Consider the following 72,089-nt stretch of genomic DNA (forward strand, 5'->3'; position numbering starts at 1 on the left):
CGAACATGTACATCCACATGCCTCCCCTTACATAATGAACCACTCCGTGCGTAACTACCCTGAGCGGGATGCCGCACACCAGGTAACCCTCACACGGAAGCCATTATGCAAGTACTGCCACTATTCGGCATAAAATATCGCGCGTCTCGTTCTATTTTGCGAATGGAATAATCAAGCCACTATTCGGCTACGCCAGAAGGGCCATTCAGATTTACTGAAATGCCAGAAGGGCTAATCACATTACTTACGCCCGAAGGCCATTCAGATTCATTGAAACGCCAGAAGGGCCAATCACATTACTTACGCCCGAAGGCCATTCAGATTCACTGAAACGCCAGAAGGGCCAAATCACATGAGTTGTGGTAGCTAGGTTCTAGGATTTTCGTTACGTAATTTATTCAAGTGTCATACATTTATGACTCATAATCATTCCACTATATCACGTGCAGGTCAAATACCTTATTGCACTAAGCCACAATATTTAGAAATATCTTAATTATATCTCATAACCACTTTCATTCTTTCACGTACCAGTATATTATTGCACTAAGTCATAATCCCGTGGGAAAATATCCACACATACTATACTACCTCCTAGTAGCATCTCACATATAAAATAATGGAGCGTTTATACATTTATTTCTCCAAAACTATTGCATTTAATATATATATCCCAACATATTATATAATGTCACAATATCAACGTCAAATCTTAATTAGATACTGACAACCAAAGTTATACAAGCCTCCACAGCATTTTAGCATTTGATTTGTCCATACAACTTACAACATAAAACGTAACACAATTAAACAGTCCACAATCCACAATCAAAGCCCAATATATATATATATATATATATATATATATATATATAAGCCCATATATATATATGTTTTACACACTACTCACGTCAAATCTTAATTAGATAATGACAAACAACGTTATATAATTTTCGACAATATTTTATTACTATATTTGTCCATATTCTTAAATATGTGAAAAACTAGAAAAAGTCAACATTCCACAGTCAACGGTCAAAGTCAAAGTCAAAGTCAAAGTCAACACATCATGGTCGAAGTCAAACTGTTAGTGTCAAAGTCAAACTGTCGTTTCTATGTTCAACAGGTTCAGGGTCATAGCTATGGTTCATGCCTAAGGTCAATGTGCATGGCTCATGGGCTCATGACCAAGGTAATGGTCCGGACCCAACTGGCCAAGCCCAAACCTTAGAACCCGAAAGTCTAAACATTTAAAGACCCAATTAGATCTATTTTAAGTTATATGGACCGGCCCCAAAACTAACTTGAAACTGGTTCAAAGAAAAGCAATTAAAACTGGCCCCCAACAAGAAATAGAACCGGCCCAACTCAAAAGATTAATATCGGCCCAAAACAGAAAATTGGATTTGGCCCAGCAAGAAATAGAACTCGGCCCACAACTAACACTAAAACTGGTCCCAAAACTTAATGAAATCGGAGCCCAAACAAAATAATCTAATTGGAAAAGGCCCAACCAAAACCAAAATAGAATCGGGCCCAACAACAAATGAACTGGCCCATAGACTAAGCCAAATTGGTCTGGCCCAAACAAAACCAAAAGGCTTTGGCCCAAGGCCCAAAGCCCAAATCGGCTACTGTTCATCTTCTCCCTCCACCAGCAGCCAAAATTGATCACCACCAGCCACCACTAATCCACCCATTCCAAGCCCACGGTTTTGAACCCCGCGACAACCCCTACCACTTTACTAAAAGCTAAAACCCCAACTCTTAAACCCCCATATTCTCCAAAACTAGATCTGGGAAACAATTCCCGCCGCCATTAATGGCTGCTACAAGCTTTCAACAGCCCCCACCACTCTACAACACTCAAACCAACATCCACAACCAACCATATCAACTAAAAACCGTTCAAACTGCTTTACTGCAGGGTTTGGGCAAGCCGCCATTAACAGAGCTTCGACAGCTCCCATCTACCGCCCCCACACACCCTACACGACCCCCATCACCAACAATTTAATCCAACCACAATTCCATCTGCCTCCGGCCAACAAACCAATCAACCAAATAAAACGAAATTCGAGTTTGAGCTGCCATTAACGATTTCTCAAGCTCGGACAGAGCTTCAACAGCCCCGACATCAAACCAACAACTCTAAACAACACAGTATACCTATTATACAGGTTCAAAACAATATATCCATACCACAACAAGTAAAGAAAGTTCCACAAGCCAATAGGATTTCGTTAATGTTCTGGGCGATGCCATTAGCGCCCATAAAGCTTGGACAGTTCAAATGTGGATTTCCTAGCCTCAACAGAGTTTCGACAGTTCTATATCAAATCCGAGTTTCACTAGAGTTTTAACAACTTGACAACACGATGTCGAATAAAAACAAGACAATGAGCAGTATAAAAAAAACATTAGACAGTATACACCGATATACGTAAACTATAAATCCGGTGAAATAGCAAAATAGCTACTCACCTTAATCCTAAGCTCCATTTAAATTTCTCGAAGTCCGAAGTCGCTACCCAACTTCGAGCCTCCATTTTTATTATTTTATTTTTTTCTCCAAGAACCCTATTCTCTAGAACAATGTGTTTATATACTTGGGTCTGAAACCCAAGCCCAACACAGACTCGGGCCCAGAAATCAGGCCCGCGTATCCCAAATCCAATCCAGTCGATTTTTAAATAATAATTAAATTAATAAATTAATAAATAAAATACATATTTTAAATACGGGTGTTACAGCTATACACATCTCAAAAGAATCTCGTCCCGAGATTCGGAAGTAAAGCTATACGAACAAATAACATTGGTTATTAACTTAGAACATACCCAAGAATATACGTAGATTAAACTTAAGCAAGATAACATTTGTATTAATTATTTCTAAATAATATCCGAATATATATCCTCATGCCATTACAAAACCTATTATAGTTTAACTGTATATATTAAAACAAATGATTATTGTCACTTAAACGCAAGATAAATACATCATTTCTTTTTAGCATGTAGTTTCTGGACACGTAGCAAACTCTACGAAAATTAATATTCTACTTAACTAATCAATAATATGGGGTAAGTATATCCCCGCATAAAACATTATGGAGTCCTTCATTATCATGCACCAAAGAAAAATGTGTGCCCTAATACACTCAAAATAAAAATCACTCATGTCATTGATACTATAATAAAACTTTATATTTACTTTAGTCATGCTCTCAGAAATATTAAATTTAAAACAACCCTTGAATCCTAATTCATGCTTTGCAAACTGGATCAAATATAGCATTATTTTATCAAAAATAATTTTTCATATTCATCTATCAAAATCATATAGACTGAAATAAAACAATTAAGAATAAATACTCGATGCTCATTGCTATTATTATTATTACTAATTATTTTAAACGGTGAAAAGATTCAAAAATTAATCTCCATATACAATGACAATTAACATAAAGCTTGCTACCGTATAACACGAATTTTAAAAAATTTAGGATAATATAAACTCACTTCTAATATATCACCCATAACAAGTTATATTCTCACGGTAATATTTATGAACCATAAATCAAGATATATATGTAAGAATACTCTAATATGCAAAATCAATGTGAAACTAATTTAACAATTATCACCATTATTTTAATTAATCATTAATAACGTGACCTTAAGAAAACAACCTACACATGCATGTTTTCTTGGTAAAACAATATTAATCATCACATATGCACGGTAATATAAAAACGTGTATACGCAAGTATACACATCTCAAAAAAGAATACACGTGTATACGCAAGTATACACATCCCAAAAAGAATACACGTGTATACGCAAGTATACACATCTCAAAAAGAATACACGTATATTTTATTATTACTTTTTTTTTCTATTTATAATTAATCACATCTAACAAATTAATCTCTTATACTTTAAAATACTATTCATCCATTAAAGTGTACAAGTGAGGCGAGATAGTTCCTCCAACACCGAGGCAATTAGTTCCTTACTCAGTACGTCACAAAGCCATCAGATAATGGAACTCATTCAATATAGATTAAAATATCTTATTGTTTCTTAAATAATAACATAATACTCAAATACAAAGTTCACAGACAGATTGTCATACTTAATCCATACTCCATGTGAAAATGATCACCAATCAACAAAACATCCTTAGAGCAGCACACATTATTTTGATCAAATCCGTTAATAATTAACATATTACACATATAACCACTCCTTATATGATAAGGAAAAATAAAAGCATTTCATATGCACTCCACTAGAGTAACTAATATAAATATATACATTACACATACAAACAAATCAAGAAAAATATTGACTCTCTTTATTTCTATATCTATTTCATTTTCTTTGTCAAAATAAAACAACTAGCAGAAATAGTTTTGAAAATAAAACTTCTTAAACACTACCCATAAACCACGATCCGAGAATCACTTAGACTCACCTAAAAAATTTTAAGCTAACCAAATGCTCGATAACCAAAAACCGCCACCCCAAATTTCAAATATTTGAAAAATTAATCTCCATAAAAAACATTATTTGTTCCCTAACTCTTCGATCTCGAGGGTGTAAATTCTCTCAACTCCCAAAACCCATAAACGGTTTGAAATATCGGATAATTAAAAAAACCAATAAAAATTTTAACTTAAACAAAAGTCTTCTTCATTACAAAAATTTACAAAATGAAAATGCAAATAACCTTATCTCAACTGAAAATCTATATCACCTCACAGGAAAACAAGGCCTATCTTGAAATGCGACGCTTAACGCAAAACCACAAGCAAAGAACCAATCTTCTTCAACACTAAACTCATGTCAAGACTTATCAACGTGTTCATTTAATGAACACACCCGATAAGCAAAACATGCAAATTAGATTGACATTATAAAAAATGCTCGTGTGAATAGCTCTAAAACGTAATTAATCCATTCTTATACAAATATATACACAATCCATAAGGCCGTTAGTTCCTCCACCGGTACATTTAACTCCCAACAACTAATAACGACATTCTTAACTACAATAGGTAAAGGCGGTAGTTACAAGGGTGGAAATGGTGGGTTTTGACCGATGAAAATGATCCCGATCCAAACCCATTTCAACGGGTTTGGACCTTAATAATGAGTCCATAATAAGAAAATGGGTGGGATATGGATTATCCATTTTTAATTCGGATTCAAATATGGTTTTATTCTAAACGGTTGGATCCTCCTAGATCCGAATCCAAAATATAAAATTTTGTTAATATATCTTCCAAATAATAGTAGGTCTCTCTAAAAATTTTTTGTAGAAACGTGGGTGATTGAGAACTTGTGGTTCATTAGAAAAAAACTGGTCGAAATCGGTCGGATCCGATTATCCCATTTACATAAATGGTTGGATATGGTATGCCATTTTGGATCCATTCGGTCATGGATCGGGAAAAAGGTTTTGTATTGAAAAAATGGATCCGGGCATGGATATAGTCCGATCCGAATCTAAAACTCGCTCCATTTTCAAAAATTCTACCGGTAGTTCCTCCATCGAGGCCTTTTAACTTCCAACAACTAATACGACATTCTTAACTACAATATGTAAAGGCGGGTAGTTCCTCCATCGAGGCCTTTAACTTCCAACAACTAATACAACATACCATAGCGATAATAAAAGGCATTTAGTTCCTCCACGAGACATACTTTTAGGTTCTAACTAAACTACTAACCAGCCAAACATATACAATCATCTATCTAAAGATATATCATTTACCAACATATTACCATAGTTATATTAATTAAGGCTTTCTTTATGTGTCCCTAAAATTCACGTCGTATCTATGTCTTACCTAATTTTCCTGGCTACTACAATTGCTACCCAACGCCGAACATGTACATCCACATGCCTCCCCTTACATAATGAACCACTCCGTGCGTAACTACCCTGAGCGGGATGCCGCACACCAGGTAACCCTCACACGGAAGCCATTATGCAAGTACTGCCACTATTCGGCATAAAATATCGCGGGTCTCGTTCTATTTTGCGAACGGAATAATCAAGCCACTATTCGGCTACGCCAGAAGGGCCATTCAGATTTACTGAAATGCCAGAAGGGCCAATCACATTACTTACGCCCGAAGGCCATTCAGATTCACTGAAACGCCTGAAGGGCCAATCACATTACTTACGCCCGAAGGCCATTCAGATTCACTGAAACGCCAGAAGGGCCAAATCACATGAGTTGTGGTAGCTAGGTTCTAGGATTTTGTTACATAATTTATTCAAGTGTCATACATTTATGACTCATAATCATTCCACTATATCACGTGCAGGTCAAATACCTTATTGCACTAAGCCACAATATTTAGAAATATCTTAATTATATCTCATAACCACTTTCATTCTTTCACGTGCCAATATATTATTGCACTAAGTCATAATCCCGTGGGAAAATATCCACACATACTATACTACCTCATAGTAGCATCTCACATATAAAATAATGGAGCGTTTATACATTTATTTCTCCAAAACTATTGCATTTAATATATATATATCCCAACATATTATATAATGTCACAATATCAACGTCAAATCTTAATTAGATACTGACAACCAAAGTTATACAAGCCTCCACAGCATTTTAGCATTTGATTTGTCCATACAACTTACAACATAAAACGAAAGCACAATTAAAGCGGTCCACGACCCACAATCAAAGCCCAATATATATATGTTTTACACATTACTCACGTCAAATCTTAATTAGATAATGACAAACAACGTTATATAATTTTCGACAATATTTTATTACTATATTTGTCCATATTCTTAAATATGTGAAAAACTAGAAAAAGTCAACATTCCACAGTCAACGGTCAAAGGTTAAAGTCAAAGTCAAAGTCAACACATCATGGTCAAAGTCAAACTGTTAGTGTCAAAGTCAAACTGTCGTTTCTATGTTCAACAGGTTCAGGGTCATAGCTATGGTTCATGGATAAGGTCAATGTGCATGGCTCATGGGCTCATGACCAAGGTAATGGTTCGGACCCAACTGGCCAAGCCCAAACCTTAGAACCCGAAAGTCTAAACATTTAAAGACCCAATTAGATCTATTTTAAGTTATATGGACCGGCCCCAAAACTAACTTGAAACTGGTCCAAAGAAAAAGCAATTAAAACTGGCCCCCAACAAGAAATAGAACCGGCCCAACTCAAAAGATTAATATCGGCCCAAAACAGAAAATTGGATTTGGCCCAGCAAGAAATAGAACTCGGCCCACAACTAACACTAAAACTGGTCCCAAAACTTAATGAAATCGGGCCCAAACAAAATAATCTAATTGGAAAAGGCCCAACCAAAACCAAAATAGAATCGGGCCCAACAACAAATGAACTGGCCCATAGACTAAGCCAAATTGGTCTGGCCCAAACAAAACCAAAAGGCTTTGGCCCAAGGCCCAAAGCCCAAATCGGCTACGGTTCATCTTCTCCCTCCACCAGCAGCCAAAATTGATCACCACCAGCCACCACTAATCCACCCATTCCAAGCCCACGGTTTTGAACCCCGCTAGAACCCCTACCACTTTACTAAAAGCTAAAACCCCAACTCTTAAACCCCCATATTCTCCAAAACTAGATCTGGGAAACAATTCCCGCCGCCATTAATGGCTGCTACAAGCTTTCAACAGCCCCTACCACTCTACAACACTCAAACCAACATCCACAACCAACCATATCAACTAAAAACCATTCAAACTGCTTTACTGCAGGGTTTGGGCAAGCCGCCATTAACAGAGCTTCGACAGCTCCCATCTACCGCCCCCACACACCCTACACGACCCCCATCACCAACAACTTAATCCAACCACAATTCCATCTGCCTCCGGCCAACAAACTAATCAACCAAATAAAACGAAATTCGAGTTTGAGCTGCCATTAACGATTTTCTCAAGTTTCTGACAGAGCTTCAAATGTACCGACATCAAACCAACAACTCGAAACAACACAGTATACCTATTATACAGGTTCAAAACAATATATCCATACCACAACAAGTAAAGAAAGTTCCACAAGCCAATAGGATTTCGTTAATGTTCTGGGTGACGCCATTAGCGCCCATAAAGCTTGGACAGTTCAAATGTGGATTTCCTAGCCTCAACAGAGTTTCAACAGTTCTATATCAAATCCGAGTTTCACTAGAGTTTTAACAACTCGACAACACGATGTCGAATAAAAACAAGACAATGAGCAGTATAAAAAAAACACACCGATATACGTAAACTATAAATCCGGTGAAATAGCAAAATAGCTACTCACCTTAATCCTAAGCTCCACGAATTTCTCCGAGTCCGAGTCGTCGCGCTCCAACGCTCGAGCCTCCATTTTTATTATTTTATTTTTTTCTCCAAGAACCCTATTCTCTAGAACAATGTGTTTATATACTTAGGTCTGAAACCCAAGCCCAACACAGACTCGGGCCCAGAAATCAGGCCCGCGTATCCCAAATCCAATCCAGCCGATTTTTAAATAATAATTAAATTAATAAATTAATAAATAAAATACGTATTTTAAATACGGGTGTTACACTCCCCCTCCCGAACAATGAAGGGGCATACTTCCCTGCATTCCCAAATCAACAGGAGTGTGATACCATTCCGGCGGTAGCACAACAAACATCAAACTTACCTTTCGGTAAGACTTTGGTCATCATATTCAACCCGTTCTTGTCGGTATGGATCTTCTCAATACACAAATGCTTGTCTTCGAGAACTTCTCTAATCTAATGATAACACACATGTATGGGCTTGGATCTATAATGAAAACTCGGATTCTTGCTCAAATAGATGGCGCTCTAACTATCACATAGAACTACAAATTATTTCTGCTTTAGCCCTAGTTTATCGAAGAACCTCTTCATTCTTAGCATCTCTTTGCAACACTCAGTGGCTGCAATATACTCGACTTCTGTAGTGGAGAGGGCAACACACTTTTGCAACTTAGATTGCCAAGAAACTGCTCCCCCTACAAAAGTAAACAAATAACCGAAGATGGACTTCATTGAGTCAACATCACCTGCCATGTCTGCATCTGTGTAGCCTTCAAGCAAGGTCTTACTCCCACCATAAGACAAACACGCTTTGGAAGTGCCTTTGAGATATCTCAATATCCACTTAACACTTTCCCAATGCTCTTTACCCGGATTTGACAGAAAACGGCTTACAACACCAATGGCGAAAGCAATATCCGGTCTTGTATACACCATTCCATACATCAAGTTGCCCACTGCAGATGATAAGGAATCTTTTCCATTTGACTCTGCTCATGCTCACCCTTTGGACACATATCTTTGGTCATGCGGAACTGGCCACCAAGCGGACAACTGACTAGTTTCGCTTGATCTATGTCGAATCTCTTCAACACCTTCTCAATGTAGCTTTTTTGAGAAAGCCGCAACTTCCCACTCTTTCTATCACGAGTGATCCGCATACCAAGTATCTGCTTTACTTGATCCAAATCCTTCATCTCAAAAGACTTACTCAAGTTTTTCTTCAGCTTGGATATCTTGTTGATATTCTGGCCAACTATCAACATATCATCCACATACAACAAGAGCACTATGAAATCCCCATTTGGAAATTTCTGAACAAACACACAATGATCGAAAGCGGACTTCATGTATCCATGCTTCACCATAAAGGAATCAAACTTTATGTACCACTGTCTCGATGCATTTTCAACCCATACAAACTCTTTATCAGCTTGCATACTAGGTGCTCCTTGCCTTGATCTCAAACCCCTCTGGCTGGTCCATGTAGACATCTTCTTCAAGGTCTCCACGAAGAAAAGTTGTCTTGACATCTAGTTATTCAACCTATAGGTTCATACTTGCAGTCAGACCCAATACCACCATGATAGAAGCCATCGTAACTACAAGAGAGAAAATTTCATCAAAGTCAATATCTTTCCTTTGACCAAATCCCTTCACAACAAGGCGAGCTTTGTGCCTTGGATATAGATTATTTTCCTCATACTTGACTTTATAGATCCACTTATTCTTGAGAAATTTTCTTCCATTTCGGTTTCTTAACTAAGTCATAAGTGTAATTCTTATGCAAAGAATCCATCTCATCATGCATGGCCTTCAACCACTTCGATCTCTTTGTCTGTACCTTCAAGAGCCTCTTGATAGTACATAAGCTCTCCACCATCAGATAGTAAAACATACGTATGTGGTGGATACCTGGTTGAAGCTTGCCTCTCTCTCTCAGACCTCCTTACCCCATCTTCTTGTGGCTCAGGAGGATGCACTTCATCTTGCTCAGGTGGTGGTTCATGCACTTTATCTGCATCTTCTATATCAATAGGTTCTATCCCATCATGAGATATAGGATCCTCATTATGAGCTTCAAACCCAAGGTTCTCTGCATTCTCAATGCCTTCTGCACGTTCCACAGTAGGAACTTATGGTTCTGCATCAACAAGATCATTAGTGAAAGCTTTTAGCTTCTCACCGTCCTTAAAGTCTGTTATGGTTTGGTCTTCCAAGAACACAATATCTCGACTTTGGATTACCTTATTGTTAATCGGATCATAAAGTTTGTAGGAAAACTTCTCATCCCCATAGCCCAAAAAAATACACTGTTTAGCTTTGTCATCAAGCTTGGATCTCTCATCCTTTGGAATATTAACAAATGTCATGCACCCAAATACCCTCAAATATCCATAATCAACATCTCTGCCTAACCATACTCTCTCTGGATAATCACTATTCAGAGGCTTCGAAGGCAATAGGTTGATCACATGTACGGCAGTGTGCATTGCTTCTACCCAGTAACTTCTAGGTAACTTAGAGTGAGACGGCATGCATGTCATCCTTTCTACAATGGTCCGATTCATCCTCTCGGCTATACCATTTTATTGCGGAGTCTTGGGAACGATCTGATCATGACGAATCTCATGATCCTTACAATACTCTTCAAACGGCCCAATGTACTCACCCCCATTATCTGAGCGAATACACTTCAAAGGCTTCCCTGTCTCTCTTTCCACCATGCTATGGAAATTCTTAAACATGCCAAGTACTTCATCTTTGGTCTTCATACTATATGCCCATATCTTTCTTGACGCATTATCAATGAAAGTCAAGAAGTACAAAGCTCCCCCACGGGACTTCACTTTCATAGGACCATATAAATCTTTTATGTTTGGCAACGCCTTTTGCTTTGCAAGAACTTCCATGCTTTTTTTTCCCATATAACACATTCTCTTATGCCATAGTTCGGAGGAAGCTTCTTCTTGTGCCGCATTTAACTCTGTTTTATACAAACTAGCCTGTGTCTTGTAAAACGAGCAAGTTTTCTTCCCTTTGGCTACTACAATAAAACCTCTGCTCAGTTTCCATACCCCGTTACCAAACGAGTTTTGAAAATCATCATCATCTAACTTCCTAGTGGAAATTAGGCTTAGCCGAATGTCAATGACATGTCTTACATCCTTGAGTGTCAAGGTATAGCCGACATTGGTTTCTACATGAACATCCCCAATGCCTATAATCTTTGAGACTCCACTGTTACCCATCTTTACCTCACCAAATTCACCACTCTATATTCTGACATGAGGTACTAACACAATCTGACACAATTCTTACTAGATCATCGTCGACTAGTGCGGTAGTATCTCTGCTTGTGCTTCCGTTCCTCTTTACCATGTCTTCATGTATACAGTTATTCTTCTCATCCTTATTCAGTGTTCTACACTCATACCTGAAGTGACCCTTGGTGGCACAATAGTAGTATTGTCTCTTTACCGTAGGAGTTCTAGCTTCACCCCTAGATTTGTTTCTGTCAATACCTCTAGAATGAGATGGTTTTCTGCTCTTACCTCTCCTCCGCTTCTCCGTGACAAGAATCTCTGAGTGAGAGGAGCTGCTTCATGAACCTCTTCTTGTCTCCTCATTCAACAATGCCCCGGTAGCCATCTCCATGGAAATGATTCCATCCTTAGCGGCTCCGTTAAGAGAAACTGCTAACGTCTCCCAATTGTCGGGTAGAGAGTTTAATAGGAACAAAGCCTCAACTTCGTCACCCATATCAATCTTCATCAAGTGCAACTGATTGATAGTATTATGTACTTTATTAAGATGCTCAGACATTGAGGAACCTTCTTTGTACCTCGTGTTAGCAAACTTCTTAATGAGCAGTACTTTGTTTCCGGCCGACTTCCTCTCATAGAGGTCTTCGAGTTTCTTTCACAAGCCAAAAGTGATAGTTTCTTGGGATATATGGTGGAAGACACTGTTGTCAATCCACTGTCGAATGTACCCAATTGCTTTTATGTCAAGCTTGGTCCACTCAGCCGCCACTATTGCGTTTGGTTTTACTGCTCCATTCTCAATGGGTTGTGCCAAGTCCTTGCAATAGAGCAAGTCTTTCATCTTGCCTTTCCAAATAGTGTAGTTAGCTCTATTCAGACTAGTCATGCGAGTGTTTACAGAATGATCCATCTCTACAAGCTATTTCAACTCAAACCTCTTCTCAAGAATTTTATCAAACACTTCCTGAGCAAGGTTTGGATAACAACCTTGTTGGGCTTAATCCAACCTGGCTCTGATACCACTTGTTGAGGAAAACGATATCAATCGATCCCTACTAAGATAACTTGTACTTGGACAATCTACTACTCCAATCAAAAATTTAATCTTTCACTACAACCAACAACTACAATCCTAATCTATAGATATAACTATCACAAACAGGCAATAGAAATATAAAGCAAGTAAAATATACCACAACACAAAGATGTAACGTGGTTCGGCCAATCTTCCACAAGAGCTAATCTTTTTATAAGTATGGGAAGAAACATTATAATCACTCCTCTCAAGTCTCTCCACCTTACTAGATTACTCATCTCTCCTTATAAGTTGTTCTCTTTACAAGAATTTTCTCTCAATTTTGATTGCTCTCAAAATTGGATTTCTATTCAAGACTTGGTTTTCCAAAACATTTCTGTTTTTATAGTAAACTGCAATTTCGCGGTTATTGTAGAAAAATAGAAACTGACAAATTTAGGCATGAGGGCGGGCCAATTCGAGCGCGCGTGCCCTCTTATTTTCCCAGCTCAAAAGTTTAGTAACTTTGTTTCATGAGACGTTGAAAAAAATTATCTTCTTTTTAACGGCAAGGGCGCGTGCGCCTTGGGCTAGACTAAATCGAGCGCGTGTGCACTCCGACTTATTCACACGAATCAGAATCAGTACTGTTTTTCTCCTTTTCTTCCTCATCCTCATGGGAGGAATAACTCCAACAAAATTATACTCCTATTTGCATCCTTTTGGGAGTGATTTTGGAGGTAGAACGCTAGTTTAATCCCTATTCCAGCTAAATTCTAGTTACACATCATCCCCTGCTCTAACTAAATTACCTGGAAGTGTTTACAATTAAAACCATGGACATTAAACAACCACAGCCTAAAAAAACGAAACAATTCCATAGTTTCAATACAGTCACTGCACTTCGATCGGCTTTAATTAATTTGGGCATTCATTCTAAAAACTAGTAGGGGTATAGTGTTCCATTTCTTTTAGCTTAAACGTATTACTGTATTAAACTCACTCTCAAGTAAATATATTATGTCAGTTCAACTAAGGACCTTAAGATTAAGTGAAGACTCAAAGGGAGGATATAGGATACCTGCAATTTTTGTGATTAATGCCTGCATGGAAGTTAACGTTGGCCAAGAATACATTATATAGCAATATATCATACGAGTTCACCTTTACTTGGGAATACAGTAGTCTAAAAAAAAACATCTCGTTGCCAAATGTCACCTGAACCAGTGAACCACCACTAGCTTCCTCTACTGCAGGCCAGCCCATGCTGACCAGAGCACAACATAATAGATTTCAACCGAATCCAAAATATGCAGGATTGGTTAAATCTGCTCTAAAGCATGCTGGTTGGAATGCGGCCATGAAAGAAGAACTAGGTGCATTGTCTAAGGATTGTTGGAATCTCTTGTGTATTTCTAAATACTAGTGTGTGTGTGCAAAGTGTATTTCTAAATACTAGGTGCGTTGTCTAAGGATTGTTGGAATCACATTGGTTATCCACCACATCGGGTAGGGTTCGGGCCTGGGCTTGGGCTTACTGTTGTGGGTAGTGGTTTGACCAATAGCCTAAACTTGTTTTGCCTTTTTCTTGAAAGCAAAGAAGTTTTAGGTGTTCTATTAGAGTTGGTCTCTCTTTCTCCTAACCTCTATAAATAGGACTGTGAGTCCATAGAGAAAATAGACTTGATCGAAACTCAACTCGTGAGAAAGAAAACTCAAAAAGGAATCCTTTTCTTTCTTCTTCTTCTTCGGCCCGAGAGAGAGTTATATTGCCGTTCTAGAGGGTAGTCCGTTTCTAGTGCAAAGTCAGGCTCTTTGTTAACCATTGAATCCTGTGGAGGAAGACGCCATGTTGCCTTTCGCACCATTGGAAGGGGCGAAATCTTTCCTTAAGACTGACTCTTAATCCGCTACTTGGTTATTCCGATTCATCTTGTCCTTGTTTCTTCATCAAGCATCGTTCCTTCTGTCTACTTTAGTTGCTGTGTTCATACAACTATTCTAACAATCTTAAGGAAAGAGTTTTGTAGTAGAACAAAGGAGAATACTTTAATACGGCAATCAAAAGATAAGTCTTTTACTTTGAATTATTTTTGTGTTATTGTGTTATGACTTTAGAAATTTTCTAATAATTTCGTTTTTGTTAGGAAAACCAATTAAAGATTCAATATTTATTGATCTTTTGTGGTTTATCAAACCCTATATGGTTGTAGACCTTTCTCCTACGTTTGTGGGAGTCAAATATGAGATTTCTATCAAGAAAAACGTCAAAGTTCGTCTTTTTGACTGCTGCGTCACTCGTTACGGAAACTGCTATAACTTTCAGCTCAGAACTCGGTTTTGCAATCCGCTTTTTGGGTTGAAAAGCTGATTCAAAGAGCTTTCCAGTGGTATAAGGCTTGATACCCAATTCTTCATGAGCTGGTTCAGAATTACAGTTCTTTTGAACTGTTTTTTCTAGGAGGAAAATATAGTAATCCGATTTTTCAATCGGTTAGGTATCGTATTCTTTCACTCCTTGCAATTCTTTTGGTTTGATTATATGGTGATATTCTTGCCTTGAGTTGCATGCTAGTTTTTCTTAGGAGGGAAATCCCTAAGCTTAAACTTCTTTAATAACCTAGTCAACAAATTATACGTGTTTATCACTGAGGAATTAATTGGTTTGACTAGAAGTAGTTTGATATTAATTTTCTTTGTACATATGTAGATGTATGTAGATGGTCTAAGAGAGACCTTAAGATAGTTAATATCAACCATACTCAAATCTTGGATAGTAATTATAATGTATTCAATGCATAATTGCTTATCTTTATTGAGTGAACGTGTTGTTAGACGATGGTTATAATTGTACTGTTGTGAAAATACATGTTAGATGAAGTAACTTGTAGCTTATATTCAATATAGCATATGTTAAAGTTGTGTAGCATGCTAGTTTTGGATATTAATCATCGTGGATTTACTTTAAACTTGATAATAGTTTATTGGTAAATTTTTCTAGTTGAAGACATTAATGGATTGAGCCATTAGATGTTGTGGTAGTACTTGAGGTCTTGTTGATAGGGTATTCTATCTTACTTGAGCTCATATAAAAAGAGGAGGTGGAGTCCTCAGTTGTTTTGCATATTAGGTGGCTAGATTTGCTTAAATATTGTATACTTTTTGTTGTGAGGGGTACAGTTAAAGTTTACTTTTCCTGAACCTATGATATGATATTTACCATGTTTGGCATGAATGCATTATTTAACATTGACATGAAGTTTAACCATGTCATATATTATTAAGTAATGAGCATTGTTGTCTACAAGAGGAAACAATATGGGAAACAATCAATATCCTCTTAAACCTAATTTAGTCAAGGAGATGTAAGGTAATGGTTTGTCTTCTTAGACAATATCCTCTAGTGACTATTTTAGACAAGGAGATGTAACGCTTGTAGATTGTCTTATTAGGCATTATCCTCCTATGGCTATGGATAAATAGCCAAGGTGATGTACAAGTGCGTGGATTGTCTCCCTATGACAGTTGGAATGTTGAATGATGAAAAGAAGGATGATAATGATATTATCTCGGGTAAAACCTTTTTCATCTAATTCTTCTATTCTTTTAAAATTCATTTGAATCACTTGTGGATTTCCTTTCATATAGATAGCATGAACATAATATGACTATGTTTAATATGATCTAGAATCATAGACTTGAGTAAAGTATATTCTTGTCATAAGAGTGCATTTTATTGTTGTTGTTTCTTCAAAAGTGTTTGTAGCGGTATAATGTGTTTTGCATGTAAGTTTGATTAGGTTGAGTAATCATTGAATCATGGGGGTAGTGACCCATATGCATGACACTGTTTTACCATAGTTCATCTCACAAGATAATTGGAAAGACACTGAACTACAAAGTATGGAAAGGTCTTGGGCCTATCCAAAAATGTTTCAAAATGTGGGGGGTGTCTTGCCAAGGCTATTGTGAATGAATCTAAAAGAAATATATATATATTTTTTTTAGACCTAGAATTATCAAGTAGATGTTCATTGGTGAAACTCATAATAGTGATGTTTGTTTTCAGTTGTCATGAGTGATAACAATTTTGTAGATACCACACTATTATTGAATGTCTTATATGCTAATTTTATTTGAGGTTGTGCTTTCTGAGAAATTGGCATAGAGTGGTTGAATGTTCATAATGAACTACATAAGATAATCCCATTATTTCTGCACAAGAAATTTGGAAGACTATCAATGAGTATTTCCACCTTACATAAGATAATCCCATTATTTCTGCACAAGAAATTTGGAAGACTATCAATGAGTATTTCCACCATTAACGGTGATGTGTTTATATGTTTCTTAAGGAAGATTCATTAACTTATAAGGAAGTTGTCTGTCTATGAGAAGTGTCTTTTTTGAAGGATACAACTCCTATAAACTGGACTCTTGATTTATTGGGGGATATATAGGTTGAATTGGATCTTCAAGAGAAAACTAAAACGTGATAGTTGTATTGCAAAATACAATGTTAATAATAATAGTCAAGGGGTTTCAATCAGAGACAAAATTTATACTATTTTGAAACCTTGCTCATATAACTAGAATTTCTTCTACAGAATTCTAAAGACTCTAGTTGAGTAGTTGTGCGGAACTACAATACCAAGTAGTACCAGGTGATGAGCTGAAGGTATACAATTTAGTTAAATCTTTGTATGAGTTGATTCAAGCGCCTATAAATGGCATGAGCAATTCAACAACATATTAGTGTCATATGGATGTCAAAGTACCGTTGTTGATAAAAAAAAAAAATGTGTACTTTCTTTAGAGCAAAGCAAGACATATGTGTTAATCTCTCTTTGTTTAGATGATTTCATACCATGAGTGCTAGCATTGAGAATGTGTATGAGACAGAGAAATTCCTATTTGAAACACGTCATAAACCATCATTGAAAATGATAGTTTATTATGTTGTTAAACTCATTTCAGAATCGCTATATTCAGGTTGTCAAGATGTTGACGTTTGAATATGGTTGAAGGCCACAACGATACTTTAAACCGGACCCGCCGGATGGTATAGGGAATTTCGGGCACTACGTAATTGAATGACCTGGTGAATATAGGAATTAAAACTCATGTTGGTCTCATTATATTGTTATAGCACTTTAGTAGAAATATTTTTCATTGAAAAGTATGGGTATTATGATAGTAAGCATATGTTAACACATTTTGTGGCAAATATCCATCTTATGAAAAATAATCTCTTTGTTTTTTCTCATACTAAATATGTCAATATCATTGGTAGCCAATTGTACTTGATGGATAATGTATGTGAGACATGACATTACCTACATTAATGGCATCTTGGTGATAACCCATTGTGTCCTTATAAGGAACTTTGATGTATATTGTCGATTATCCAAGTCTTATAGCAGAGCCATTGATTATGGATGATATTTAGTAGATTTCCATCATTGTTAGAAGGGTAATATGTTATAAATTGGATAAAAAGAATGTTTATGTGTTTACCTTTGGTGGAAATTGAGTGTCTTAGATATCATCCAAGCTAATCGCCTTTAGAAAAGGCATGTGATGATCTTTGAGTGGGTTAGCAACCTCTTGGCAAATCTTCCCATTGGCTCTAAAATGACCTCCGATGTGTATATGCTTTGCAACCTGTCTCATTTACAATAGCTAAGACATGTTATCTTATGTGCAATGGGAAAAGAATACATGTAAGTTGAGATATAACTTAATCAAGCATTGCTAGAGATTATGTTAGGTTGGACTTAGTTTGGCCACATGTCTAACTGCACCACTTCTTTGGAGGCAACCGGTTATATCGTCGAGGGGATGGGACTTTTGCCTTAGATAGAGGGGACAATCGACGCAACCCCACCTATGTGATTAGAGATCCCATGAATTAGGTTCAAAGGGAAAAACAAGTCACCTCGCCGCTCGGTATGCTATTGTCTTTCTTTGAGACGCCCCACCCTATGACTAGATAGCATTATTGTATACTTTGTATAACTTGAATAGCAATGAGAAAAGGTGAAGTTATTTTACTCTTTAATGGAATCCATAGTCCATTATTTTTTTATGAGATAGTGTATTCTAACCGCTATGTACATTTGATGGATATCCACCTACGTGAATGTAGAACTGGTCGGTTCTTATGAGTATTAGGGCAAGTACTCTAGAGCATTCACATAACGCAAAAAGGGCCAAAAAAGCAAACACCCTATGAGAAACGGGCATATAATGAAAGAGCAATGTGGGTGCATGTCCTCTATTTTACTACAAGGGAATGTTGGTTCAAAGATTTTTTAATCCACCACTTTCACGTATTATAAGACATGTTACCCCTATGTGGTTTAAGCCCGTAAAGCACCCGATTATCTTATGCATTGTTTTTTTCGATTCTCTACGGCATTTCGTTAACCCATTTTTTTTGTAATATCCTATTCCAAAATAGTGGGGACTATTAGTATATTAAAAATAGTGGGGGATTGTTGGAATCTCTTGTGTATTTCTAAATACTAGTGTGTGTGTGCAAAGTGGAGGAGATGAACAAATGGTATTCTCACCACTTTAGTGCATAGTAGATAGTCCCACATTGGTTATCCACCACGGGGTAGGTTCGGGTTGCTGGGCTTGGGCTTCTTGTTGTGGGTAGTGGTTTGACCAATAGCTTTAAACTTGTTTTGCCTTTTTCTTGGCGACAAGTTTCGATTGTTCTATTAGGAGTTGGTCTCTCTTTCTCCTAACCTCTATAAATAGGATTTTGTGGAGTCCATAGAGAAAATAGACTTGATCGAAACTCAACTCGAGAAACGTAAAACTCAAACCGGTCCTTTTCTTCTTTCTTCTTCCGTCACCGAGAGAGAGTTATATCTTTGTTCAGAGGGTAGTGCGTTCTAGTGCAAAGTCAGTCATTGTTAACCATTGAATCTCGGTGGAGGGAAGACGCCACTTGAATCCGCACCATTGGAAGGGGCTAAATCTTTCCTTAAGGGCGACTTAATCCGCCTTGGTTAATCCGTCCTTGTTTCTTCATTCTCATTGTTCCTTACTGTTTCTACTTTTAGTTCTTTGTATTCATACAACTATTCTAACAAGGATCACATATGGAATCATGTCCCGGAATAGATAGTGTTCAAAGCAAAACCTTCTGCCTGATGGGTCTCTTGATCATCCTAGCTAGGGTACGTATTGTGGCCAAAGGTTTCAATCAAGTTAATGGGGTTGATTTTTCTGAGATTTTTTCTCCGGTTATCTAACCAGGATCTATCCACTGTCAAAGGTTGGTCAATCCAACAACTCGTTGTAAAGAATGCCTTTTAACATTGGTTTCTTAATGAACCGGTCTTCATGGAGCCACCGCCAGGATTCAAGGACTCCACTCACCCTAATGGTGTTTGCAGACTGAAACGAGCCTTTATGGTCTAAAGCAGGCCCCTCGTGCTTGGTTCGACCGTCTAAGCAAAATATCTCCTTGGCCTTGGTTTCTTTTGCAGCGCGGCTGATCTGCCATTTCTGCCCTTATTTATTTGCCACTCTTCTCCCGGCACTTTACTACTTTTGGTATATGTGGACGAAGTGATTCTTACAGGTAACCAACCTGTCTTCATGACTTGGTTTATTGCATAATTTCTCTTAAGGACTCTCTTCATGCATTATTTTTTGGGGATCGAAGTAACTCGATTCAACGAGGGTCTCATTCTTAGTATGCTCGTGATCGTGATCGCACAAATGAGTGGGTGCAAACCTATATCCACACCCTTAGATATAAAGGGAAGATAAATAAAAGTGGATGACACTCCTAACCATGACCCGACACATTATAGTAGTTTGGTGGGAGACTGGGAGCACTTCAGTATCTGACACTAACTTGGCCAGATATATCCTTCTTCAGTGTCAATTTTGTGCGCCAACATATGCAAGCGACTCGTTTCAATTTTTCGATACACAAGTGGTAGGAATGCAAATCTTGGCTTTTTTATTAATAAAGTTTTGTAGTATACTTAAGAGATAATGACCAAAAAATACATTGAACTTTGCACTTGGTTTCAAAACAGACAATGTACTTTTTTTTTTATTCAAATAAACATTGTACTTTCACAAAGTTTTAATTTAGGCATTCCGTCCAATTAATTGGATGTCCAGCCGTTAAAAATTTCCCCAATTCTAATTTGCCTATGTGGCAGTTGTTTAGACCATGAGGTGGCATTCATTCAACATTTCGACACACCAACTCATCAAATTATAGTTGATCAACATTTCGACACGCCGACATTTTAACACGCCAACATTTCAATATTTTGACACACAAATTCAAAATATCAACATTTGGACCGATATATCAGTTGTAATTTGATGAGTTGGCGTGTTGAAATATCAAAATGTCAAAATGTTGGTGTGTCGAAATATCGATCATTTGTAATTTGATGAGTTGGCGTGTCGAAATATTGAATGAATGCCACCTCATGGTCTAAACAACTGCCACATAGGCAAATTAGAATTGGAGAAATTTTTAACGGCTGGACATCCAATTAATTGGACGGAATGCCTAAATTGAAACTTTGTGAAAGTACAATGTTTATTTGAATAAAAGCAAAGTACGTTGTCTATTTTGAAACCAAGTGCAAAGTTCAATGTATTTTTTGGTCATTATCTTTATACTTAATGGCATAGTATAAAATATCAGAATATGGGTGTTTATCGATACTCAATTTCTTGATATGTATCGTGGATATGTTTCTCTCTTTGGAGATATTTTATATTGTTTGATATGCAAATATAGTAGATATATCTAAAATATCATAAATATTGTGAATATTTTTTGTTATTTTATTTATATTTATTCGAAATATAATGATAAATATTAAATAAAATTGTTATCTAAACAAAATATTGTCAAATATCCCCAAATATCGTAATATATCTTAAAATTTCAAAAATATCAAAAATGTTGTTAAAATATCGCCAATATTTACAATTGTATATATCTCTAAACTTATTGCGATATTTATATATTTTTTATTGAAATCTCAATATTTATTGCGATATTTTACACTATGCCTATCGGTATACGTACAAACTTTTTGATTAATAAAGGAAGGTTACAGTATTTATTTAGTTTGGTCCAACAAAGAAATGTTCCTAAATTCTAGGGAATAAAAATACATGGCAAACAAGCCCTGCCCTTAACCGCTTAACGAGGCAATGAAGAAAAGAAGAATAGCTTGGGAGGAAAAAACTAAGGAGAAAGAAACTGGCTTGATATGCCTCATGATATTATGTTTCTCATATTCTCCAAAGTCCAAACTCCTATTTTACGCTCAACACGTATGTACTTTGTGGCAACAACTTGCAAAAGACCCTAGTCTTTATCGTTCTCTAGCTTTCCCAAAATTGTGCATAAGAGATCACAATATCCATCGAACGGTCAAAGAAGCTGTGGGCAACTAATAGAAATCTCCCTCGAAGAACCATGGTGTGTGAGGATGAACTTACACCATGTTGTTGAGAAATCCGGAAAATCTCTGAAATCTCTTCGACTAGCTTGTATAAATAAATTTACTTCAGCATCATTGGTTGGAGCTTGCGCTCGACTCCCTTTCTTGGAAGATAGTCTTATGCCGCAAGATTGGGTATGTGTTTCATGCAAACAATTGAAGTATATTAGCTCGTGTAAGATTCCACGATGACGAAGTTGCATTTGTCATTGCTGAAAACATGACTGAATTACGTGGCCTCCGTCTCTCCGTAACTTGTATCACCAATGAAGCCTTGTGCGCCATTCTCAATGGATGTCCTCACCCTGAATATCTTCATCTTCAAGGTTGTTGCGAGAATAGTATACAAGAGGATTTGCAGAAAGGACGTCTGCAGAAAATCAGAGATGTAAAGCTTCCATCCACTAATGCTGCTCCACAGCAATGCCTGGGTGAACGCCCCTGAACGCACTTACGTAGTAAAAATGGGAATTTACAATCCTGTTCGTATTTTTTTTGGTTTAGTTAGTTGGAGTTCTTTAGATAGTTTTCCTTAGAATGATCGCATGTTCCTTTCTCAAGCATCACCAGGTTACAGATGCATTTTATAGGCACTTCTCAATTTCTCATAACCTTCCATGAACTGAAAAAATAATCAGACGAAAATGCAAAAAAAATAATGAAATTAACTTTACTAGCTTGCCTTGATTATAATATACAAGATGCACAGTGAAGAAGTCTTTCCTTTCTCTGTTTTGGTTTAATGAGCTGATTTCTTTCCTGGTATACAATGTGTAAAATGCCGTTATGGATAATTGTGGATTGATTGATCATCATTGTCTCGACTCTTTCTTCTGATAGTTAAGCTTGGAATGAAAGTAGAAATCACATGGTTGCAACAAGCCACATGGTAACATGGATCACTATACGTTTAAGCAAGGTTGAGCTTTCATCATGTTATTATTTCAAAAACGCTAGATATCCTGTTGAAATGAAGGACACCCTTCGCAACACTCCTTTGAATGCTTGTATATAAGTCCATTTCGCTTCAAGTCATTCGGGTGAGACTACTTCTGACTGCGTAAGTACTCTCGCATCTGCATGTGTATTTCTGCTTTGACTACAAGAAGCATCTTCTTCGAATCTTCCCATAACAGACCACCATTGTCTCTGGCATAATCACAAGAAGATTCAAAAACATCCTGCAAGAAAAAAGCTCGCGTCATAGATCCAATAAGTATTATCTTGAAAAGTTAGAACAGCAGCGAAATATGAAACTGATACCCTAGAGGGGAATTCATCGTAGAAATGTGAAGGGGTTATCTCCACTCTATTCAGATCTGCTTCCCACAGACGAATCTGTCCAAATCAAAGCATATTTCCACCCATCAACATATCATAAACACTGACACCCTGTGCTAGTCGAAGAATTATGCAAAAAGAGATGCACACAATGTAAAGGCATATAAATGATTCAGTTATCACTATAGCTACTAGTACATTGGGGTCTCCAAACAGACATAGGTGAAGACCTCAGATATGGGAGAGCAGCTTTCAAATCTCTTTGAAATTTTTTTAACTTTAAGAACAATAGGTACCTGGTCTGTAACGTTCTCGGGTACAGATGGGGTTTTTTCTGCAACACGAGGATGCGCATTTTGTTGCAGGAAAGAGATTATCTGCAATGCCAAATTTAACAAATCAGTGAATGACTTCAAAATTTTAACGAGTTGAATAGCTCTGGTTTAAATACTAACGCAAAAATAAAACGTTTTTCATAAATCGGCACCAAAATATGACGGAAAGTTTTCCGTTCTCTTATGTATTGATTATGAAGAAGCATCACAGCTATCAAGCAACGTAAGAGTGGTCCTGGGAAGGAATATTTTACTCTTCTGGCCTTTAAACATTGTAGGGACTAGGGATGTCATTAGAGTAAATCATGGAGGTTGAGAAAGATAGGCAAACTAGGTTCGATTTTGGGGGGGGGGGGGGCAAGTGATGGCATAATCACCTTTAACATAAAAAGATAACAAAAAATTGATTGTTTATTTTGTTAAATGCATCACAACCTAACAATGTGCACCTCGACATACATGGGAAGGCCAACTTTTTCTAGATAATAATCGCATGAGAACATCACCTCAAACGCATAGATGTTGATAACAAATTCACATTGCAGAAAATTTTCACTTAGACAAATCAAATGCAAGAAACTACTGTAAATACAGCTGACGTGTGTTTTTTGAGAAAAAGTACAAAACCAAATAAGTGGGCAGATGAATAAAGAAAATAGATAGACATTAGAAAAGGAAGGGGGCCAAGTCCTCACATCTGCTTTTATCTGCCCTCAACCCAATTCACTGGTTTTTCCAACACAAAATTAAGGCCGTCCCCATCATTCTATGCTAACCCCAAGCATAAGAAGCAATGTTTTAAAAACCGGACTGGTTACCGAACCGATTTTCTAGTTAAAACAGTTGGACCTGATTCAACCTAGGCTTGATCCGGTTGGAGAAGTTTGTCTTTATTTACTATTGTTTTTTATACTTCATAATTAATTTTAATACATAGATAAAGATGCATACAATTTTCAATACAAAAATTTTGACAAAATGAAAAGCAAGTTCGAATTATTGATCATAAAGGTCTAAGTAAATCATTACCAATAAAGCAACCAAAAATAATTCTACTATAGAATCACTTATACGAGAAACATTCTTGTAATTACAATGCATTATCATACGCATATCATCTTTGAATGGTAGTTACCAAAAAATAAAAATAAAAAATCTTGAATGGTGAATTTTGGATATTTTTTAGGAATTTGTTCAGTTACATTTCTATATTAAAAAGATTGAGAACCTCAAAATTGTATTTATCCTATTAGAGAATTGGTTCACACTGGTTGGTTGGTTCACTGGTTTACCGGTTCAGCCGTTGGTTTGAACTGAACTGACGGTTCCAATCATTTTCTCTTGTTTTTAGCACCGTTAAATGTTTGGTTCCCAGTTCAACCTGCTCCAACCACAGGTCCAGTCCGGTTTTCTAAAAACTGATAAAAAAAAAAAGCTATGCAATTAGTCTGGCCGGGTGGCAGTTTTGTGTGGCATAAGTATGGAATACCAAGACAGGGGAAGAGGTGAAGATATGCCAATGTTATACCTAGAAATTCTTTGAATGCAGAGTAAGAATATGTACAAATCAGAACACTCTTGCAAGACACTAAACAAAGGACTCATCAAAGAGCAGATTACTGCTAGCTTTGTAAAAAGCCAAAAAACATAAACAAAAACAGAAGAAAATGAGAAACAAAAAATCAATGCAATAAACAGGGGATAAAAAACAAAAAGAAAGAAAGAATAACCAGAAGAAACAAGACACAAGACACAGAAATCGGCCCTAACCTGCTCAGATGTGATGCCATTCTCAAAAGCAGTATATAAATTCTCTTTTGTTATTGCTCCAACAATAAGGTTTGGAAGTTGATATTCCACTCTGCAGCAATATAATTGAGATTTACATCAATTCTGCTATCAAGAACGAAAAACAAAGATAAAAAGATCTTTTACTATTAAGTGGAGACCAACACCAATTGACCATGCTTGGCCTGGGAGTCCATTGTTAGGCACTTCCATAAATGTCCACTAAACGAATATTGATGCTACAGATTTTCGAATTAATGTATGCTCATTCATTTCTTGGATAAAGTAAGGTAGGTCTAGATAACATATATCTAACAGGAAATTGTTCATAGTACAAGATGCAACAAAATTTCGCTTCCAGATATTGGCATTGAATATATCAGGTGTAGACATTTTCGTTGCCCCTTTGTAAATTTTGTAATCCGCCCATACAGTCATCGATACCTTGGCAGTTTATGCTGGTGTTTCAGGAGACAGCATTTTGGTTAGCGTCGAGAGTTTAAATTATTGTGTAAATATCATTAAGGGGGTAGTTGATCCTTGAAATGATTTATTTTTTTTATTGGTAAAGTATCATATGGTTACTAGAAATCAAGAAAACAAAAAAGCTAAGTTACATTGACACGGATACTTATGTCCGTATCCGACACGGATACAAAGCGTCTGACACGCCAAAATCTCAAAAATTGAGGTATATCACATATAATCTGTGTCCGTGTGTGTCCGACACGGACACGTGGATGCGTATCCGACACAAAGTATCTTTGAAATATGGTTTGTCCACGTAGCACAGCAAAAAAAGAATAAGAATACACGTGAACAATGAACAATGTAGGTCTCCAAATTAAAACATATTGGCTTCCCATCTACAAACAAAGTGTTCAAAGGGATCATCGCAATTCTCTTCATGCACCTTCGACCAGAAGAAGAAAAGACCTATAATTTTCATAACCAAAGACGCCTCCAAACCTTCAAAATACCTTCTATTTCTCTCCATCCACACACCCCCACATAGATTGCGAAGGGTAACATGCTCCATAGACATTTTCCTTTCCGAGAGTGAATATCCATGTTCCAAAAGGCTATAAGTACCTTCACTGACCCTGGGCAAACAAAAGAACCTACTCCAAACTCGCCAAAATAAAAGGGTATGATCCACTGACTCACCCTCAGTTAAAACATAGGACAGAAATTGACCAAAAAATCCTTGGAATTTCTTTTCCTGAGGTAATCAATAGTTAACATACAACCCAAAGACTCACACCACACGGAAAAGCAACTTTCACATTGGATGTAGATAAGTTTATCAATCTGTATGATGCAATAACTGAACTGTTTACAGCCATTGTTTTTAAATGTGTTTTCTGTTGTCAGATTCTCTGCTTATGGGGCATATTACTACTTAGTAGCACAATAACACTAATGACTCTCAATGTAATATGTTGGAAGGATAATGTTCTTCTAGAGTTTGACCACTTCTTTTCGTTGTAACATACGAGGTGTTTCTTTTTGGCCCTCAGTCTAATGTTGGAAGCACAAATTAGTTTCATGTTTGTCAATCATTTCATCAAGTACTGCGCTGGTCCTGAGAGAGAGAGAGAGAGAAAGGTTAACTATTTCTAGAGTATGTATTTGAGGTTGCGTCCCATCCCTGCCTACACTTCATTAGGGTTGGTGAATCAGTTTTATACATATTAAAATGTCTAATCCATGCACCTGTCACACTGAGGCACCTATTTGTCTTTGTTACATAAGAGGGATTACTATCATATCAGAGAAACAAAAGTTCCCTTCCACATATTTTATAGATAACCACATCAACTTGCATGTGTTCCTTTCCACATTGACTAAATATCTCCAAGCTTAGAATTCACAAACCCAGGCACAATGTGTAGTCAAATCAATCCAAGTTTCCAATATAATTTCACAAAACACATGAAAATTTCAGAACTATTTTCATAAGACCACATTGACATAATTTCATTCTAAGCTGAGTGATATGTCCTATTAATAGTGAATAAATAAACAATATTTAAGTTGATGAAACATAATACCAGGAAACCATGTCTGAAATAGGATAGGTATACCTTGAAAAGAGGCGTAAAATCTCGCAATGTAGTTTAGAGGTTGAGTAAGCATATGTCCTAAAGTTTGTTTCCACCACTACAAATCCCTGTGCAGACATTTAAACAGATGTCACCATAACCTTGTTTATAAACATTTGGAGAAAAAGATAATTTGTGATTAACTGCAAGTAGAGGAAGGGAAGACATTGATGTATATGGATTAAATGGTCTGGTTGTCCGCAAGCAATGTATGTGCAAAAACTTGATAGTCATACTACTAGAACTATAACAATAAAGGGGACCATCGACATGACATCTTGATGGTCATACTACTCGTTTGTAGGGGTTTTTTTTACCGAAAACAAACAACTTTTTTGTAATTTAGAATATTGCCGAAGGAAAATGAGAAGATATAGAAACACACATCACTCATTTCAACCAAAAAGAATACATTTCATCATCGTGACATCGCCCATTTCTCGTAGTTAGTAGAAACCATAGTTTCTAGCAATAGGGTTTTCTGCGATTTTTATTTCCACAAGAACTTCCTAAGAAAGTCATCCAAACACAATGAAATTGTGATTTTCCATCACACCAGGCAAGGTACAAGAACTGGTACAAGTACGACTCCAACTTGCGACTCAAGTCCTTCGCCCTTCAACTTGATCTTGAACGTAAAATATAACTCAGGAATCATTAAAGGTAAGTCGATGTTTTGGAGAAACAAGAAACTTGGTGGCCAGGTCAACCACATTGCAATTGAACAGTAAACCCTTCAAAGATTAAAAAGGAAAACCAAATCTATTCTTGGGTGATTGTTCCAGATAATATCTTAACAGAGTGTAATCTTCAACCACTCTACGTAGTTAAAGACACGGACTCTAACTAGGAACTGGAGGTAAGCCTAGGTGACACTAGACAATGCCCTTAGGCATAAGGCGCTTGGGCTGACACTGAAACCTTGGTCATAGCCTTTGCAAGCCTTTGAATGCATAGCCACCACTTAATACCAAATCAGGGTGCATGTGTCACCATTTTTTATTTTTTATTTTTTGCTAATGTGGTGTTCACTGCCCTTCAAGTGGTCCTAGGCAGCACGGAGTCCTGTCCACCCACCAGGCATTTCTCAAGGTAATCCAGGGAGTAGGCTATCACTCCTGCCCCTTAATTAGTCACTGTAACCAGAGCTGTTATCTTAGACAAACCGTTCTGCTTTTCAATTTGGGTGTCCCCAAGGCAATTTCTCCTGATCAAATGATTTTGATTTTCTGAAAAGACACATATTCCTCCCCCTGTTTATAGATCTGAGTACAGGGTAAGTAAACACATCTCCAAGGAGAAAATAACTGACTTATAACTGGCACATTAATAAAGCTTTAAGAAAAGTTTTTTAAGGTCAAATCTATAATACAAGCACCCATTCACATACATAGTTTGTAGACCTAGGCATAGATATGCATCATATATACAATCTGCACATGGATACATGGTGAAAGAATCTAATGTGGTTCAACAGTGTCAGATATCAAAATCATAAAGCGGTTATTAACCTTTAAAATCACAGACTACATATAAGAACAATATAGTAATATACCATTACCAATAAAAAAAAAAGTAATATACCATTCACCACAGCACAATCTGAAAAACAAAAGATTAGTTGAAAGAGTATACCTGCTTGCGTGACGACGAATCAGACAAACTCACAGAAAGATTGGTGACCAATTTAGTAGGAATGAACCAACTCTCTTTCCTACCCTGAAAAAATAAATTTTCGGCAATTAGTTGTAGCTGTATATGGAACATTCCTAGAGCACTGGTGAAAAGTATTATTCATAATCTATGACAAAAGTACAAGGAATTGTACCTGCTGAAGTTTAACCAATCCTAAGTCTGCAAGATCCTTTATGGTACTTCTCTGAATGTCAGTCAAGGTGTTTACATTGTATGCCTAATAATAAAAAAACAGCAAGACGAGTCAGTGACAGCTTTTTGTTATTGCAGTTACCATCTAATAACTGTCTCACCATGAGTCCAGGTTTAGAGAGCCTAACTGACACCTCGGAATAATCATCTAGACAGTGGTTACGACAAAACTTTCGATAAGGTGACTTTAATCCAAATATATTTTTTCAGGATAATCTCTCTCTCTCTCTCTCTCTCTCTCTCTCTCTCTCTCTCTCTCTCTCTCTCATGCACTCAACGGTTTTTCAAAATATCTAGGAATGGGTAGTCTAAACAAACTTTTTTATTTGATAATTAATAAATGAACTTCTACTTCTTCAATTTCAATATTCTACAATTCCAATTCACGGGACATATTTAATAGAAGTGGCACCATAAGAATGTTCTCGCCAAGATCTTCCAAAGCACATACGTATTGTATATTTCTATGACACAGATAACAGCAAAAGTAACTTTCCTTTGGTACAGTTACTTTCAGGTTTTATATCCAAAACTGCTTTGCTTTTAAAATAACAAAATAATATATGTGTTATATTTGGCAACAACCCCTTCTTTGATATGGGTAGTAAAGAGGGAACCAAATCATGCTACAATAAGTAACCGCGCCTAGGCACAATTCCAGCGTCTGCAGCATGGTAACAAACTAACAGTGATAGAATTTCTTTCTTTCTCACTCTTTTTTTTTCTTTCTATGCTCAGCTTAAGGTAATCACTAATCAACTTCTTAAAGTTAATGATCTGAAAAAGGCCCTAATTTTACATTGTATGCTCTCTTCACTTAATAGAAATTAGAAAGTATACAAATCGAAAATAACATAATGAAGTAATATTGATATAATTCATTGAAACTCTGCAACAAAATATAGAATGTTTCAACTCTCAAGGGGGAAAAAATATTAACGCCTCGAACATGAGAAAATCAATGCATACACACTGCCAGTATAAACTGTATTTAATTAGCAGATTATGCTGTTAATATAGGTGAACAGCAATCACTAAAGAAAGCGATCCACTTCATACCTCACCAGTGACATGGAAACTAAGTTCCAAGAGAAATGAAATCAGATCTGCAGGATCCACACCTCGATCCTGCACCATTAGAAAAAAAGAGAGCGGAGCATTACAGAACCACTAAATGAAAGAGTCACTCCAAGGCTTACAACAGAAACCAATATAACTTAGATAGTCTTCTTGGCATAATATAGATAGCTAACTTCATAGGAAAAGTAACTTTTGAAGGAGATAAACTTCATGGAAACAAAACATAAAAAGAACATGCACGTGCACGCATGCACACTTAAACTATCAATGAGTAATACCCAAGGTTCTCCTAAATGGGTGTACTTGTGACTGGGTGGGAGAGGGAGAGGGAGAGAGAGTAAAGGAAAGAAAAAAAAAAGTGTTGTGTCAATGTGGAGGGTTGGGGGAGAAAAAGAGGGAAATAAAAAGGAAAAAAATAAAAGATTTAGAGTCAATGTCGAAGTTAAGGTACAGAGTTACAAGGGTTTAACTCCACATGTTAAATCTCATTTATCTTTTGGGAAGTACACTTGAATCTTCAACCATAAATAAAGGGTCTAACTGAGTTTGTCAACCATCTGAAGCTACAGAATGTGAGGCCAGCACATTCAAAATGTGAAACATACCTCGGAATTGGAGATGTATTCCCTGATTATGTACCAAAGCTGTGCATTTGTATCCAACAACTGCAATTTACGCATTTTGCATTAGTACATATAACTACTGCACATTGTATTATACATTTATGGTTTTTAAGTAATACACACCAGGAACTGAAAGCCATTCACAGTTAATCTTGGAGCTTCTTTCTCTCTGTAGAAAAGACACTAGTCTGTGTCATCACCGCAGATATTAAGTCCTATTTCTCTGACATAAGAAATGTGTAAGAAATTCCAGTTAAAAGGATAATATTTGGACCTTTGACTCAGGAGGCCTCGCTGGAAAATCTTCATCATAGAAGAGCTGAAACTTGTTGGCCTTTCCGCTTGGGATGAACTAATGAGTTGAAGCAGGAAGCACTGATTCACCAAATTTCAAATCAACAGAAAGAATAAGCTGGCATTCAACCAGAGGCCAAAACCATTCTCATTTGAGTACACAAATCTAAATGGAAATGTGAACATAAGTGACTTCCAAAAGACACAGGAATTGTCACAAAAAATGATTGGAGTTCAGTACCTCCCATTGCTCAAGGGCATAGGCATCTAGCTCCTCTAAAGTTGGGAGCCTAACGGTAATGCTTGAAGGCATTGGCTCTCTTGGTAAAACTCCACTGCAGTTCCAACAATGAAGGTCATCAATCACACAATTTTGGAGAGAATACTGCAGTTGGTTGACATCTTATTGGCATGTATCTAAATCCAAAATCAAAACGGATATACGGATATGAATTATCATTGAACATTTAAACCATGTAAGGGTGCAGCCATGATGAAACAATTGAAAAGTTGAAGTAGCAAGATATATAGTTAGGCACATACCCGCTTAACACCTTGCATGTGTGCCATTTTGGCACAAAGGCATAGGACCGAGTTCATGTGCAAGTATTCACACAACTATAATTGGATGCTAAATACACATGGTACTACAAAATTGCTAGTGGATGTAAAAGAGAGAGAGAGAGACTCACCCATGAACTAAATACTTCTGAAGATTAATTTGGAACTTGGGATTCAACCTGTAGCTACTATCCTTTTTCCTGAAACAGATTCAGAAACCATACCTGTACATGAGATACTACCAAATACAAAAAAAAAAAAAATCATAAATTTCAATTAAAAAACAATGAAATGCCGGCATACCTGTCAACAGATTCAAGAAACACTCTCAACTGAACCAATCTATCAACAGCAACTCTATGTTTAGAAAACCCATCTTGAAGTAACCACTCTTCTAATGACTTCCCAGTAACAGTAACATCAATAAATAACAATTGTAACACATATTTTTTAGCTAAAGCTGGTAATGACCTGGTAATAACAAAAAATAAACAAATTAACAATAATAATAATTAAATAATGATAAAGACAAGAGAAGATAATAACCTTAATACAGCTTCACATATGAAAGTGTTGTCGTATAATTTATCTAGTTTTAATGCTGGTAATGATGCTACCATGTCCATGAAATTTTTCGCTATTATTTTCACTTGCGGCATCCTCGAATCTTAACGAGAACAAAAATGTGTTTTTTTTTTATCTCAGACTTGAAGTGCAAACAAGTTTTGCATATAAAGGAAGGGAGAAATGATTTTGTACAACCGGGTTGAGTGTCGTGTTTGTATACCGTTTAAATATAAGTAATTAGAATCTCTGTATGTGCTGTAGGGGTGGATGAGGACGGTTGTACGGGTTTAATTACTCAACCGGGTTCACAAAATATTTGCGAGGAGAATGTGGAATTTTGGCGAAAAATGAAGGGAGAAAAAAGGTCCCACCGAGACTTGAACTCGGGTTACTAGATTCAGAGTCTAATGTCCTAACCGCTAGACCATGGGACCTGATCGTTATAATTGGGAACACCAATACGTTTATATTCAAACGTTCGTTGTAATTGCACAAAAGAATGTATGAAGAACCGTAGATATTTACAAACAACTTGTTATGGTTTTATATAGAACGTCATAATGGATATTGTATGATTAGATTTTCTCACTACTGACTTCCTAACTCTCTCTCTCTCTTTTCCTCTTTTTTCTTTCCCTATTTTTTTCTCCTACTCAGTCTCTTATACTTCATAACCGCTAACCGCTTCCCGATTCCACGATCTCCACCTCTCCCTCCCATAACCGCTAACCGTCCACTACTGCCTCAAGTATCGCGGCTTGTATCCTATGCTCTCACTCTCTGGTCTCTTAAGTTACCTCGGTCTCTGGGACATGTTATCCCCATGGTCACGAATTTGGTAGATACAAATGCCCCCTCTCGGCCCCCCGAACCCTGTGAAGAACTTCGTTCGGGGGTCCGAGATGTCCTCAATTTTCTTGATCCGCGGCCCCTCCTTCTCTTGCTTCATGGTATCAGCGTGTGCTTTCTCTCAACAGGCACGTGCTTGCTCTGCCCTCTCACACGCAGCGTGCTTAGCTTGCGCAAGACGCATCTTGATTACCGCGGGGCGACTCCTCGTTCCTCGATATCCACGTAAAGCCCATCCTCCGGGTTCATCTCTCTTGGCTTTTGGGTCGTACCCCCCGGAAAATTACCCTTTTGCCCCCGATGCTTCAAATCCCGCTCAAACCCTCAAACCCTTCATCTTTCCCATTATTCCTCCATCATTTATTCTCCCAACCTCAGCACCTCTCTCCCTTCTTTCTCTTCCTCTGCTCTCCTTTGTCCCGTTCTTCTTGTTGGCAACCTCTTCCAGTGGTCCTCTTACCAATTACTGTCCCCATCTTTCACGCTTTCTATTTCTTGCTTGCGGCTGTATTGAAAGTCAGGTTTGCTCTTCTTCCCTTTCACTCTTTTCCATTCTTGTTTTTTTTTAGTTTCCGATCACCGTTCAACTCTTTCCCCCGCCCATTAGGCTTTGTGATATCTTTATCTTGATTGCATTTTTGGAAATCACTGCTTCTCTGCATCGCCGGCTTCGAAGTCTCATGTATGCGCCCGGTCTTGAACTCCTCCGTCGTCCGATCGATCGATCGGAGACCCGACCTCTAGATCTAGTAACACCATCGCGAACGGGTCAGAGTCCCCCACCTCCGGGTCGACAAGCCCTGCCGCTATCCCCTCTACCTCGGGGAGATCGTTTAAGCTTCCCCCACCCCCCCCCTCATACTACCACGGACCCAACCTAGGCGTGGTCAAAGCGCTTTTATGGCATCCCGGATGATGTCTTTATTTAGAGCATGTGTCGGGCATAACTTCATTTTCCCCATCTTGTAGACCCGGCGGCGGGGAGCACAGTGCGTTCTGATTAGGGCAAATAGTGGCCGGCTTAAGGTTCCCCTTGTCCTTGCTTGACGTGGAAGTATGCAATCATTTCAACATTCCGCCATGTCAAGGCATTGGCAATTTATGGCGTGTCATGTACGCTGCCAACTTTTACAACAAAACCAACTCTCCCAAAAATCAAACCCGGCGATATCATTGCCCATTACTTTATCAAAAAGAGTACCAAGTTTGGTAGTGTAGGCTATCAATCCTTTTGTAGTCGTCCGCGGAAGAAATCTTTCATTCTTCACATCACCACCTCTGATAAAGTGTGGCACCATTACCCTTTGTATGTGTCAGGGAACTTTTCGTCGTGGACATACCTCCCCGAGGTTTTCTAAAGGCACTTACACTTCCTCAAGAGCGGTAAGTGTAGCGATCGATTGGTGTGTCCTTTTACTCATTCTTCTTCCGTTCTTGACATCGCCGCTTAACTTTCTTTGTCACGGGTTGGAGGCCCGATTCTCACTCTCAACTTTCTGGCGTCTACTCCGCAATCTTTCCGAAACTCCGCGATCCGGGAAGCGACCGGTCGGCCTTCTAGGCATTGATCCTGAAAAAGCCACTCCTCCTTCTCGACCCAACCCTCAAAGACTTTGGCCCATACCAAGGCCCTTTCTACCGTCTGCTCTCCCTAAAAGAGATTACCCAAGCCTTCTCCCCAAGACTAAGAAGAGGGGCTACACCAAGAAGATCTCTCATTCACAAGTCGAGGCCCTAAGAGCCGCTCCACGGTCAAAAAACCTCTACCGCTACTCGGACCCATCCACCCGGCCAGGTGTCCCGGCTCATATTCTTCCCTGGCGATTGGGAGGGACGATTTTGCGATCTCTCCAACTCCCTCCGCCCACCTAGAGTATGGATGTCAATAAACTCAAATTGTGGGACGGCCGACCGAAGATGAAGCGGCGGACCGAATCGGCGAGGGGGCCGCCAAAGAGATGTAGAACTGCGGGGAAACACCTCCCTCTGCTACCCCATCTGCCCGGTTTTGTGGGGCCCAAGGCCGTTGGTCCCATCACGCCGTCATGGCAAGGATCACGTGCCCGTTGGGCCTGAAGTGTGGCATCCCGAGTTCAAGGCCAGGGATCGCCCCGTCACCACTAGAGACTCCGCTTTAGACAATGCTGCGGTGGCTGCCTCTCTGTTCTTCACCCCCCATCTTCCATGAGATCAAGCCTACGGCGACTCGGGAACATTTGCCGCCCATCGCGCTGCTATCTACACTGGGTGGGAGAAGGTGAGTCTCATCTTGATTCTCTTGCCTTGCGTCTTTACTTTGTGTCACATCTAACGTTCCTTTTTGTGTCAAATTTAAGCCTGGATGTAGGCTATGTCATCACGGGGATTGACCAACACCTTGGACACACTGGAGACGGTGAAGCAGGAGATCCATGGGCAGGACGGCTGGAAAGCTAGATATGCCAGGCTGGAGAAAGAGCGCGATGATTCGTGATCGCGGCCCTCAAGGCAATACTGGCGACAATAAGGCCCGCGGAAGGGGGCTCTTCGCCGGCGGATAACGGACCTTCTAAAGCGACTAGCGAGAAGGCGTAAAGAATGGAGGCCGCCTCGGACCACCCTTGACCGGTCCACGGCGGTGCCTCGACCGCTTCAAGCTCTGGCGAAAAAGAAAATTGCTAGAGAACTAAAGCGTCGGTGGCCGAGCTCGCGGCTGGCGGGAGACTTCTTTCGCCGCCCCTGCTCTTGATCAAGCCGCCGAACCCCCCGCTACTTCCCCTCCGCATTGAGGAGGCGGCGAGATCCCCGGGTGGTAACCGATGAGGTGGTGAACATATCCGAAGGCTCGCCCGAAAAAGAGATTTCGAGGACACCACTACTCAAGCACCGGCCGAGGAGCGTGTCGGAGTTGACCCTTTGTTTTACATCTCAATACCTTTTGTTCTCGCGACTTGTTATTTTCTTGTTATTCGGATACTATCGTGCCCGTATTTACGGGTGTTCCCGGTGAATAATGCCTTTGCCGATCTTGATGTATTTGGATATTTTTATGTGGGAATATGTTTTACCAACTTGCTCAACAGTATTATGCTTGGCTATCTGCGATGATTTAGTTTGGGGGCAACTTCGGTTTGCCCAAAATTTGTTTACGGACCATTTGCATCCGCGGATGGCTTCCCATCTCACCATCTCTAGCGGCCGTGGAGGCTATTAAGAGCAGCTCAATTTGCCCCGGTTGGTTTTCGGACCTCGTCGATCCCCACGAAGGGCTCATCCCTCCGTTATCTCTAACAGCCGTGAGGCTCTTTGAGGCGGCTTCGGTTTGCCCCGGTTGGTTTGGACCTCATCGTCCACGAAGGGCTCGTCCCGCCCATTTGTTTCTCTTGCCTTGAGGTTTTGTTTGGGGGCAACTTCGGTTTGCCCCCCAGTTGGTTTTGGACCTCGTTGTCCGCGAAGGGCTCGTCCCCTTCGCTGTCTCTACAACCGTGAGGCTGTTGGGGGCAGCTCAGTTTGCCCCCAGTTGGTTTGTGAGTTCACGGCCATTATACCACCAAATTCTTTGGTCTCAATTGCACTTGATTCAATGACAGCATGTGTGACACAAAACATCATCATACACTCAAATGATAATCTCTGGTGATTTAAGAGCTTGTCTTTAATTAAAATAACACTGTACAAAGCATCACTCATAAAATTTCTTCAACATTCTTATGTTCCAAGGTCTCGCGATGTCCTCCCCCTTCGGAGTCTGCAACCGATAGGTCCCGGCACCGCCCTTCTCGGCCACAGTGTATGGCCCCTCCCAGTTGGGCCCCAGCTTTCCGTCTTTCTCTTTTCTGGTGGCTGGGGTCACTCTTCTCAGAACGCGGTCCCCCACCTGGAACTATCGTGGCTTCACCCTCTTGTTATATTGCCTCTGCAATCTCCTGTGGTATTCCTCCAACTTGATGCGCGCCATATCCCTCCTTTCCTCTGTAAGGTTCAGTTCCGCAGCTAATATAACTTCATTGACTCCTTCCTCTACGGCTCTGGTTCTAGTTGTCAACTTCGCCTCCACCATCTCAACGGGAATCACCGCCTCCACTCCATAGGCCATGGCAAATGGCGACTCTTGAGTGGAAGTTCGTGGTGTGGTTCGGTACGCCCATAGTACCTGATTCAACTCGTCTGCCCATGCCCCCTTTCGGTCCTCTAACTTCTTCTTCAAATTATCCATTATAGTCTTGTTAGAGGATTCTGCCTGACCATTCCCCTCTGGATTGTAAGGAGCTGAGAATCCTTGCTTCACCTTGAATGCTTGGAGGAAATCACGTACTTTGCCCCCAGTGAACTGAGTACCGTTATCTACGATTATGGTATGCGGCAGCCCAAATCTGTAAATTACGTTTTCCCACAGGAATTTCTTGACTTGCTCCTCTTTAACCTGCTGCAGTGCCACACCCTCAACCCATTTGGTGAAATAATCCGTCGCGGCCAACACGAACCTTCGTTTGCCACTGGCCAGTGGGAGTGGTCTAACGATATCCAGTGCCCACATGGCGAAAGGCCAAGGGCTAAACACCCTATGCAAAGACTCAGCAGGAGCGTGTATTAGCGGTGAGAATCTTTGACATTTCTCACATCTCTTTGCATACTCCGTTGCGTCTCGCTTCATGTGCGGCCAAAAATACCCTTGAGATAATAATCGATATGCCGTCGTCCTACCCGCAGAATGACTTCCATAATCCCCCTCATGAATCTCACTCAAGACCTCTTCCGCCTGTTTAAGCCCCATACATTTCAATAACGGTCCACTGACATTCCGTCTGTATAGGTCACCATCTATCAGAGTGTATCTTTGAGACACCTGTTCCATTCTCTTTCTCTCCCGTTTGTCCTCGATCTCTGACCCCACAAGGAAACTCTTTATGGGTTTCATCCACCCTGTCTCTTTCTCGGTGACTCCCAAAACCGCTTCACCCTCTGATGTACTTGGTTTGCTCAGCACCCTAATTTCAACGGCTCTGCCCTCGGTTCCCGGTAGCACCGCCACAACATATGCTAACGCGTCGGCGTGTCTGTTCTCACCGCAGCCCAGATGAGCGAATTTGATCTGAGTAAACTTGCTAGACTTTCTCTATAATACTTCTAAATATTTTGCCATCCTGGGGCACCGGGCCGCAAACTCTCCGTTCATTTGACATATTACCAGGTTGGAATCTGAATACACTGTCAATTCACTCACTCCGAGATCAGCGGCCATTTCCAACCCTGCTATCACCGCCTCGTACTCTTACTCATTATTCAAAGCTGCGAACCCCAACTTCATCGACAACTCTAACCAGTTATTCTCTGGTGTAACCAACACCACCCCGATTCCACTTTCGGTGTCGATCGCGGATCCATTTGTGAAGACCCTCCACCCGTTCCTCATATCCCAAGGGTCGAATGGGTCATGACTAGGATCGCCCTCTCGTTCCATAACCATTTCCTCTCCCCATGTAGGGTCCTCGGCTGGGAATTCTGCCATAGACTGCGCCTTCTCCTGCGTCTCGATCACGGTACTCTATGTCGTAAGAACTTCGGACCTTCTTGCCCCACTTCAACATTCTTCCTGACTTGTCCGCTTTCAAGGCCTGTTTGAGTGGCAAGTTTGTCACCACCACTACTGAGTGAGCATCGAAGTACGGTTTTAATTTCAAAGCTGAGAAAACCAACGCCAGAGCAAATTTCTCGATCCTGCTATATCTGGTTTCTGCATCTAACATGGTTTTGCTCTGAAAATACACCAGCCTCTCTGTCTTGTCCACCACCCTTATCAACCGCGGGCTGATTCGCGACTCGACACCCCAAGTATAGATACGGTTTTCACCTTGCCCCGGTCGCGACGGGATAGGGGCTCTTCCCAAATAAACCTTTAACTCACGGAAAGCTTTTCACACGCCTCGGTCCATTGGAAGTCGGTTGTTTTCCGCAAAGAGTAGGTCTGAGGTCTACACTTGTCAGAGGATTTTGAAATGAACTTTGTTGAGCAGCGATTCTTCCCGCCAACCTCACGGACCTCTTTTTCACATCACGGGGTGATTGCATTTCTACCAAAGCCCGATCCGGTCGGATTTGCTTCTATTCAGCGGTATGTGACAATATAACCCAAAAACTTTCCCGACGTCACCCCAAATTAAGGTGCATTTGTCAGGGTTCAACATCAGCTTGTATGTCCGTAGTATCGTGAACGTCTCCTTCAATCCCTCCAGATGTTCCTCCTCGGTCACACTCTTTTCTACCATGTCGTCTATGTATATTTCCATTCCCCTTCTGATTTTGCTCTCAAACATCTTCTCTCCTATCCTCTGAAAGGTAGCCCTGGCGTTCTTCAAGCCGAAAGGCATTCAGGTATAACAGTAAACTCCCTCTTCTACTATAAACGCGATTTTGTCTTGGTCCGGCTCATACATGAACACCTGATTGTATCCCATGGACGCGTCCATGAAAGAGAAGAACTTAAACTCCGCAATCCGATCCACCAACTCATCTATCCGCGGCTTCGAGTAATAATCTTTTGGACATTGTAAATTGACATCCGTAAAATCGACACACATTCTCACTTTCCCATTCTTTTTTGGAACCGCGACAATGTTGGAGAGCCATTCCGTGAATTTGCATTCGCGAATAATCCCGCGCTTTCAACCTATGTATCTCCTCATTATCCCTGCATATCTGGCGGCTTTAAGCCTCTCATCTTTTGCGGATGGGCTTGCCCCTTTCTCTCATATGCAACTGTGACAAGCAAATTCTGGATCAGTCCACCTTTGGATCCTCTACGGACCATGCGAACACATCGTTGTTCTCAATCAACAAAGGCGGTCAATTTTGCTTTCCAACTCTCCGCAACAAATCGGCCTGATAGACACCAATTTCTCTTCTTCCCCAGTACCTACGTTCACTGTCTCAACCTCATCCATTGTCTTTGCCCCCACCGGCAATTCTGGGGCCGTTACCGCGATCTGTGATTGCTATGCCTCGGGTCCGCCCTCTTTCTGTGCCCCTTTATCTGGTGCGCGGATCAACTCTCGAACCACCACCTGGTGTATTCTTTGAGCCGCAACTTGGTCCCCTCTTATCTCATACATTCCTCCCTTAGTCGGGAAACGGATCACTTGATAGTAGGTGGATGGAATTGCCTTCATCTTGTGAATCTATCTTCTTCCCAGGATTGCATTAAATTGCAAAGTGGAGTCCACGACCATGAAACGGGTGAACACCGTTACCGGACCTGCTGTTATTGGTAGCTCCAGTTCCCTTATGGGTTCGGTCATGCTACCGTTAAATCCAAACAGATTGGTCCGGGGAGGCTTCAATTGCTTCTTCTCAATGTTCATTTCCTCCATCGCACCGCTAAACAACAAATCAACTGAGCTTCCGCAGTCTATTAACACCCTCTTCACCATGTAGTTACCCACTGCTATTGTTATCACCAGTGCATCCTCGTGGGGAGAGATTACCGCTTCCAGATCCTTTGGTGTGAATTCTATCCTCCCATCCCCTTCCGTGGTTCCTGGAACTGGCCGGGAATACTCGAGACCTCATTTATCTATTGTAAGCTGGACGTCCTCCTTACTTTGTCCCTGTGAGCATTCCTTCCTATTGTTTCCCCACTAAAGATGACATTGATGGTTCCTAGGATCCTCGCCAAGGCTGGCGCTTCTTTGACCGGATGTGCCTCCCTGATGAACTCTCTCAGCAACCCCTTTTCTATCATTCTCTCTACCAACCACTGTAACGCGAAACACGCAAAACGGCTTCTCTTCCAATTCTCTAGGCGTGCTTCTCGGACCTTCAAAATACTGTATCCCTTTGATTAGCGGCAATATCTCCTCTAAAGTTTTGTTCAAATTAAGGAGTTGTCGCTATATCGCTGATATGGTTTTTTCTCGTGAATGTCTCTCCTAGCTATGTCTCGACCCTCTCCGACTTTGTGTGTCTCTTCCTGTAAGACCCCTCCCGGCCGCGGCTTTTCCTCTGTCTTTCGGTCGTTCGTCTACACTCTGACTGATTTCTCCGTCTTCCTAGGCTCTTTAGCGGTTCTCTGCGGTATATCCTCATAAGCGTATGTACTTCTCGACCTTTGGATACAACGCGATGTAACGTCGTGACCGATTTTGGACCAGATTCGTGGACTCTAGTACCTGCTTCAACCCATCTTTGGAATGCTATTCTTTGCGGTGTGCTCATCCAAATTCTCCACCCTCAACGTCTCCTCCTTGAACCTACACAAAAATTCCCTCAGTGTCTCGGCGGATTTCTGTTTGACATTGAAAAGGTCCGCGATATCCACTACTCTCCGTTTCTAATGAATGAAATGGTCCACAAATGCCTGTTCCAACTCCTCGAACTTATTTATACTGCGCGACGTCAATCTGTAATACCAATCCGAAGCTCCCCCTTTCAGACTAGCGGGAAACATCATGCAGCGGAGTCCGTCATATTTACTCTCTTGCCACAGCGGCATCTGCTGCCTAAAGTGGTGTAAGTGGTCCGCAGGATCACCCTTCCCGTCATATCGCTCGAACCTCAGTTGCGAAAACCTCTTTGGTATTGTTGGAAATAAGGTTGGATAGACGCCCACAAAGATAAGGATAAACCACTGAGTATAGGACTCTATCCTATCAGATATTAGATGAGTATAGGATTCTATCCTATCAGATATTAGATGAGTATATGACTCTATCCTATCTGATATTAGATGAGTATAGGACTCTATCCTATCAGATATTAGATGAGTATATGACTCTATCCTATCTGATATTAGATGAGTATAGGACTCTATCCTATCCAATATTGAGGAGGTGGGAACCTCTATAAATAGACCCCCCACCTCTCATATATTAATAATCGAACAACAAGAAAAGCTCTCTCTCCTTTAATGGCAGACCTCCAACATTTTCTAAAGTAGAAGCCCGGTAATTTGTGGAGATTCCATAGGTGGTATCCTCCTAGCCATTGTCGGGTTCTTGGTTCTTGGTTCGTGAAAAAGGTTGCTTCCCGTTCATGGTTGGAACTTGACTCCAAAAAGTTAAGAAGAAGAAGATCTTGAGTGTGCCAAGAACATCTTCTCCCGTAGATCAAAGCTTGGAACTTCAAATGGAAAATTCGTGACCAAAGGTACGATCTTCTATTTCCGGCAAGGCTATTTTATGCATGTGGTATAACGTAATTGTATATATCGTAGGAATCATGCATGAGATATCGATAAAATCCTTTTCCGCCCGCCCGAGTTATTTCTCTATCCTTTTCAATCATTGCCCGGATCACTCGCGTGACCCTCCTCCCTCAAGATCACCTCTTGGCCCTCGAGGCACTTCCTCGCCTGTTCCCCACCTCTATTATTCTCTGGCTCTCTAGTCCCTCCCTTTTGTGTAGTTTCCCTTTCTCTTCTAAGATCTTCATTCTCCTCCCTCAATCTCGCTACTTCTTCCCCGCAGGAGTCACGGTTGCCTCATTTGTCGCGTCTTGAACTTCCTCTCGGTGTTTCTTCCAACTCACACTCGTGAGCCTCTTCCTCATCGATTCCCCTCTCACTTTTTTTGGTCTCCCTCTCCCTTTCTTAGCTATCGTTGCCATCCTATAACCATTTCTTCTTGTCCCTAAACCGTAGGTCAGCTCCTACGATCCCTACGATCGGCGCCAAATGTATGATCAGATTTTCTCACTCACCGACTTCCTAACTCTCTCAGATGCGCCCGTGATTTTAAAATACATTTTTATTTATTTATTAATTAATTAAATTATTTATTTAAAAATTTGGGTTTGGATTGATTTTGGATACGCTGGCCCTGGTTTGGGCCCGAAGTTCCGGTTGGGCTTGGGTTTCGACCCAAGTATATAAACACTTTTCTAGAAAATAGGGTTCATAAAAATAATAATATATTAAAAATGGAGGCAGAGAAGTTCGGTTTCTTTGGAAGCGTTGGAGTTAGAATTTAATCGGGCTAGGAGGATTCGTCGAAGCCATTCGTCAACGTGAGTAGTTATTTGGTTGTTGTGTTTTTTTTATGATTTTGGTGTTTTATATATTTAGATGACGTATTGTGGTGTGGTATTCTTAACACGAGTGCTGCCAATGTCAGTTGTGTTGTTTTGCTATTTGACAATATGATCTAGCTAGAGTGAGGCTGGCAAGGACCTGGCACTGTAGGCAGTCCTAAATGCCTAATTGTTATCAACCTGTAGATTTTCTCAGTTATCAATCCCTGGGTTGCTAGTGATACAACCCACACGCTTTTATTTGGTAGTATTTTGGCAAGTAAGAAAGAACCCGTGGCGACAACTACACTTTGTTAGCAAGCGCGACTCGAAAGTACTCATGGCTTTTGGGTTTTTCTTGTGTGTGGTTGTAGGATGGAATACGGTGGTCGGGTATGGATTGGGAGCTCGGGGGAAGAGGCGTTAATGGCGTTAACGCCATTACTGTGTTACTGGAACTTGGGGTTTAGGCGTTTTTAACATTTGTTTAAACCTGTGGTTTTGTATGGTGGGTTGAGGGATGATGAATGGTGGTAGTGGGTGTCGTCGATGGGGTTGGAAGCTTGAACCGCCATTAATGGGCTGGATTGAATTCAGATCTAGTTTGGTGAGGTTTGGATTTGATGATTTGAGGTTTTTTGTGTTAACAAATGTTGTTGGGTTTTGGATTTAGGGTAAAACCGATATGTGAGTAGGGATTTGTGGTGGCGGATTTTTGGTGGTGGAGGAGGAGAATCGGGGAAGGAGAAGCATTGACTGGCTTGGGCTTGGGCTGGGTCGGTTTCAGTTTGGGCCGGACTAATTTCATTTGTTAGCTTGGGCCGAAATTCTTATAGTTTTGTTTGGGCCCGATTTTAATTAAATTGTTGGGCCAGTTCTAATATTTGATTTGGGGACCAGTTTAAATTTAAAGTTTTTGGGCCGAATCCAATTATGTTTTGGGATAGTTCAGCCTAGAGTTTTTGGGCCCGTTTCTAATATTGCATGGACCAGTCCATTGGACTTAAAATAGATCCAATTAGGTCAGGTAGAATAAATAATTCCAATTGGGTCAGGTAGAATAAATAATTGGTTTTAGACTTTCGGGTTCTAAGGTTTGGGCTTGGCCAGTTGGGTCCGAATCATGACCTTAGCCATGAGCCCATGAGCCATGCACCTTTGCCTCTTAGCCATGACCCGTGGCTATGATTAATTAACTTGTCGAACACCGGCCAGTTTGACTTTGACTTTGACTTGGGCGGTTTGACTTTCGACTAGACGGTTTGACTTTGAACACCGACCAGATTGACTTTGACGGTTGACTTTGACCTTTGACCATGGACGGTTGACTTTCACATTTGACTTTGACTGTGAGTTTGACTTTGACCATGACATGTTGAGTTTGACCTTGACCATGAGGTGTTGACCTTTGACTTTGACTTTGACCGTTGGACCGATGGAATGAATGTTGACTTTTCCAGTTTTTCATATGTTTGTTTATATGGATATATATAGTAATAAAATCTGGCCGGATATTGTATAACTTGGTTGGTAAATTATCTAATTTAGATTTGACGTGAGTAGTGTGTAAAGCATATTGGGCTTTGATTGTGGGTATGGATCGCTTTTTAATTGTACTCACGTTTTATGTGTATATTATATGGACACATATAGTAATAAAATCTTTGTGGAAGCTAAGTATATATTTGGTGGTCATTATCTAAGAAAGATTTGACCTTGATGTTGTGTATTTTTGACACGTGATGATATTGAGATGTTAGGAGACATTATATTCCTAATACGTTATAATAAAAATGTATGTGATACGTTGAAGCATTATGACATGATATCATATGTTGGGATATTTATATTAATGCAATATCTTGGAGAAATGTATATACACTCCATTATTTTATATGTGAGATGCTAATATAGCATTGGTGAATATTTGCCCACGGGAGTGTGGTGTAGTGCAATAAGATATTGGCACGTGAAAGTATGAAATATGGTTATGAGATATATTGAGATATTTCTAGAGATTGTGGCTTAGTGCAATAAGGTAATTGACCTGCACGTGATATAGTAGAAATGTTTATGAGTCATAGATGTATGACACCTGAATAAATTACGTAACGAAAATCCTAGAACCTGACTACCACAACTCATGTGATTGGCCCTTCCGGGCGCTTCGATTAAAATTTGAATGGGCCGCTGCCCCTTCCGGGCGCGTTTCGCTTAAGTTTGAATGGCCTTCGGGCGGCCCTCCCGGCGTAGCCGAATAGTGGCTTGATTATTCCGTTCGCAAAATAGAACGATGATGCATAATATTTTATGCCGAATAGTGGCGGTGCTTACATAGATTTGGCTTCCGGTGTGAGGATTTACGGTGTGCGGCATCCATTTCAGGTGGTGGTTACGCGCGGAGTGGCTCATTATGTAAGCGGAGGCATGTGGATGTACATGTTCGGCGTTGGGTTTAGGTGCATTGTGGTAGCCAGGGAAACTAGGTGAGACATAGATACGACGTGAATTTTAGGGACACGCAAAGAAAGCCTGAAATAATATAATTATGATAATAAGATTGGTTGGTTATTGGTTTAGTTCGAACCTAAGGCGCCTCGATGGAGGAACTACATGCCTTATTTATGATGCGTATGGTATGTTGTATTAGTTGTTGGAAGTTAAGGCGCCTCAGTGGAGGAACTACCTGCCTAGATTATTGAACTTAAGGATGTTATATTAGTCGTTGAAAGTTAAGGCGCCTCGGTGGAGGAACTAACTGCCTTCTGGACTGTGGATATATTTGTATAATTATATGTTGTATTTTAGGGCTACTCACACCAAAGATTGTTTATAATGTTGACCTCGATATGCATGTTTGCTTATCGGGTGTGTTCATTCAATGAACATAGTTGATAAGTTTTTGACAGTTTAGTGATGAAGAAGATTGGTTCCGCTTGTGGTTTGCGTTAGCATTGCATCTCGGGATGTGTCTTGTTTTCCTTTGAGGTGATATAGATTTTCGGTTGAGATAATGTTATTTGCATTTTCATTTGTAAATTATTTTTGAAATGAATAGGACTGTTGTTTAAGTAAAAAATTTATTGGTTTTAATTATCCGCGATATTTAAACCTGTTTATGGGTTTTGGGAGTGGAGAGTCGTCACACCCGGAGATCGAAGAGTCGGGGACAAATAATGTTTTTCCTACTTGAAATTAGGGGTGTGTGACGATTTGGTATCAGAGCATTTGGTTAGCTTAGACTAGGGTGAGTCTAGGTGATTCTCGGATCGTGGTTTATGGGTAGTGTTTAAGAAGTTTTATTTTCAAAACTATTTCCGCTAGTTGTTTTGTTTTTACAAATAAAATGAAAGAGATATAGAAATAAAGAGAGTCAATATTTTTTTTCTTGATTTGTTTGTACGTGTAATGTGTATATTTATATTAGTTACTCTTGTAGAGTGCATATGAAATGCTTTTATTTTTCCTTAGCATATGAGGAGTGGTTATATGTGTAATATGTTAATTATTAATGGATTTGATCAAGATGATGTGTGCGGTTACAATATCGTTTTATTGTTGGTGTTCATTTTCACGTGGAGTATGGATTAAGTGTGATAACATGTCTGTGAACTTTGTGTTGGAGTGTTATGTTATTGTTCAAGAAACAATAAGATATTTTAATCTATATTGAATGAGTTGTATTATGTGATGGTTTTGTGACGTACTGAGTAAGGAACTAATTGCCTCGGTGTTGGAGGAACTATCTCGCCTCACTCGTACACGGTAATGGATGAATAGTATTTTAAAGTATAAGAGATTAATCTGTTAGAGGTGATTAGTTAGAAATAGATTGAATATAATAATAAAATATACGTGTATTCTTTTTTGAGATGTGTATACTTACGTATACACGTGTATTCTTTTTGAGGTGTGTATACTTGCGTATACACGTGTATTCTTTTTGAGATGTGTATACCTGCGTATACACGTTTATATATTATTGTATATATAGAGGAACCATTACCGTGCGTATATGATTGATTAATATCGTTAAATTAGTTTCACATGATTTTTGGCATATTCGAGTATTTACTCTTAATTGTTTTGTTTCAGTCTATATGATTTTGATAGAGGAATATGAAAAATTATTTTTTTGATACGTGCTATATTTGATCCAGTTGCAAGCATGAATTAGGATTCAAAGGTGGTTTTAAAATTTAATATTTCTAGAAGCACGACTAAAGTAATATAAAGTTTATTGTAGTATCAATGACATGAGTGACTTTTGTTTTAAGTGTGCTAGGACACTAATTTTTCTTTTATGCATGATAATAAAAGACTCCATAATGTTGTATGCATGGATGAACTTATCCCATATGATTTATTAGTTTAAGTAGAATATTAATTTTTCGTAGAGTTTGCTACGTGTCGAGAAACTGCATGCTAATGAGAAATGATATGTTTATCTTGCGTTTAAGTGACCATAATAATGGTTTTAATATAGACAGCTAAACTGTAATAGGTTTTGTAATAGCATGAGGACATATATTCTGAAATTAATTAAAATAATTAATATCCATGTTATCTTGCTTAAGTTTAATCAACGTGCATTCTTGTATAGGTTCTAAGTTAATAACCAACGTTGTTTGTTCAGATAGCTTTTACTTGAATCTCGGGACGCGAGATCCTTTTGAGATGTGTATATCAGAATGCTACCCAGATTTTTAAAATACATTTTATTTATTTATTAATTAATTAAATTATTTATTTAAAAATTTGGTTTGGATTGATTTTGATCTGGCCCGGGTTTGGGCTCGAAGTTCAGGTTAGGCTTGGGTTTGGACCCAAGTATATAAACACTTTTTAGAAAATAGGGTTCATAAAAAATAATAATATATTAAAAATGGAGGCAGAGAAGTCGGGTTTCTTTGAGTTGTTAGAGATTGATAATCGGGCTAGGAGGATTCGTCGAGCTGTTACGTCAGGTGAGTAGTTATTTGGTTGTTGTGTTGTTTTTTTTATGATTTTGGTGTTTTATATATTTAGATGACGTATTGTGGTGTGGTATTCTTAACACGAGTGCTGCCAATGTCAGTTGTGTTGTTTTGCTATTTGACAATATGATCTAGCTAGAGTGAGGCTGGCAAGGACCTGGCACTGTAGGCAGTCCTAAATGCCTAATTGTTATCAACCTGTAGATTTTCTCAGTTATCAATCCCTGGGTTGCTAGTGATACAACCACACGTTTTTATTTGGTAGTATTTTGGCAAGCAAGAACCGACGACAACAACTCTGACTTTGTTAGTCTGCGCGACTTCGAAAGTACTCATGGCTTTTGGGGTTTTCTTGTGTGTGGTTGTAGGATGGAATACGGTGGTCGGGTATGGATTGGGAGCTCGGGGGAAGAGGCGTTAATGGCGTTAACGCCATTACTGTGTTACTGGAACTTGGGGTTTAGGCGTTTTTAACATTTGTTTAAACTGTGTTTTGTATGGTGGGTTGAGGGGATGATGAATGGTGGTAGTGGGCTGTCGATGAGGGGGTTGGAAGCTTGAACCCGCCATTAATGGCGGGATTGAATGAATTGATCTAGTTTGGTGAGGTTTGGATTTGATGATTTGAGGTTTTTGTGTTAACAAATGTTGTTGGGTTTTGGATTTAGGGTAAAACCGATATGTGAGAGAGGGGATTTGTGGTGGCCGGATTTTGGTGGTGGTGGAGGAGAGAATTGGGGAAGGAGAAGCACTGTTGACGGCTTGGGCTTGGGCCTGGGTCGGTTTCAGTTTTGGGCCGGACTAATTTCATTTGTTAGCTTGGGCCGAAATTCTTATAGTTTTGTTTGGGCCCGATTTTAATTAAATTGTTGGGCCAGTTCTAATATTTGATTTGGGGACCAGTTTAAATTTAAAGTTTTTGGGCCGAATCCAATTATGTTTTGGGATAGTTCAGTCTAGAGTTTTTGGGCCCGTTTCTAATATTGCATGGACCAGTCCATTGGACTTAAAATAGATCCAATTAGGTCAGGTAGAATAAATAATTCCAATTGGGTCAGGTAGAATAAATAATTGGTTTTAGACTTTCGGGTTCTAAGGTTTGGGCTTGGCCAGTTGGGTCCGAATCATGACCTTAGCCATGAGCCCATGAGCCATGCACCTTTGCCCTTAGCCATGACCCATGGCTATGACCATGAACCTGTCGAACAATTAAAACGCAGTTTGACTTTGACTTTGACTTGGACAGTTTGACTTTTGACTAGGACAGTTTGACTTTGAACACCGACCGTTGACTTTGACGGTTGACTTTGACCTTTGACCATGGACGGTTGACTTTCACATTTGACTTTGACCAGGACAGTTTGACTTTGACCATGACATGTTGAGTTTGACCTTGACCATGAGGTGTTGACCTTTGACCGTTGACTTTTGATTTATTGGCCGATTGGACCGTGAATGTTGACTTTTCCGGTTTTTCATATGTTTGTTTATATGGATATATATAGTAATAAAAAATCGGGTCGGATATTGTATAACTTGGTTGGTAAATTATCTAATTTAGATTTGGCGTGAGTAGTGTGTAAAGCATATTGGGCTTTGATTGTGATCTATGGATCGCATTTTAATTGTACTCACGTTTTATGTGTATATTATATGGACACATATAGTAATAAAATCTTTGTGGAAGCTAGTATATATTTGGTGGTCATTATCTAAGAAAGATTTGACCTCGATGTTGTGTATTTTTGACGCATTGATGATATTGAGATGTTAGGAGACATTATATTCCTAATACGTTATAATAAAATGTATGTGATCGTTGAAGCATTATGACATGATATCATATGTTGGGATATTTATATTAATGCAATATCTTGGAGAAATGTATATACACTCCATTATTTTATATGTGAGATGCTAATATAGCATTGGTGAATATTTATTCGGGAGTGTGGTGTAGTGCAATAAGATATTGGTACGTGAAAGTATGAAATATGGTTATGAGATATATTGAGATATTTCTAGAGATTGTGGCTTAGTGCAATAAGGTAATTGACACTTGCGTGATATAGTAGAAATGTTTATGAGTCATAGATGTATGACACCTGAATAAATTACGAACGAAAATCCTAGAACCCCGACTACCACAACTCATGTGATTGGCCTTCCGGCGTTTGGTTAAAAGTTGAATGGCGCCGGGGACCCCTTCCGTTCCGATCGCTTTTTGAATGGCCTTCGGTGACCTCTGGCGGCGAGCCGAATAGTGGCTTGATTATTCCGTTCGCAAAATAGAGCGATGATGCGCTAATATTTTATGCGAATAGTGGCGGTCTTACATAGATTTGGCTTCCGTGTGAGATTTTACGGTGTCGCGGCATCCCGCCGGGGTGGTTACGCACGGAGTGGCTCATTATGTGCGGAGGCATGTGGATGTACATGTTCGGGCGGCGTTGGGTTTTGCGATTGTGGTAGCCGGAAACTAGGTGAGACATAGATACGGCGTGAATTTTAGGGACACGCCAAAGAAAGCCCGAAATAATATAATTATGATAATAAGATTGGTTGGTTATTGGTTTAGTTCGAACCTAAAGCCTCGATGGAGGAACTACATGCCTTATTTATGATGCATGGTATGTTGTTGTTAGTTGTTGGAAGTTAAAGCCTCGGTGGAGGAACTACGCCTAGATTATTGAACTTAAGGATGTTATATTAGTCGTTGAAAGTTAAAGCCTCGGTGGAGGAACTAATATACGGGATCCGGATGTGGATATATTTGTATAATTATATGTTGTATTTTAGGGCTACTCACACCAAAGCATTGTTTATAATCAACCGACATGCATGTTTGTTTATCGGGTGTGTTCATTCAATGAACATAGTTGATAAGTTTTGACAGGTTTAGTGATGAAGAAGATTGGTTGCTGCTTGTGGTTTGCGTTAGCATTGCATCTCAGGATGTGTCTTGTTTTCCTTTGAGGTGATATAGATTTTCAGTTGAGATAATGTTATTTGCATTTTCATTTGTAAATTATTTTTGAAATGAATAGGACTGTTGTTTAAGTAAAAAAATTTATTGGTTTTAATTATCCGCATATTTAAACTGTTTATGGGTTTTTGGGAGTGGAGAGTGCGTCACACCTCGGAGATCGAAGAGTCGGGGACAAATAATGTTTTTCCGAATTCTGTCGAAATTCGAGGTGTGACACTCTCTCTCTCTTTTTTCCTCTTTTTTCTTTCCCTATTTTTTTCTCCTGCTCAGTCTCTTATACTTCATAACCGCTAACCGCTTCCCGATTCCACGATCTCCACCTCTCCCTCCCATAACCGCTAACCATCCACTACTGCCTCAAGTATCGCGGCCTGTATCCTATGCTCTCACTCTCTGGTCTCTTAAGTTACCTCGGTCTTTGGGACATGTCATCCCCATGGTCATGAATTTGGTAGATACAAATATCTTATATACTTATATACTAGTTAAAGACAATGTTGTAGGGGAGTAATATCCTCATTAAGGATTATCACGCACGTGTGAAGCATAAGCGAACTCAGGACATCGATCTCCAAGACCGACCTATGAGCAGCTCCCTTGTGAAGACATACGCGACGCAGCATAGGTGAACCCAAAACATCGACCTCCAAGACCGATCTATGAGCAGCTCCTTTCATGTAGGTGGTATGAACTAAAATGTCTCAGTACGAACACATGGCCAGAGACAGAACGCCTCAAATAAGGTCACCACCAGGGATAATCATTACCAAAATCTTACTTGTATTTCCTACCACCGGGAAATAGGGACTACCGCGCCAACTCCCAATCAGTACATGACTTATACTAAAACCAGCCCAACACTCATTCACAATCTCCACCTTACACGTGTGCAGGAAGCACACGTGCCTCTAGGATTGAAACTTCGCAAGTCTATAAATACCACCTATTTGAACTACGTGAGGCCTGATTCCTCTCTCTCCTAGAAAAAAACCAAGAGAGGATACGTAGGCAGCTTGCTCATCAGCGAACTCGGTCTCTCCAAAAAATCTTAACCCATTCTCTTCTCTTCACGATCTGTAAAGCAAAACCAAAACACACCTTTACAAATATAGTATGCATAAATATGCAAATTAACCAAAAAATATATAACAAATAGAAATGGAAAGCTTACAGATCGTGGATAATGAAAGAGACTGGTGGTATTTTTGACATTGGATTTTTGGAATAAGAGGTATGAGATCTACCATGAGGAGAAATAGAGAATAATGAGATTATGGAATAGACTAAAGATATGGATAGAGCAACAAAATCTTGATGGGTCGAGGGAGCAATTTGAAGCAACGATGGATTAAATCTTTCATTAGGTAATTCATTTATTAGTTATAAAAAGATTAAATAATATAGAAAAACAAATATGAGCCAACTTTTTTTTACATCATTAATTTTTTTTACAACCCAACAACTCCACATAATAGTGTATATGAAGTTTTACTAAGAAATAACAACAATTTATAAAGAATTGTTATATAAATATGTGCATTAGAAAGCGATGCAATGTGTTTGCTCAGATTAACCCTTTTTATTTATTGGTTATCGAATCGAAGGAAAAAAAAAACTCTTTTTATTTACTGGTACTATCGACTCACTTCATATTGAGAGACTACAACATGAAATTATGTATTATTAGGCGGGGTTTTGGTTACAAAATTCACAAAGAGAGGCCACAAACAAACTATTTGTATATGTTAAGAGAAGTGTTGAATGCAATACTTTAACGTTAAGACAACGAAAAACAATGTGTGAATATTAAAATGTTAAACCATGTAAGAAAATGCAAGTTGAAGTACCCAAAACCAATTTCTGACCCTAAATCAGTATTTTACACCTCCAAGTACACCAGTTCACCAAAATATTACATACATTTGCTATGTTAATTCAAGGTCAAATTAAAACAATGTGACAAAACAATATAAATATTTTTAAGCTAAACGAGTAAGGACTTCCATATCATATCTATAGCAATGGTGATCGCATGTGATGAGACTCCTATCAAACAAATACTTTTTTCGTCCCGCACATGTTTGTCCCTTATAAGTAATGTTGTTGTCATGATTTTAGACTTTTCATAAGTCATCTGCCTTTGTATGGGAAAAAAAAAATCTTCCCAAATATGTTTAAAGATGATCATGCAATTCATCAGGCTACTAAATTGAAGAATTTATAGAATCTTTAGTCTCATTTAGTTTAAATATCAAGTTTGAACATCGTTACTAGCTGGCTACGAAGACTCAATATCATATTGGTTATGATGTCATTCTACTGCAATTTTCTTTACAAAGCATTGCGCGCTCTCATTTTATATCTTCATCTTCTATATATTTTATTCCTCATTTTGATGGTACTTCTTTCATCTTTCCATTTTTTTTGTTTGTTTGTAGGCTATTTATTTTTTAAAACTAAAAATATGTATATCTATCATTAATGTGCAGATATCGGTCTTAGTTTTTGCAAGCCGAAGTCAGGTAGTGCTCAGGGGAACACAAATTGTGTAAGTAAAACTCTAAAGATAAAAACATACCAAAATTGAAATACATATATTGTACTCAACTAACTAGCTAGTTTATCAAATTGTATATATGGTTTCCATTTATTAATGGAACAAGCTAGATTCATTATTATTAATAGATAGACGTTGATTCTTCGCTAGCTGGCTTAAAATCATATTTAATTATGTTGTTTTGTGTTATTGTTTTAATTTGACATTTGAATTAACATAACAAATGTCTATACTATTTCAATGAATTGGTCGGAGACCATTTCTTTAGTGTCTCTTTTGTATTTGTTTTTTGAGTTCGTTCTTTCCCGACTGCAATGATTTTAAATATATCCACTCCCAAGTGTCCCAATTTAATCTCAAAAGTGTCCAATAATGGTAGTTAAAATGTATTTGATTTTTCTGTTTTACTTTGTTTTTGGATAGGTTATCCATTTTTTTCATTTGATAGAGCTGTTTCGGCCCCCACAAATGTGGCCCAATAAAAGCTCAATTCAATCTGTTCTACGCTTTCGAGCTCATCTATAAAAAGCCCACGCTTTCGAGCCCATGCTCAAAGTTTATCTACAAAAAGTCCACTTTCGAGCTCATCTATAAAAAAGTCCACGCTCAGAGCCTATGCTCGACGCTTATCTACAAAAAAGCCCACGCTCAGAGCCCATACTCAGAGCTTATCTATGAAAAAGCTCACGCTAAAAGCCTACATCCCCGGTTCTCGCCCCGGTTCTCCAACTTCATCCCACGAAAGTGACAAATGTCCCGCCCGGTTCTCAACTTCATCCCACGGTGCCGGGACAGATGTCCCGGTTCTCCAACTTCATCCCACGAAGCCGGATGTCCCGCCAGGTTCTAACTTCATCCCACGAAGCCGACAGTTCTCCGCGGTTCTAACTTTATCCCACGAAGTGACATATGTCCCGCCAGTTCTCCAACTTCATTCCACGAGTGACGGATGTCCCGCCGGTTCTCAACTTCATCCCCACGAGCCGGGCAGTTCCCGCCATTACTCTAACTTCATCCCACGAGCTAACAGGTTGTCCCGCCAGTTCTCCAACTTCATCCCATTGAGCCGGGACGGTTGTCCCGCCAACTCTCCAACTTCATCCCATGATTGGACAGTTCTCCCGCCAGTTCTCCAACTTCATCCCACGATTGGAATATTGGAGAACGAGGAAGTAACTATCACCAATGCTACCTATAAAATCCAACCTTCGTCATTTTTGTAACTACGCATAATCGAGACTTGATCCCAAGCAATATCTTTGGGTACGTAGGCAACTTCAAAACCGAAGTCCAGTCTCATCTTTCCCCAATCACCATCTCCTTCACCATCTTCAAAAAACATTACTTCCAACCCTCAACTGGTGTGATTTGGCAAATCTTGCTAAAACATATTTGGCGCCGTCTGTGCTCCTACCCTCAACCACAAAACAAAAGTTACGTCAATGGCTTCTCGAAAAACAAACAACGGTGAAAGTATCCCTTTTACCGCACAAGTTCAGCATTCACCTTCTGCTAGGAATTCACTTTCCAAGTCCGATAGTCCTCGGCCATCTGCGACTGAGAGAGTGGGTATTCATATATCCGATCCATCAACTCAGGTAGACCGTCGTCTCCGACAATTGGAGAGTAAGAATAACAATCTGAAGAAACAGTTGCATCAACTTCTCGAAGATGATTCAGGGTCCACGACAAAAAGTGTTTAGGATCGTTTGAACAAGAAGCATCTGTCAAAGACTCGAAAGTACAAAACTCCCGCACTAAGAGAAATGTGAAGTCGAATTAAACTAAAGGCTTCAGCAAGAAACAAAATGTGCAACGCCGAAAGCCTACACTTTCCAGTGTAATCGTAAGCAAATCCACAAACTCCTCTGCCGACCTTGATGCCGACCACCATGTCAGGGATCACCAACTCACAAAAGATCTCATGACGAAAACCGGTTTTACCGATTCGAACCGTACTAAGGGAGATCGGCAAAATATTCATATAGGTCGGCAAGATAGACTACCCAACCAGCGAAAAACCAATGAAGTTCCTACCCCAAGCTATAGAAGGGGTAGGCAAGCCACTTCAAGTCCTCGTCGCAACAGTAGTATGCGCCGATCTCGACAGCAGCACTATTCACCAAGCAGTTCCAGTTCACAACCAAGTCGCTCAAGTTGTAGTCCCAATCCAAGAGCTCATTGTCGGCCAAAGTATGTTGACAATGGTAGCCATGGAGATGGAGACTCACTTGCATCAGGTCAAGAAAATGGTTGTAAAAGTCAAAGACTCGTCCGTATTTCTCCGATGTTCACCATAGGAGACGAAGGAACCGAACTCCTCTACTGGCTCGGTCACCTTCACCTACATGGATAGGTCGACGAGAACTCACTCCACCTCCTCCGAAGAAATCTTGGCCAAAACGTCCACAGTTCGGTCATGACCATCGTCAAGAGAATGTTCTATTTTCTGAACGACGTCTACACGAAATGATACTGAAGGCTGTTAATGATAAGGAGTCACGAGAAAATAAAATACAAAATCTTGCTATTGAGAGTGGTATCGATTCTCCCTTCTCTCTCCGAATCCAAACAACTGTTCATCACAAGAACTTCAAGCAGCCAGAATTCGAAAAGTATGATGAGATTGATGGAGATCCTTTGATGCATCTTGTTAATTACAGAAACAAGATGATCTTATGAACTTTCGATGATGCTCTTCTTTGCAAGTTATTCCCGTCCACACTCATTGGAATTGAGTCGATGAGATGGTTTAACATGCTTCCAGAAAGATCCATCCACAATTTTACTGATCTGGCTTACAAGTTTGCCGAGCATTTTCGTACCAACTGGAAAGAACCGAAACATATTGATTCTCTATTTAGTATTAAACAACAAAAGGAAGAAAAGCTCAGTAAGTTTGTTGCGAGATTTTGGAAAGCGGCTGTTGAATCCCATATGCATCTGATATTCTTGTCATTTATGCCTTCAAGGAAGGCATTAATTATGATAGGGACGGCATTTACAACTCTATTGTAAAAGACGTCCCAACAACTCGTTATGAACTTTTTTCTCGAACTCAACAGTTTATTCGAGTTGAAGATGATGCATCGGCACGAGTTCACAGAGATGGGGATCGAATAAGCAAGCCACAGGAACAGAGTCAAAAACAGAAATTTCAACAAACAACCGATCAAAAGTCCAAGAGTGATGGTAGGCCACAACAATGGAACGGCAAAGAACAAAAGAAACTTCCAGAGTTAAAGCTTACCACCCTCAACGAGAAGTACGCTGTTATCTATGAGAAGATTAAGGGAAAGAATATCTTATCTCCACCTTTTCCTCTCTCCGAAGATACCAAGGCTACACGTGACAAATCCCTGTGGTGCAAATTTCACGATGATTTTGGTCATGAAACTGAACAATGCCGATCTCTAAGGGGTAGAATCTAAGGTTTGATCGAGAAGGGTATGCTCTAGGATTACGTGTTGGATAAAACGAAACAAGCTTTAGTCATTACCGCACACAATGTAATCAAAGTCGGTCATGCCAGAGTTGATTCAATGTCTAACACCCAGCGCAAGAATTTCAATCACTCCAAGATCACTGATCTCAGCCACCATTATGTTTATAGTGGATATGATTTTCTCCACGGAATGGGTACTGAAACTCATGAGGAAGGACCTCTCTGTTGGACTGACAATGACCTAATAGGAGTGCACCATCCTCATTATGATGCCGTTGTAATACAAGCTTTTGTTGGAATTCATCGTGTGCAGAAAATCATGATCGATACAGGTAGTTCAGCAAGTGTGATCTACAAGCGTTGTTACAAAGGACTCAACCTCCCCGAGAAAATGATAGTTCCCGATCCAAATCCTATCATTGGCTTCGATGGGACAGCAGCAACATCAGTTGGTAGATGCTCTCTTCCGGTGACATTAATGAACAAGGAAGTTACAATTGATTTTCTTCTCTTGGATTGTAACTCCTCCTACAATGTCATTCTGGGAAGAGATTGGATTCACTCAATGGGAGCTGTCGTTTCTACTTTCCATCAGGCTATCAAGTTCTGGTGTGATGGTAGGGTATGCAAAGTTCGAAGTGATCAGATAGCAGCTTTGAAGTGCCATGAGTCTGTACTCGAAGATTATAAAGATTCGGAAGTCAAGGGTAACACCATCCTAAATGTCAAAGGGAAAAAGTAGCAATTACAGAATTCCATTGGCGGGTAAACGCTATGGAGCAGCGTTTAGGTGGCCCCCCGACCATCGACAGACTCCTCGAAGTACAAATCGGCAATAAGGAAGAAGAAACAACTTTTATTTCTGCGGAAATTTCCAAGAAGGAACAGGATAATCTCATTGAGCTTTTGAAGAAAAATTGCACAGTTTTTGTGTGGACGGTCGAACAAATGCCTGGGATTGATCCTTCACTTGCATGTCATAGGCTGGATATCGGCAAAACACAAAAGCCAGTGCGTCAGAAGCCTCGCCGAATGGCTCCCGATCGAAAGCTCAAAGTGAAAGAAGAATTCGACAAACTTCTAAGTGTTAATTTTATTAGGCCTGTACTATATCCGAAATGGATATCAAATGTAGTAGCAGTCCCTAAGAAAAATGGGAAACTTAGAATCTGTGTTGATTTTACTGATGTCAATAAAAAAATGTCCTGTTCACCCGTATCCCTTGCCTTGTATTTCTGAAATGGTTGATGCCACTTCAGGGTTTAAATGAATTTCTTTTATGGATGCCTCAATGGGATTTTATCAAATTGCATTAGCCGAAGATGAACAAGAACTTACAACTTTCATAACAAAACAAGGCTTATTTTGCTATAAGGTAATGTCTTTCGGTCTAAAAAATGCACCGGCAATATATCAGAAATTCATTAATACATCATTTTCAGACTTCTTAGGCAAGTTTATGGAAGCTTATATTGACGATATGGTCATCAAGTCGCATGAAGAGTCATCACACCTTCATCACTTGCAAAAATATTTTGATCGGCTGATGCATATTGAACGCGCGTCTAAATCCATCAAAATGCGATTTGGATTAGCATCGGAAAATTTCTTGGATATCTTATGACCAAACGAGGCATTGAAGCTAACCTCGATCAAATCCATGCAATTACTGAAATGCCCTCGCCAAAACCAAGAAGCAAATCCAAAGAACTTACGGGTAGGATAGCCGCTTTGGGTAGATTTATCTCAAAATATTCGGATCGGCTCCACCCCTTTTTCCAAGCCATTAAAGGGATCCCCAAAATAGACGGATGAGTGTGACGTAGCTTTTGAGGAAAATGAAAGAATACCTAGTACATACCGCCAATTCTTGCTAGTCCGACCCACGGACAAACAATTGACATCTATTTGGCAAAGATCGAGAAATAGGCTGAGAGTGCTTTGTCTTATTCATTGATGATGAAAATGAACAACCAATTTTCTTCATAAGTAAGACCCTTACGACTCGAAACAAGGTATTCACAGATTGAGAAAATAGCTCTCTCACTTGTCCATAGTGCACGAAGATTGAAGCCTTATTTTCAAGGACCTATCATCAATGTCTACATTGAATACCCTTTGAGAAAAGTTCTTCGAAATGCTGATTCGAGCCGATTAGCAGAATGGGAAACATATTTGAGTGCCTACGAAATTATCTACAAAGCCCGATCATCTGAGAAAGGCCCATTGAATGGCATCACTTATGGCCGATTTTCCTGTCGATGACATACCGACCATGGAAGAGCAGTTTGACGAACCTCCTCCTAATCCACAACAAGGATCGGCCGATCCATCCACAAGTGCCGACCCTACTTTATGGACTATACACACGGACGGTTCCAAGAACAAATCAGGTTTAGGCTTTGGTTGTGTTTTGATCCGACCTGATGGCGAGAAAATTGAAAAATATGTTCGTCTCGGATTTTGCGTATCAAACAATGAAGCTGAATATGAAGCGGTTCTTTATGCAATCTTAACGCACTTGACACCGGGGCGACAAAAAAAATTGAGTTATTCATCGACTCAAAGCTTGTTGCGAATCAATTTGGCGGATCTTTTGTTGCTTGAAATGATAGGATGGCTGCATATGTCCAAAAAATGCATGAGCTATCCATTCATTTCAAATCCATTGTTGTTCACCAGCGCTCTCGCAATGATAATCGTCATGCCGATGCCTTAGCCTATCTCTCTGCCGCAGTTGATGTTAACAATGAAAGAAAAATCTATATTGATTTCCAACATTTTCCAAGCATAACTGTCATAGAAGAACATGTTCAAAACTTATATATTGCTCATCTATGCTATTTCCAGATGACATCTCGGAAATTCGAATTCGAGCAAGTGAATGCCGTAACAACAAGGAAAAGACAGAGAGAAGAGCTAGCTCAATCGGCCGGCACAAGTTCAGAATCTCACTCAGAGAAAGCAGCTCAAGAAGATTTAGCCGACCATCAAGGTTTGGCCGATCATCGTGTTGAGAGTGATTCTCTACCCACACATGATGCCGACCAAATCAATGTTGATATGGAAGATGAGTCCCACGAAGCAGATAATTCTCCAGAAGTACCACATTTGGATCTCCAATCTATCGACGGTGACACTTCACCAGATAATTGGAGACCTATTTATTTAGAATTTCTACAACATTGAACTCTACCTGAGGATTCGTCGTTTTCCTACAAAATTAAGGGAGATGTATAGAAATTTGTCATAATTCCAAATTCTAAAGGAAATCTCCTACTTTATAGGAAAGCAAATAATTTCATTCCTCTTTTCAGATGTCTTTCCAAAGATCAAGGTCATCTAGTTCTCGAAGATATACACTCCGGACTTTGTGGAAACCATTCTGGGGGACGTAGTCTTGCACATAAAGCCATGACTCAAGGATACTGGTGGCCTAGCATGCAAAGACACTCAACAGAATTTGCCCAAAAATGCATACCATGTCAAAAACATGCAAATATGGGCAAACTTCTAGGAACAGAACTCCACCCAATTCTAAGCCCTTGGCCTTTTGCGAAATGGGGCTTGGATATTGTGGGACCCTACCAAAGGCTCCGGAAGTGTAATGCGATTTTTATTGGTTCGCGATCGATTATTTCACTAAATGGGTAGAAGCTCAACCGCTTGTCAACATCTCAAAGAACGGATGTACGGCGTTTCTTATGGAAAGACATCGTTTGTCGTTTTGGAATTCCATCTAACATCGTCTCGACAACGGTAAACAATTTGATGCGGAAGAAATTCACAAATTTTAGCCTCACTAAAAATTCAAAGATAATTTCTCCGCTCCATATTATCCACAAGCAAATGGACAAGCAAAAGCAACCAATAAGACGATTCTCTCGACTTTGAAGAAAAAGCTTAATGAAGCAAAAGGAAATTGGGTTAAAGAGTTGCCAGCAGTGCTTTGGGCTTATCGCACCACTCCAAAGCATTCTACCAATCTTTCCCCTTTCAATCTAGCTTATGGCATGGATGTTGTCCTCCCGACAGAATTAATTGCACCAACTACAAGAACAGAAGTAGTACAAACTGGTAACAATGATGCTGCTCTAACTTTGGTGGCAGACTCAATTGATAAAACTCGAGAAGAAGCTTTACAATGTCTAATAAAATATCAGGCAACCATGAAACGCAAATATGATAGAAAGTTTTGCCTCAAGAGTTTTGAACCAGAAGATTAGGTACTTAGCCGCAAACAGAAGCTCATTGAATCTGGGAAGCTGTCTGAGAATTGGGAAGGACCGTTCATTATTGATAGACCAGCATCCAAAGGGTCTTATTTCCTTCGTCGAATTACCGGAGAAAAATTTGCCAAGCCATAGAATGCTTTTCATTTGAAAAAGTTTTATCGTTGAATGTTTGTTTTTCATTCATTGTAATTATTTTATAATTCAATAAAATTCGATCCATCTTTCGTTTTAACTAGAGATCAAATATCCCAAATTTTGTTATCATTACACTATGGGGGCGACGACTTCCTAAATTTAATTATGTTATCATTACACTATGAGGGCGAGGACTCTCCAAATTTCATTATGTTATCATTACACTATGGGGGCGGCGACACCCCATATTTCATTATGTTATCATTACACTATGGGGGCGACCCCCCAACTACGGGGGCGGCAACTCCCCAAATTTCATTATGTTATTATTACACTATAGGGGCGGCGACCCCCCAAATTTCATTATGTTATCATTACACTACGGGGGCGGCGATTTCCCAAATTTCATTATGTTATCATTAAACTATGGGGGCGGCGACACCCCAAATTTCATTACGTTATCATTACACTATGGGGGCGGCGACACCCCAAATTTCATTACGTTATCATTACACTACGGGGGCGGTGACACCCCAGATTTCATTACGTTATCTTGGGGGCGGCGACCACCCAAATTTCATTACGTTATCATTACACTATGGGGGCGGCGACACCCCAAATTTCATTACGTTATTATTATATTATGGGGGCGGCGACACCCCAATTACATTATCCTTAATACTTATATCTATTTTGCCGACCTACATCAAGGCCAGATTACCCAACTATTAAATATTTTGACCGACCTATTCTGATTACCAATCTAATAAAAAATAGATAAAAACCAAATATCATGAATACAGTGGAAAAAATAAACATAATCGAGAAAGAAAAAACCGTAATCTAACCTCACATCATCATAACAATAAAAAATAAAAACTTCACTCAAGAAGTTGCGGCATAATGATATCCTCCACTGGAACTGGAACACCTAATAGATCCGACGGAGATACATCTTCCAACTTCCTATAACACATAGTATAATAATCTGACAGCTGCTGCAATTTTTCCCGTTTCTCAGAATCTCTTGATTTCCAAAGTCTAACACTTGCCGATGCTTCACGCAACAACGCCCCAGATTTCTTAGTTTCAACTGCATGCTTCTCAATTAGATCATCCTTCTCTTCACACCCTACTCTAAAATTTTCCACCCTCTCATGATATTCATCTAACTCCTTCTTCAAAAATGCATTCTCTTCCAATAGTACCTTGTAGTCTCCTCTAATCCCCTCAACCTCGCAAACTCGTTTTGCCAATTCCAATTTCTCACATTTTAAAATCGCAACTTCATCACTCAAAACCTTCTGCTCCTTGAGAACAACAATTTCTTGATTATGTTTCGACACTTCAGCTTTCATGATATTCATTTTCATCTCATAGTCATGCAAAACTACTTCATTTCTCATAAGTACTCCTCTCAAATGTTCATTCTCCTGAAAGATGAGCTCTCTCTCCTTCCAAATATTTCTCAATCTCGCATATTCACTGGTTTTAATCTTATAATTTTCTTTTGCTTCTAAGATTTCTTTAGCACAATCCCCAAGCTTCGGCCTAATAGAAAAAAATAATTTGTTACTAAAAAAAAAAAAAAAAAAAAAATCACACACACACACACACACACACACACACACACACACACTAAAAATTACCTCTGCAAGCTTTGAATTCAACATATTAACGGTTTTTCCAAAATCTACACTTCGTTGATAATCCAAACACAATAACTCTGGATCTGAAATATTAGACAAAAGGATTTAAAATAATAATATATAATAATCAGTAAATACTATTTAAATAGCTATTCAACATCTAACCTTCAATTGCCAAGGCTTGCACGTCTGGAGTGATGAGCATAGGTGTTGTAGAACTACCGCTCATCCTTGGCTGCAACGAAGAAGGTACAGGTGAGCCAACAATGATGTCGGTACTAACAACAGTAGACACTTCGTTGACACACCTCGCATCGGTGTCGCCAGAAGTCGGCAATCCAAGCATTTGTACCAACAATCGTTGACACTACGTTAACATACATGCATTGGTATTAACAATGTAAGTCGGCAATCCAAAGACTAGTGCAAAAACAGTTGATACTAAACTCGACACACCCAAGAATGGTGCCATCGGCGAAGTTGTTACACCAAAGCATTGGTGCCAACAACAAGTGTTGAAACTCCAATACTACTTCCACCAAAAGGAGTTGGCACTCCAAAATTGATCTTGACAACAGAAGCTGAACCCATTGTATCTCCACCATCGCCAACTTTTTCCATCTACATTACCAAAAGAACCATTAAACAATCAATAACGAATATTATTCTAAATCACAGAAACAAGATCAACACTAACATCAAGTCCAGATATATTGTTAGTCATCGCTTCCCCACCGATATCATCATCATCATCAATATCAAGCACATCAATAGTTTTATGTACAGGAAGACAAAAAACCTGTCACAATGAAACATCATTCCAAAACATATTATAGGTATTACATATATGATATTTTAAAAGAAATATTATATATGTACCAGTTCTCGACTATCAATTCCTTCCTCAATTTTACTTAAGTTATCCCCAGTTTTCTTTTTCTTCTTTTTTGGACGTACACTTCTTTTCTTCTTTCTAATATTTTCTTGTCCACTATCCTCAGAGTCATCTCCTTCTACTTCTTCATCATCTTCACTGCTATCATCCACAATAATATTCTTTCTCTTCTTTAAGCCACAATAAGGTGCTAATTCCCTAGGCTCATTCAGCAGTCTAGTTCTATATCATGATAATAATCTACTATATCATCTGGAAACGAAAGATCATAGACATCTGCATTATGGCTAAACAAACTAACAAATTTCTTTTTTATCATCTCGCTGCTAAACACTGATTTATTTGGAAACTTCAGAAAATCTCCTATAAAAAAATTATAAAAACAAAAAAACAAAAAAAAAAACAAAATAATCAAAATGTGATGCTAACTATTTAAAATTATAATTATAAGAATATTAAGTTAATATCTTACCTGATATATTGTTAGGATAATCAATATCTTCGAACCTCCAATTGTCTTTAATCTTAAAACCATACAATTTCGCATTCTTGTAGTTCGAAGGCATCCCATAAAACTGATAATTCTAGTTGTGATGGTTATGATGGTTATGATATCCTAATGCATAACATTTAGAAGATGCCTTGTTTTGCCGCAGAAGCTTCAATAACTCAAACAAAAGGTCTGACGACATACTATTTTGATAAACCTTACAAATTCTCGCTACACGGGCAAATATAACCCAATAGCCAGGAGATAATTGTAAGGGATGTACTCTCCATCGAGCTAATAACTCGGAAACTGATTTCCGAAATGGAACACTACAACCAAGCCAAAAATGTGAAAACAATAAAATTATCTCATCCTTTTCACATTTTTGGTCGATATCGCTACCAACATACTCAATAGAAACATCATCTCCAATATCATACTTTGCTCTCAAACTATCAGCATCAATTCCCTTCACCACCCTATTCATATTAAAATCCCCCTTATCACCCCATCTCCTCTTCAAGTTATAATTCTTCTCCATTATCAAATATTTTCAATACTATCAAAAAAATAGAATAGTATCGATTAATCCTTCTCTCAAAAACAAAGACGAGTTTCTTTGATAATAAGATCTAAACACATGGTTTACTGTCTCGCGATTACTACAGAGATCCAAATCCTAATATACATTCCTCATTAAAGAAAAAAAAAATGCGAAAGTGTTAAAGAAACATACCTTGCTGCAAAGTAAAACAAGAGCATGAACCTGAAGGTAGAAGCTTTTATTTCTTCTCCTCCCAAACCTAGCTATCTCTATCTTTTAAGTCTATAAGTATTCCAGCCCGCAAGGTTCCTTTTATTTATAAGATTCTAAATAGAGAATACTAAACCAATATGACTCTCTTCTCTCTGCTAAAGCCCAATACATCCAACACTTGGTTTACTAGTTCGCCTCTTATCAATACAATCTTGCCGCTCCTGTTGATATAACAATTCCTTCTTCAATTTGAACTTTTAGTTTCCCATATTGATACAACCAACTCTCACCTTTAACTGCCGAACCTTTTGTATCTCAAGTCTATGTTAAACAATTTTAAAATTTTTGTTCATAATAGTTACCCAACCCATCATATATCTGTCGGATATTTTTTATCAATACTGAATTGGGTATCTAACTTTGAATTGAGTACCCAACAGACCTCCAAATTCTATTCAATTGCCTATTGAATTAAACAATCAAGTTACCCATTTGTTGAATTGGCAATTGAAATCGTTGTGGAACTTGACTATCATTTAAGCCGATCAAAACTAAAAGTTTGAATTGCCGCTCGAGTAGCCGATCCAATAATGCCGCTCGCATTGTCGCAATGCCGCTGGTGCACTGATCCATAGAATAGCCGCTGAAGAATAGCCGCTTTGAATTGCCGCTCAATGCCGCTGCTATTTTTTTAGAATTGCCACTGGTTTCAAAAAAAAAAAAAAAAAAATCTACTCAGAACTTGTGCAGCTGGTTTCAAAGCTTGTGTGCCAAAGATACTCCTAAATCCTAATGGGACCAAGATATGGTCAGATGGCTGGATATGTTGTCGCTTGATTGAAATGCCGCTGGATATATTGCCGCTGATGTGTGTTTTCGAATTGAAATGTCGCTGTATTGAAATGCGCTGGATGTGTGTTTTCAGAGCAATTCAAATTTTCCACTGCTTCGGATCGCATAAATGCCGCATCGCAGATCCCATAAATGCCGCTCGCATTGCCAATCCAATTTGGCAAATCCTTCTCTATTGAAATAAACCAAATTCAAAATTTCCCGATCAATATCCCACCCAATTTGAGTAACACCTACCTAAAAACCTTTGCGGCTGGTGATAACTTCTTCTCATTTTTCCAACTTTCGAATTAGACCGATCCTACAAGCTCTTTTAGCCACTTGCTCCTCGTATTTCTTTAAATATTGTAGAGCCCATTATCAAAGCCCAATTCCAATTCCTCCCATATTTACCAAAATACCATCTTTTATCGAACAAATTTGATTTTCTATACCGATTTCATGTCAAACTCTTCAAAAAAATTTCCAACCACTTTTATTTTACTTCTTTGCCACACGGGCCTAGCCCATGTAACAAAGAGAGGGCGATGTTCCGGCCCCCACAAATGTAGCCCAATAAAAGCCCAATTCAATACAAGCCCATGCTCAGAGCCCATCTATAAAAAAGCCCACGCTCAGAGCCCATGCTCAGAGCCCATCCATAAAAAAGCCCATGCTCAGAGCCCATGCTCAAAGCTTATCTACAAAAAAGTCCATGCTCAGAGCTCATCTATAAAAAAGCCCATGCTTGAAGCTTATCTACAAAAAAGTTCACGCTCAGAGCCCATGCTCAGAGCTTATCTATGAAAAAGCCCACGCTCAAAGCCTACATCCCACGACAGTTCTCCCACCAGTTCTCCAACTTCATCCCACGAGCTGACAGTTCTCCCGCTAGTTCTCCAACTTCATTCCACGAGCTGACAGATGTCCCGCCAGTTCTCCAACTTCATCCCACGAACTGACAGTTCTCCCGCCAGGTCTCCAACTTCATCCCACGAGATGACAGTTCTCCCACCAGTTCTCCAACTTCATCCCACGAGCTGACAGTTCTCCCGCCAGTTCTCCAACTTCATCCCACGAGCTGACAGATGTCCCGCCAGTTCTCCAACTTCATTCCACGAGCTGACAGATGTCCGCCAGTTCTCCAACTTCATCCCACGAGCTGACAGTTGTCCCGCCAGTTCTCCAACTTCATCCCACGAGCTGACAGTTGTCCCGCCAGTTCTCCAACTTCATCCCACGAGCTGACAGTTGTCCCGCCAGCTCTCCAACTTCATCCCATGATTGGACAGTTCTCCTTGATTCTCAACTTCATCCCACAATTGGAATATTGGAGAACGAGGAAGTAACTATCACCAATGATACCTATAAAATCCAACCTTCATCATTTTTCCGAACTATTTAATCGAGACTTGATCCCAAGCAATATTTTGGGTGCGAGGGCAACTTCAAAACCGAAGTCCAGTCTCATCTTTCCCCAATCGCCATCTCCTTCACCATCTCCAAAAAACATTACTTCCAACCCTCAACTGGTGTGTTTTGGCAAATCTTGCTGAAACAAGAGCATTCGCCACTTTTGTCAAGTCTTATTTTGATTTATCGAAATAAAAAAATCCCATTTTGCAAGTTGTGGAGTAGTGCTCGTATTTATTTGGATTGGATATTAAATTAATTAAAGTGTGTTTACATACCAAATACTGCATGTATACTAACTAGATCTTTGATATAAATTATTACTTACTAAAAACATCTTTAGGAGAGACACTATCCTAGCATTAAACACCAATTTTTCAATAATTTAGTGTTTTTTCATCTTCAATAGAGACACATTTTGATAAAAACACCAAAGCAAACACCAAATCGGCCAAAATTTGGTATTTGCTTTGGTGCTATATCAAATCTCTCTTGCAATTTTGGCTAAACCACGCGGTGTTTCGAAGACCGCATGGGCTTGGGCTAGACTGTGGGCTTCTATGGCGCGGTGTTTCGAAAACCGCGCGGTTTATCCAAAATCGCATCGCGTGATATGAATAAAAATGATACCAGAATTAGGAACTAAACTTGAATGATATCGGAATTAGGAACTGGACTTGAATATAATGTCGAAATATCTGATTATGTATCTAATAAAAATAAATTGTGCAATTGTTTGAGAATGGAAATGATACTAGGAATTAATTATACTCTGCTCGTGTATTAGGATCTAACGGAGTCTCTTTTGTATTTTTGACAGAGTCACTTTTGTATTTTTAAAATTCTCATATGCATATTGATATGAGCCCAAAACTGTAGTTTAAAGCTTTAAATAGTATTTTTATTTAGCCAATTATATTATTAATAATATAGGTTTATCACTAATTACGTGATTTTGAGTATTTTAGGCTTCGGAGTTGAATAAATGTAAATTCGTTACTAATTAGGCGCTAAAATGAGCTAAAGTGATTGCTAGGGAAGTTCCATGAAGAAAGCCCAAGTTTCATTGAGAAAAAACCCTTAAAAAGCCCAAGTCAAAACTGTTAAGTGAAAGTCAAATCGGATTAGAGAGTTGAAGAAAAATCAACAGAACTTCAAAAGGTCATATCTTTGGACTCAGGCCTCGGATTTGGGCCCATTTTATATCAAAATGACCGGCTCAGAAAGCCCTTTCTAATGGTCTAGGCCTTGACTCGATCAGAGCAATATAAATTGGTAAAAATATGTGCTATAGTAATATAACTAGAATTAGAAGTCTTGGATTCAACCAATTGGGTTATGGACTTGATTTATGGATCCATAATCTAGCCTAAAAGCCCATGCACAAAATTGTAAACCTAACCTTCTCCTATATAAAGAGAGTTAAGGCTAAACAAAATAAAGACTACTCCCCTTTTTAGTTTAGTTGTAAATTAGGGCTCTCTCTCCCTCTCTCTCTCTCTCTCTCTCTCTCGTTAGAATATATCTGCTTCCTTCCCCAATTAGTTTAGAGTAATTATGGTTTAATGTCCTTGCCTCCAACTCCATTACACCATTAGTTTTATTAATATAAGTTTCGTTTAATTTAATTATGTCTTCTTATTATTGTTTATTGTTAATGAACCCAATGAAACTATGCTAAAACTCCATTACAGGAGTTTTGTGAAGTCTATGTGAGGGTTATGATTGTTCTTCTTTAGTTTTCTTATTGTCTTATGTGCTTCAAGTTCAAGTTCTATAGTTGTCTAGAGATAGAGATTGTAGAAGTTGAACTAGAGAAAGGAAACTCTACAAAGAGATTTATGGAATAGAATTTCTCTTATGTTAATCATATCTTAGTACAAAGATTGCTAGGATTGGTTAGGGATCAATAAAAATTGTGACTTTTGTTGTTTTACCTTGTGTAGATTAATAAAGGTTGAGATTAAAACATGAGAAACTAGTTAGAATAATCATAGCTTCACATAGATGGATTAATTCTTCCTCTATGTTCTTCATATTCATTAAATTCATCTTTTAATTACTTAGTTTAATTTATAATTAGTTTATTGCATTGTAAGTTTAATTAATTTATAATTAGTTTTAGATTAAATAAATCACAACACTACTCTTATTGTTCTCACCTGGATTTTTAGTGGAATTATAAGCTCTTAACGGCTAGGAGTGGAGCAAATCCTGACTCTCTATATTGCATAATGAATTGAGAGTAAGAATAATATTGATAAAAATGTTGATCATTAGTTGTTTGTGTTCTTCTCTAGATAATTAAGGTTTAAATTTTAACTTTATCACATATACCCAAATCTTGTCATACATGTTAAAAATCAACAATAATACCATATCACAACCTAAAATGAACTCATGTTACATATTTTTATACATCTCATATTATATAAAATTTATTTAGCTCTCTTCTTATGCCCCTTACCACTCGATGAGTCTCCTCTTTCCATTTGGATGTTCCGAAGCTACTCATCTAAGTTCCTAATCTGATAACCAAGATCTTCTCTGTCTGCACGAATGTTAACTACCTCAGCTTGAAGTTCCTCATATGCCTGATGCTGTTACGTGTACACCTGCTGAATATCCTCATACGCTTTTTGAGTCTCCTCATATACACGTTGGGATTGCTGATATGTTTAAGAATATGTCTCCTCTCTTTCTTGGCTGTAATGATACAAGGCAGTCCTCATCCCATCAAACATACGAACATTGTTATCATATCTTTCCCGATAAACATCCTGAAAATCCAAGAAAATGCAGTGTGAGTACATATTATATATATAATGAATAAGATAAATAAACCAACTAAACTCACCAAGGTATACTGATCAATCTGCGGCTCTAACTCATGGAAATGAGCATCAGGCACCTCAACAATGGAAAGGTAAGTAGCCTCCCCATCAGGTCCACACACGACAAACATCATCGAATTAGTGGTAGACACATAAGTTGGATGATATGCATTTAAAGGTTGTAGGTTGTAAATATATAGGCAGTGGCGGATGAGGAATACGTAGCTCACGTCTCATCCCTTCTAGGCCCACAAACTCAAAGTTGCAATCCCAACCAACAGGGGGCAACAACGGACCCATAGAGACATGGTTTCACCATCTATAATACTGATCAGCAGTCTGTTCAACGACAAAAGAAGACGCATCTGGCCAAGGACCACCACTGGCATGAAGTTCATAAACTTGAGTTCTACTCCACGACTTAACATCACTAACATCTGGTATGGGAGCACATGGAACTCCAAAATGTCCAGTCAACTGTCTCCAACATCTGTCGCCACAGTACCAAATCTTATAATCACGTGCGGCAAAAACAACTCTGTGACGTGACAAAACACAAGCATGCCGCACAACTAGATCATCAAAGGCAATAGACAAACGCCAAGGTCTCCACTCAATAGATGGCAATAATCTAGTATCAATTTGAGCACAAGCCATACACACATCATTTCTAATCTGCCCCCCTGTTACGAGTCAAGTGAGGCCCTGACCAACTTGCAAATCTAGGGTGAGTATCAACAGTCATGTCTATGTTAGGACAAAGACAATGGAAGCACTCGTAAAACCAACCTCCAAAAGTCTTGTGAATCCTGCAATCTGAGGACTTTTACTTCCAAATATCTATGAAGATTTGTCTAACACCGCTATCAGTGTGGCATATACTGAGCTACCAAGGTCATAATCTCTCATATTATGCAAATCATAAACATAAGCATAATATCCAAGTCGTACAGTAGAGTGACAATTTGGAAACATAACATGCCTAATAAAAAACATCAAAAAAGCCCTAACATACACATCAGCACTCTCACTACCAGGTAGAACAGTCAAAGCTAACTTCGCTCGTGTGTTAGGATCCAAGAGAGATTCCATGTATGCAGTCTTAATATGAGATAGCTTAATAGCAGAAGAATCATAAGCATTCGCATCCAATAGAGGAAAAATCATAAGCATACTAGCAATGTTATAATTTGTATTAAAAGGTATCGATTGGCCTATACCGATACTCAATCCAGAAATCATGGTGAAGTCTAGTGGTATGAACCCCAACTCCGCACAAGAAAAATGAAATGTATGAGTTGCATTCTACCATCTTTCTACTAAAGCAATAACCACTACCCAATCAGCGTTCTCATAATCTACATCAACCAAAAGACCCAAAGGTGTATACAAAATACTATCTCTA

The 72,089-nt window shown here is 39.1% G+C and overlaps 2 protein-coding genes and 1 non-coding gene across 3 annotated transcripts; 1 reads left to right on the forward strand and 2 right to left on the reverse strand.

Annotated features, from left to right (window-relative positions):
- Positions 1-22,776: 22,776 nt before the first annotated feature.
- LOC147505051 (transcription factor-like protein) lies at positions 22,777-32,957 on the reverse strand. The gene is made up of 15 exons (XM_086557656.1): positions 32,628-32,957; positions 32,385-32,552; positions 32,213-32,281; positions 31,762-31,855; positions 31,501-31,601; positions 31,350-31,395; positions 31,209-31,268; positions 30,583-30,651; positions 29,465-29,548; positions 29,272-29,355; positions 27,619-27,704; positions 25,514-25,604; positions 23,705-23,785; positions 23,391-23,465; positions 22,777-23,308 (listed from the first exon to the last, which is right to left on the reverse strand). Exons 1-15 carry the CDS (start codon positions 32,738-32,740, stop codon positions 23,174-23,176), a joined length of 1,356 nt encoding a protein of 451 aa, XP_086413782.1. The 5' UTR covers positions 32,741-32,957; the 3' UTR covers positions 22,777-23,173.
- Positions 32,958-33,010: 53 nt separating this feature from the next.
- TRNAQ-CUG (transfer RNA glutamine (anticodon CUG)) lies at positions 33,011-33,082 on the reverse strand. The gene has a single exon. It is a non-coding gene; the product is annotated as a tRNA-Gln (tRNA).
- Positions 33,083-57,542: 24,460 nt separating this feature from the next.
- Positions 57,543-58,187, forward strand: LOC147505053 (uncharacterized). The gene has a single exon (XM_086605457.1). The coding sequence runs from the start codon at positions 57,543-57,545 to the stop codon at positions 58,185-58,187; it is 645 nt and encodes a 214-aa protein (XP_086461583.1).
- Positions 58,188-72,089: the final 13,902 nt, after the last annotated feature.

The sequence above is a fragment of the Coptis chinensis genome, chromosome 4 (genome assembly GCF_015680905.1).
Source record: "Coptis chinensis isolate HL-2020 chromosome 4, ASM1568090v1, whole genome shotgun sequence".
Classification (NCBI taxonomy): Eukaryota; Viridiplantae; Streptophyta; class Magnoliopsida; order Ranunculales; family Ranunculaceae; genus Coptis; species Coptis chinensis.

Bases quoted from the DNA above. Each gene is read 5' to 3' on its own strand.
- LOC147505051 (XM_086557656.1), bottom strand. From the start codon at position 32,740: ATGCCGCAAGTGAAAATAATAGCGAAAAATTTCATGGACATGGTAGCA. The intron at 32,553-32,627 runs GTTATTATCTTC...TGTTATTACCAG, and splicing joins ATATGTGAAGCTGTATTAAG to GTCATTACCAGCTTTAGCTA. The intron at 23,786-25,513 runs GTTAGGGCCGAT...TTGGCATTGCAG, and splicing joins ATGGCATCACATCTGAGCAG to ATAATCTCTTTCCTGCAACA.
- LOC147505053 (XM_086605457.1), top strand. From the start codon at position 57,543: ATGTCTAACACCCAGCGCAAGAATTTCAATCACTCCAAGATCACTGAT.